The 59,305-nt window shown below is 43.1% G+C and overlaps 2 protein-coding genes across 3 annotated transcripts; both read left to right on the forward strand.

Annotated features, from left to right (window-relative positions):
- The first annotated feature begins 4,646 nt into the window (after positions 1 to 4,646).
- LOC130111404 (very-long-chain (3R)-3-hydroxyacyl-CoA dehydratase-like) lies at positions 4,647 to 18,668 on the forward strand. 2 transcript variants are annotated; one of them, XM_056278584.1, is made up of 11 exons: positions 4,647 to 4,812; positions 5,386 to 5,428; positions 5,659 to 5,732; positions 7,431 to 7,595; positions 8,336 to 8,387; positions 9,886 to 9,996; positions 10,780 to 10,907; positions 11,878 to 11,990; positions 12,582 to 12,688; positions 14,510 to 14,641; positions 15,782 to 18,668. In XM_056278584.1, exons 1-11 carry the CDS (start codon positions 4,723 to 4,725, stop codon positions 15,856 to 15,858), a joined length of 1,092 nt encoding a protein of 363 aa, XP_056134559.1. In that variant the 5' UTR covers positions 4,647 to 4,722; the 3' UTR covers positions 15,859 to 18,668. The 2 variants fall into 2 exon arrangements, with proteins under 2 accessions (XP_056134559.1, XP_056134558.1); XM_056278583.1 differs by having other exon boundaries at positions 15,814 to 18,668.
- A 1,344-nt stretch (positions 18,669 to 20,012) lies between these two features.
- LOC130111596 (sodium/potassium/calcium exchanger 1-like) lies at positions 20,013 to 53,847 on the forward strand. The gene is made up of 9 exons (XM_056278825.1): positions 20,013 to 20,978; positions 27,429 to 27,537; positions 29,424 to 29,438; positions 44,247 to 44,264; positions 50,323 to 50,345; positions 51,414 to 51,671; positions 52,646 to 52,735; positions 53,181 to 53,347; positions 53,598 to 53,847. Exons 1-9 carry the CDS (start codon positions 20,013 to 20,015, stop codon positions 53,845 to 53,847), a joined length of 1,896 nt encoding a protein of 631 aa, XP_056134800.1.
- Positions 53,848 to 59,305: the final 5,458 nt, after the last annotated feature.

Consider the following 59,305-nt stretch of genomic DNA (forward strand, 5'->3'; position numbering starts at 1 on the left):
CATATAGACAAAGCCAGACTACTTAAATCAAGACCTTTATTCAAATTATTTTTGATAGTTATGAATATTACCATACCAGCAGTCACTGGGCGGCAGGCGGGGAGACACCCTGGGCAGGCCGCCAGGCCATCACAGGGCCGACTGCTGGGATAGGCTCCAGCATCCCCGCCACCCTGAGAGCAGGATGAGCGGCACAGATAATGGATGGAAGGATGGATTGAATATTACTTTGAGTCTCAGAATTTCGTAACAAACAAACAAACAATGTATGTCAGTGAACAAAATTTATGTCGCAATGTGTAATTGAAGAAGTCTGTCACTACTACTACTACAAACCCCAATTCCAGTGAAGTTGGGATGTTGTGTGAAACGTAAATAAAAAGAGAAGACAATGATTTGCAAATCCTTTTCGACCTATCTTCAATTGAATACTCTACAAAGACAAGATATTTAATGTTCAAACTGATAAACTTTGTTTTTTTGCAAATATTCACTCATTTTGAATTTGATACCTGCAACACGTTCCAAAAAAGCTGGGACAGGGGCATGTTTACCACTGTGTTACATCACCTTTCATTTTAACAACACTCAATAAGCGTTTGGGAACTGAGGACACTAATTGTTGAAGCTTTGTAGGTGGAATTCTTTCCCATTCTTGCTTGATGTACGACTTCAGTTGCTCAACAGTCCGGGGTCTCCGTTGTCGTATTTTGCGCTTCATAACGCACCACACATTTTCAATGGGAGACAGGTCTGGACTGCAGGCAGGCCAGTCTAGTACCCGCACTGTTTTACTACAAAGCCACGCTGTTGTAACACGTGCAGAATGTGGCTTGGCATTGTCTTGCTGAAATAAGCAGGGACGTCCCTGAAAAAGACGTCGCTTGGATGGCAGCATATGTTGCTCCAAAACCTGTATGTACCTTTCAGCATTAATGGAGCCTTCACAGATGTGCAGGTTACCCATGATGCCATGGGCACTAACACACCCCCATACCATCACAGATGCTGGCTTTTGGGCTTTGCGCTGATAACAATCTGGATGGTCCTTTTCCTCTTTAGCCCGGAGGACACGACGTCCATGATTTCCAAAACTATTTGAAATGTGGACTCATCAGACCACAGCACACTTTTCCACTTTGCATCAGTCCATCTCAGATGAGCTCGGGCCCAGAGAAGCCGGCGGCGTTTCTGGGTGTTGTTGATATATGGCTTTCGCTTTGCATGGGAGAGTTTTAACTTGCACTTGTAGATGTAGCGACGAACTGTGTTAACTGATGATGGTTTTCCCAAGTGTTCCTGAGCCCATGTGATAATATCCTTTACAGAATGATGTCGGTTTTTAATGCAGTGCTGCCTGAGGGGTCGAAGGTCACGGGCATTCAATGTTGGTTTTCGGCCTTGCCACTTACGTGCAGAGATTTCTCCGGATTCTCTGAATCTTTTGATGATGTTATGGACTGTAGGTGATGAAATCCCTAAATTCCTTGTAATTGTATGTTGAGAAACGTTCTTAAACTGTTGGACTATTTGCTCATGCAGTTGTTCACAAAGTGGTTAACCTCACCCCATCCTTTTTTGTGAACGACTTGAGCCTTTTGGGGATGCTCCTTTTATACCCAGTCATGACACTCACCTGTTTCCAATTAACCTGTTCACCTGTGGAGTGTTCCAAACAGGTGTTTTTTGAGCATTCCTCAACTTTCCCAGTCTTTTGTTGCCCCTGTCCCAGCTTCTTGGGAACGTGTTGCCGGCATCAAATTCAAAATGAGTGAATATTTGCAAAAAACAATAAAGTTTATCAGTTTGAATATTAAATATCTTGTCTTTGTAGTGTATTCAATTGAATATAGGTCGAAAAGGATTTGCAAATCATTGTATTCTGTTTTTATTCACGTTTTACACAACGTCCCAACTTCATTGGAATTGGGGTTTGTACTTTCGGCTGTTCCTGTTCGGGGTCGAAGAAGTCTGTCACTAAGTTACTTTATTTTTTTCCCTTATTTATTTGTTATTTAGTTATATACTTTTTATATCATTCCTCTTTGTTGGAATTATTATTTGTGTTTTATGTATATACTTTCATTTAATGGATATATATATATAAACATATAAACATACACAAAATATAACATATAAATATACACAAAAAAACATATACAAAATATAAACATACAACAGTCAGAATGACTGACTGTTGCATGTTTATATTTTCAATAAAAAAAAGAGTTTACCATCTGCTTCTTCTTTCAGTTTGTTCCATTTCTCAGGGGTTGCCCCACCGGAATTGTTGCCCTCCATAGCTTTCTGTCTGATGCATCCCTCTCCCGCAGTCCAACCCTCCTCATGTCCTCCTCTGTCTTGGTCTCACCATCTTTTCCTTGGTCTTCCCGCTTTTCTTTTGTCTGGTATTTCCAGGTCCAATACCGTCTTTCCTTTATAGTCCATGCCTCCTCTCTGTACATGTCAAAATCATCTCAATCTTGACTTGTCTCTCTCAACTTCCCATCCGTTTCTCTGATATTGAACGTAGCTCTCGCTTCTTCATTTATTTGAAAGTAAACTCAACCTTATGCGGATTGATAGGGCTGAGTTTACTGTCAATTTGTTAATTTTACTGGGGAAATACCGCATCCATAAAACCAAGTTCTCAAGGTCTAGCCCATCATTTGAACTCTTCGGGATTGGATTTAGGAGGTATTTTAAGTCTATCCAAATTATAAAAAAATAAGACGTGCTCATACAGTCAGTATACTACAAGATTTTTTTTAAAGAAATTTGACTTTATTGTTTTCTTACCCTTTCTGTTATTTTTTATATAATTTTTTATAGTTTATTTTTTATTACATTTACCCTAAGTCCTGTTGCCATGCTGAATGTATTGTCCGATTAAGAGTAGAGCCATGCCTGTTATGTTATCCTAATTTCCTCGTGTAATTGTGATGCCTAAGCGTTTTCTGTTTTTGTCTTAATGTTATATTGTGAGCGTGGCCGGACTAAAGTAACATGGGCCCCGGGGCTATGAGTTTTCAAGCCCCCCCCCCCCCCGCCCAGTCAACAATCACTTAAGACTGCAGTTTTATTTTATGACACAATGAGATTTTTGATGATGGATATAATGTCTAAGTGAGTAAAGGCAAGTAATAGAACAGTCTGGTAAATTCAGAGGATTACTTCACTTTACTTTAATGCAACATTTAAAACCAGGAAAAGTTAACACTTATGCCATATCACAAAATCTAAGGCAATATATCTAGTCTCATATCACAATATCTGAAACACAGGTCAACACGTTGCCAACTGCTAGTATGAGAGAGAGAAGCAGCAGACTTCTCCCTCTACTAATTCCACTTATTCTTCCTCTCATAGCAGTTCACACAAACACACACACACACACACACACACACACACACACACACACACACACACACACACACACACACACACACACAGAAACAGATGAAAGCAAGCCCTTTGCTTTGCCTATTAAGTTCAAGTGCCATACAGTCTAAATGGCCACAATAACATGTCCAATGTCCAAAAACAAACTCATACAACACTGGCAAGCAAAGCCTGCATGCATCATGTCTGTGAACATTCTCATTCAACCAGGTCATGGTTATCCAAAGGAGTTGAATCAAGTGCAACTGGACTTGGTATATATCCGTGAAGACGTTTCGCCTCTCATCCAACAGGCTTCCTCAGTTCGCGCCTTTCTGACTAGACCAAGCTAGTCTGACTGGCTGCTGATGAGACTCAGAATTTATCCTCTAGGATAAATTCCACACATATCAATAGCTCTGACAACGGCTCCTAGAGGATAGATTCTGAGTCTCATCACCAGCCAGTCAGACTAGCTTGGTCTAGTCAGAAAGGCGCGAACTGCTGAAGCCTCTTGGATGAGAGGCGAAACGTCTTCACGGATATATACCAAGTCCAGTTGCACTTGATTCAAGTCCTTTGGATGACCTGCATGCATCCTTCTGACCAAACATGTTTTGTTTTTGGTTTTTTTTTCCAGACAGCAAGTTTCAAGCCGCAAGCAAGTTGAGTGGTAACGTTATTGTTGTATACAGTTGAAAAACAGCAAGTCATTCTTTGGACAATGACAGCCTTGCCAGGCACGTCATACTTGTGATTGGTAGCCTAATGTCACTGTCAGACCCGTCAATCAACGGGTCTGACATTGTGATTTGTCAGATATTAAACACCCCCCCCCCGGCCAGTGTCCGCCACACACAGTCGGGAGTACAGACACAGAAGACCCCGAGCCTCGTGGGCCCCCTCGTATCGTCAGGCGCCGGGGCTTGAGCCCCGGTAAGCCCTTATATTTATACGGGGCTTGGTTGTGAGAGGCGATTTCTACAATAAGAAAAAAAACGGAAGATAGGTTGAGAAATTCATACCTTAATTGGTTTTGGGAGCACGCAAAAAAAGAAAAAGAGTATTTTTGAGTGTTTTTTTTAACTGATTAAATTTAGCAGACTCTTATTTTGAAGTTGGTGAACGACAATCTTTCACAGCGTCGTCCTTTCAGAATCTAGCAGCTTTTATTTTGGAGTTTAATACTGGGACTTTCCCGGAAGTGTATTCCCATTGTGAATTTTTTTCTTGTTTCGTTTTCCTCCATGCTGCTTTGTCAACTGGCCATGTCAAGAATGAGGACCTCTGTCCCTCGTTTTGTGTAAATTTTAGTGACCTGGCATTCAAATTCATCCGCAGATGGTCACGATGCAAATCCTCACACCACACGTGTATTGGGCTCAGCGTCACAGGGAGATTTATCTGCGGGTTGAACTGTGCGATGCGAAGGTAAGAAGGAGGCAGAGGATGCAAGGCTCAGTTTACCTGCCGTCCACAGTCAAGCATACAAGACAGAGAGCTCGTTTTCCCACCTATTCCCAGTTGTAAAGCAGAAGTATTGGTCTACATTTCCTGGAGATGTAGTGGATAAACTGAAGTACTTCGTGACTTCATGTAAACATCATGGATGCAATGATGAGTGCGTTGCTGTTGCGGGTTAGACATTATCTCCGATTAAGTCTCCTAAACCCAGTAATGTCGTTTTTACGGGCTTAATCTGTGTCAGATGAAAGAGTTCATGCCTCTGTGGTTAAACTTCCCCCAGCCTCGATCCTAGACAAATGCTCCATAAAAGATGCATGAATAGTCATGGTAGTTTTGGCTCTTGTTTGGTCTCATTATGCATTATACATAATACAGCATGATGACATTTGATCAATGGAGAATTGTAGTTGTGTTTTAGATTTTCATGGGTGTTGCATTTAAAAAAAACAAACAAAACAAAACTATAGATTGACATCACTTCCCTATCATTGTTTGTTCCTGTGTGGTTGATTGTAATGGATGCTCTATGCTTTTCAGAATATTGACATCAGCCTGCAAGAGAACACCCTTCAATTCAAAGGTTGGTGTCACATTACATGAGTGCAGTTAGGGGGAAAATAACATAATAATTAGCTAGAAATCCTGGGAAAGCTACTACACAATCACAAGATAACAATTATAATTATACAGCCATTACATTAACGGTTGTACTATTATTCATTGTGGTCTTTTAATGAGTACTTTGCACTTAAATATGTAAGATATTTCAGCACCCAATATGGATATACTATGTTAGCTGTTGTTTCTCAGCCCAGGGCCATGGAGCTAAAGGAGACAATGAATATGAGTTCAATTTGGAGTTCCTGGAGCCGGTAAAGCCTGAGGTATTTTTGTTTATGATGGCATTATAATCAACTTTTTATTTGTGATGAAATGAATTGGTTGATTGAAGTAGCTTGTAATGTAGCTTTGGTCATATATAGATGCAGTTTTTGCTAATTAGTTAACTAATAAATTAATAGTAGTTATTCTAATTATGACAGTTGCTAATCTATTTATCTCCATGCATGTTGAATGAATGAATTTATTTGATGATTAAAAAGCACGCATAACACTGCACTGCAGTCATTACACACATAAAAAAATCACCGAGGGTGAAACCATAATAAAGCCCGAAGGCTTAGTTCCTTTGTGGTCCTCTAACACTTAACACACCACAAGATAAAAGCAAAACAACAACTAGACAGCAAGCAAAGACAATACAGTTAACATATATGTAAAAATTTGTTTGAGCTGTAGAAGTTATTTTAAGTTTTCTTGACCTGACTTAAACATGACGACTGGGACAAATTAAGCAAAGCAAACAAATGTGATTTAAGATTAAAAGAGTTTATAGGTTTGTGACTATTTGTTAGGGAGTTGTTCCTTATCTGATGTGAGGGTCTAAGGATAGGATGTTGAGTTGCTGTAAAGCCCCTTGAGGCAAATTTGTGATATTGGACTATACAAATAAAATTGACTTGACTTGACTTGACTGCCTAACTTCTTTATAGATATTCTGCCTTCATTCCCCTTTGTGACTGTGTGGTACTGTTTTGGCTGTATTTATTCAGATGCACAATGTCTCAGAGGTATTAATAAGCATTGTTGTTATGTTGAATAAATGGCTGACAATACAACCTTGAGTGAGTGAGCACATCATCTCGAAAAAAAACTTGTCCTCAGCTTAACTTTTAATGCTGATGTGATGGAACCTCATTTTCCTGTGTAGATTTGAAGAAAATCATTTTAAGCTGGTTCACTGCTGTAGGCCTGGATAGGCATTCATGGGATTGCGTGCCAGTACAAAGTGCTGTGTGTTTGAGTGTTAGCCAAGCCATGCTGCTTATGATGCAACAGGAACTAATGACAGAAACTGCCGTATGTCTAGTTTTGCATGAAAAGCCATAGATTTTTAAAACAGTTAACAAAAAAGTATTCCTACTCATATCAGAATCAGAATCAACTTTATTGGCCAAGTGTGCTTTTGTACACGATGAATTCGACTCTGGTTTACAGCATCTTCTAGTACTTACATATAGCACACACACAAAAAAAACAAAAACAAAAGAAATAACGGCAATAATAAATAGAATATTAGAGGCAAATATGTATGCACAACAGCTCTGTCACAACTATACAGAGTTTTTTATGGCTGGATGGATGAATAATTTATAACTTATACTTACCCTACATAGTAATGGATGTAAATAATGTAATGTATGTAGTGTAAAGTAGTAGTAGTAGATACTTACATTACATATTATATTACATGTTATATACTAAAAATATTTATTATATAGTTATCTATATATATTATATAATTATATACTATATGACAAACTTATGTTATAATTATAACAATCATATATTGTGATTATATTGGTCTTTTAAGCCAAAATGCGAAGTATGTTGGAATAATTGTCATAACACAAAGACTACTATGAGTACTTCATTATGCAGGATGTCTCCCAAGGCTAACACTGGACTTTATTTCCTTGCTGTGATTGTAATGTAACTGTGTGTCCATTGGCCTGTCTCAGTTCAGCCACAAGTCCACCCAGCGTCAGGTGGACGTTAAAATCCAGAAGCAGACCAAGTGCTGGTGGGAGCGGCTGACGCTACAGGAGAAAAAGCCCCTCTTCCTGGCTCCAGACTTCGACCGCTGGCTGGACGAGTCCGACGCAGAAATGGAACTTCAGCGTAAGGTAGGAAGGAGGAAGTGAGGAACCGAAGGAGGAAGCAGCTGCCATTCAGGAAGCGTAATGTCTTACCTGTTACCGGGTTTTTAGCAGCATTGTCAAACATTAAAGTAATGGTTATAAATGGTGCAGAAAAATGGGATTGTATTATAATGATGGTGGTGATGATGATGATGATGATGATGGTAATAAGACACAAAGTCTTAATTTGACTTTTGCTTTCTCACTTCCAGACGTCAGAAAGAGGTCAGTCTCGGGGCTGGTAAAGATTTAGTGTCCTGCTTAAAGACCCTGAATGAACCAATAAAACGTTATTTTCCAAGCACATTCTGCATCTTTGTAATGACCCTGCAGTGTACAGAGGCAACCCACTTTACATGAAAACATTTTAAAATTGAGAAAAAAATAGACCAATCGCTAACATGTGCACAGGATCAGAGGCTTGTGTGTGTGTGTGTGTGTGTGTGTGTGTGTGTGTGTGTGTGTGTGTGTGTGCGCGTGTGTTGAATACAAACCCTGGTCAGGGTAAAGGCCAAGTTTATGCATGTTTAAATGACAAGCAAAGGCAAAAGCATAAGTAGATGACAATAAACCAAAAGGGATTAAAAAATTTTTAAATGAATATTTTGGAAGCAAAGCATATTTTGGAAGTAAAAATGAGGGTGAAATATGGGGATTGAACCAGGATTCTCCAGTTGAGGGGTCAGTCTCTGTAGTCGGTATGCTGATATGTTTTGTTTTTCCAGGAAGAGGAGAAAATAAACAGGATAAGCGTGGAGTCACGAGTTCGTAAAGACCGTGAGTAGATTTGAATTAACAGTGATAGAATCTGTTTCTGTGTTGATCAGTTGTATAGAGATGATGTTATTTCTAATGTCCTTCCCCACATTACAGTGTCTATATTTCATAACGTAGTTTTCTGATTACTTTTTTTTTTTTGTCTTAGAAGTGCATTTTCCTCAGCACAACTTATATTAGGTAAAAGAATCAGAATAACTTTATTGGCCAGGTGTACTTATGCATACAAGGAATTTGACTCCAGTGTACAGAAGCTGACCCTGTGATAGTCTGGCGGCCTGTCCAGGGTGTCCCCCGCCTGCCGTCCAATGACTGCTGGGATAGGCTGCAGCATCCCCACAACCCTGAGAACAGGATAAGCGGTTTGGATATGAATGAATGAATGTACAGAAGCTTCTATTACTTGGATTTATCACTCATGAAAAAAAAAACCAAAACAAATGTCGAAAAGAAATAAATGAAATAATAAATGGAATATTGTAAGTATGTATGCACAACAGGTATGTCACAGAGTTATATATTGCTGGCAAAGCACAGGAACAAGAAGCGTCAGTGAAGAAATATGTTGACACACACTAAGACATTAGACCATCATTCAATTGTTGAAATTTGCTCGTGAGTGAACCTAATGAAGATGATCCAAAACACATCACTCACTCCAAGGTTTTACCTGCCATGAGGAAAGATTAAAAGTAGTTTCAGACCCCGACAGACACAACTGGCCGTGTCTGTGGGTGGGAAGCGGATGTGGGTATGTGTCCTGGTCGCTGCACAAGCGCCTCTTCTGGTCGGTTTGGGCGCCTGTTCGGGGGGAAATAGCGTGATCCTCCCATGTGCTACGTCCCCCTGGTGAAACTCCTCACTTTCAGGTGAAAAGAAGCGGCTGGCGACGCCACATGTATCGGAGGAGGCATGTGGTAGTCTGCAGCCCTCCCCGGATCGGCAGAGGGGGTGGAGCGATGACCAGGATGGCTCGGAAGAGTGGGGTAATTGGCCAAATACAACTGGGGGGTTGAAACGGGGGGAAAAAATATTTAAAAAATTTAAAAAAAGCAGTTTCAAGCAAGTTTGGTCTATTGTCTCAGTGTAGTGCAAACCTACTTCTACATAGAAACAGCGTATAATTCCCCCACAGGGACAAATTAATTTTAATTTTGTCTCATGCTATCTTAACACAAAGCTCTATTTCAGCATCTCTGATATGTTCTCTGCACCATTGCACCTTATCGCCTCTTATTTCACCTGTATAAATCAATCCTTGTGTATATATCTGAAGATTGTGTGTTGTCGTGTTGTTATTCTATGTTAAGTACACTGAGAGAGCCATGAAACCGGAGTCAAATTCCATGTATGCGCAAACCTACTTGGCCAATAAACATGATTCTGATTGAGACATATATAAAGAATTGCTTTATATGTCTTATGTGAAGATTGAACTATTTTTAATGGAGAATTACTACGGTCTTGGTTATTTTCTACTTGTCTTCTGTGTCCTCAGCTCTCTTTGGTTTGAAGAAAGGTTATTTATTCATGTACAACCTTGTGCAGTTCTTGGGTTTCTCTTGGATCTTTGTCAATATGACTGTTCGACTCTTCATTCTGGGTCAAGGTATGTGAACTGTCTGACAGCGTAACTTGGACTATGATAATTACACAATGAGTTAATTATACTGTTCATATTTATCACTTTTCAAAAGGAAATGAGTGTAACCTATTAAAACTAGTAGAAAAGCAAACACAATGGGAATTAAGAAATGAAAGAAAAAGGAACTAGAGAACAAATGTTATTTTCATTTGCATTTAACTGCATCCTCTCCACTTCACCGCTGGTTTTCTGGCATCAGGGTGCACATGAAGTGGATTCAACTCTATTTAAAATCCTGTCAAAATATACTTATATGCTAAAACGCCTCCGCCTAATTAACATAAAACACATACCAAAGAAACGCCACATGAAGCAGCTGGGTAGAAATAGAATTGCTAAACCAGATAGCAGTTAAAGGAGGGTTGAAAAAAAAGGTATTAACGTAATAACAACAGGCGGTAACCTGAAATAAATGTCATTGTTTAGTTTTGCTTTTGATGCATAATGCACATAAATAACTACTGGAAATGAAAAAGTGAAACTGGTAGCATATTCTCAGGACTATGTGGCTGTATGAACCATGTGCCACACTTTAATGCCATCTCCAGAAAACAGAGGGTCCACCAAGCACTAAAGGAAAGGCTTATTCCCAAGGAGCTATTCATAGCTATGCACATTTGAATAAGAGAAAAACGAACACAAGTATGGCACAATTTGTTTTGCAAATGATTTTGGACCCTGGGTCATGCAGTGTGCCATTCAGTTATGTGTCCTTGTTTGTCTCTTTCTCTGCCCGTCTCTTCTCAGATTCATTCTACGACACGTTCAACACCACAGCTGATATGATGTACTTCTGTCAAATGCTGGCCCTGGTTGAGGTTATCAACCCCTTGTTGGGCTTAGTTAAGACAGGATTTTTTCCACCTATGATACAGGTAATAATGAAATCTAAATTGTATTTTGTACTTTGACAGAGATAATTCAATCATAATTTCATACACATTTTTAATATGCCATCCATCCATTATCCGAACCGCTTATCCTGCTCTCAGGGTCGTGGGGATTCTGGATCCTATTCCAGCAGTCATTGGGCGGCAGGCGGGGAGACACCCTGGAAAGGGCCGCCAGGCCATCACAGCACTTGCACATTTTTAATATGCAATTTACTTAATTTTCATATCAAGCCTAAAACTGCCTTCTCTGACAGTTTAAAATGTGCCGAATAAACGTTGGTGGCATTTGATTTCCTTAGCGACTGAATCTCCTCTAACCAATCGGATTCAAAAACCAAAGTTGCCGGGTAGTTGTGTATTAAGCGATTTCCACAAGTGGAGTCAACGAGCATAAAAAGGTGTGCTTTGACTAATAACATGAGTCATTACACAGCTTTATTACACATTCTTACTATTGCTCTTTTTGGAAACAATACTTAGCAAGTACCAATTTACAGTAAATAAAGCCTGATGCAAGCTCATTTTCAATCTATTTCCAGGTATGTAGAATCAGAATAACAACAATAACAAAGACAAAACATTCATCATTGGCATTCTAAGGAAAATACGTGACCAAACAGGCCCTCTCAGTGTTGCATGAGTCAAGCTCAATAAGTCAAATCAAACTTACTGAAAACTCCCCCCGTTCAAACAGCCACCATATCCCTGTAGCTTCACATCTCAAATTTGTCTTAATGGGTGCATTTTGATTTTTTCAGTGCACAATCGATTTTATTGTTCTTCTTTTTTTTTGGCCCCAATCCACAACAAAGTAATGTTCAGACATAACTTCCATTTGTTAAGTAGAAAGATTAGCAAGGTTAAAACTGAAAGTGGGCCAGATCTCTCGCCTTTGTTATTGTCTGATTTAAGGATGTGGTCGATTGCTGATCTCTTTATTTCTTTCTGTCAGGTGGCTGGAAGAAATGTCCTTCTGTTTGTCATCTTCGGCAGTCTGGAACAGATGCAGAACAAACCTGTTGTCTTCTTTGTGTTTTACTTGTGGAGCACCATTGAGATCTTTAGGTTAGTTGTACTCATCCTTCTCTACTCTTAGTTAACTGAGCAGATTAAAAAAAACATGTTCAATCAAATGTGTGTATGTGAAAAGGTTCTTCACAAATTTCCAGCATTTGCATATTCAAAATGCTGTTTGAAACATAAAATTTAACATTCAGCCAATGAAAATGCATATCTGCTTTGTGTAAGTGAAAATCAAGATAATGGATTTGCATTCTCACAACTGGCTTGTGAGAATGCAAAGCTGGAATTCCACCATATTCTGCCAGACTACTGTGTGGAGCCGATGTAATAACAGCAAAAACATTACTCCATGTGGTGCAAATACTGGCAATATATTAAAAATGGCAACACAAGAATATCCTAGCAAAACTGCCATTTTATCCAGCTCAACATGAACAGGGAGGTGATCAGAGGACAGGACGAGATCGAATATAACTGCAAATCCCTGGATTTGTTGGATGTTTCTGAGAGGGTGCTTTTCAGGAATACGCTTGAAACGACTTGGCAGTCTGAAAGTGTGTCTTTTCAACCAGGATTTTGGTCTAAAAGTGGTTTAAGAGTACAGTTTACTCTCCTATCCTTCCTTTTCCCCAGGTACCCATTCTACATGCTGGCCTGCATCGATACAGATTGGCGACTGTTGACTTGGATGAGATACACCATCTGGATTCCTCTGTACCCACTGGGGGTCCTAGCAGAAGGTTAGCAAGTACTCTGTCCTCTTGTCAGGGTTAGGTACAGATTATACTGTGTATGCTGAAGAAAAATTCATTCATACTATGGGTGACTACAGCCAACGACTACGAATAAACTTCATATGCTTTTAGTTTAAAGGATAATAAATGAAAGGATTTGAAAAAAATCTCAGAATTCTACTTGCATCCCAGATTCTTTAATTCATGAAAAATAAATCATGCAAGGCTTATGGATGGATTTAACAAGTAGGCAGTCATCTGTACGTTGTTCTCACTCCAAAGTAAAGATCCTAATCATTGGTGGGCAAAAAAGCAATGGAAACATTTCCACCTGACATATATGACTGATATGAAAAAGATAAGGAATAGCATTGTTCATTTTGTATACAGGGGTTAAAAATCCACTTTATTCATTTTCTATCACATTTATACAGGATTAAAAACTTTACACTTGTTTATATAGAGTATATATAGAGTAATTGAGTCTTTTCTTGAAATGGCTTCTCACATCGTGTCACCAAGTGTTTAGTTTTGCAGTGGATCCACTTTCCTGAAATAACTGGGACATAGGATTGCCAGTTGAATCCTATATTTAAATTTGCAAGTCAAAACTTCTAATGTGCACCAGGAAGCTCAGGGAAACGTTTCCGAGCACATATCCCAGAAAATTGAATGTGTTCATCTGGATACAAAGGTTTAATGGGAGAATCGTTTCATCAATCAATCAAGTTGCACTCATCTAAGTGACTTCTTCAGTCTCAGCTGACTGCAGGTATCCCCACCCTTATAAACAGCACAGTTGCATAACGACCGAAACCAGCGATCTGTTTCAAATGTCACGCCTCAGCAATTTGCATTTGAAACCAATCTAAGTGATGTCGTCAGCTGAGACTGATGATGTCACTTCGATGAGTGATGGCATATTTCTGCCACTAAACCTTGTGTCCAGATGAACTGATTGAATTTTCTGGGATTTCCTTACCTAGATTATTGAGCATGCATCAAGACAGTTTTACATATCAGAATCTGTTGGGAGGCTGCAGTTCTTTCCTATAGACCGCTGTTGACTGAGATTGAAGAAGGCCGTTAACCATTTTGATGCAACCCAGTGATCTGCAAATGTCATCTTTGGCATTTGTGTTAGTTACTGGAACAAAAGTTACCTCCAAGGTAGAGTCAGAACCAGAATCTGTTTTATTTTCAAAAGATGGTGTCACACACCAGAGATTGAATTTAAACCAGGAATGCACTGAATGATTTAAAGGCAGATTATAACCCTAATTTGGCCATGATGACCAATTTTCAAGATTGTGGAGAGTCTGCACAAAATTGGGCAGGACACCATGGACAGTGGGCACATGCTATGTGTGACACCTAGTCGTTTCCTAGTTTTTTAGGACTCGAAATGTCTTTTAGTGTGTTCCCAGCTTTAGTGGGTTGCTCACACTACATAAAAAAATAATTTTGATACATCTGCAATTCTAAGTATATTCAAAATTTGTATTTATTTGAATATAAAATTAGAACTGGTAGATGAAAGCTTGTCTTTTTAAGAGGAACACAAGTCCACAATAGCAAAGGAAATAAAAGCTTGTGACAGTAAATATAATTAGTCTTGACCACGCGGTATCCACAGAATAGAATATGTTAGTGACAGAGATGATGAGATGATATGGCTGGTGAGAGGTCCAATTTGACTAGGCTAAATCATGGTTTCCCGCTCCACTAATTGCTTATTCAGTCAACACCACAACAGAGAGCACACACTCCTTTTCTATACTGTACCACAATATTAATATCAATGTCCTTTTGTGTGTTTGTCCCCAGCGGTGGCTGTCATCCAGTCCCTGCCTATCTTTGATGAGACACGTCTGTTCAGCCTCCCCCTGCCCAAAGCTCTGGGCGGGTCTTTAAGCTTCTCCTACACGCTGCAGCTCTACCTGGTCCTCATGTTCCTGGGTGAGGACTTACTCACACACTCTCCAGCCATGTTTCCATTCAAATGTTAGTTTCTCATCTGATCTTTTAGCAGACCCCTAAAAGGTGTCCAAAAAAACAAGAAAAATCTTGCGCACCTTTTCCTATGCACAGGATCTAATCAGGAATGTCCAGGAGAAAAATGGAGAAGGGTGTATACAAATTACTTGACTATTAATTGACATTACTATGCAAAATAACTGCATAATCGCTCTCTGGGCATGTTATCTTCTGATTTGGATATTTCCATCCAGCTTGTCTCATTTACAACATCAACATTTGCCTAGAAATAGGCTGGTGGACATTTGATTAATGCAACAGAGAAGATGGGAGGGCACTTGTCAAGGGTTTCCAAGCACTTGTTAGAAAAAAATTGAAACGACCATACTGAAGAAGTCATTGGAAAAAACGCGGAGATTTCTCAGTTGGTCAGGTTGACACAATACCCCTGCAATAACCCAATGAGATAAGTAGTTTTGCTTTAGTTTTGCTATTTTTTGAAGTTAATCAGCTTGAGGACTTGGAAAGGAAGTCAGTCACATACTCATGTTTAGGTAGTCTAGGGTTTCCCAACCCTGTCCTCATGTACCCCCTGTCCTACAGATTGACATTGTAACCCTGCATAGGTAGGCCTGCTTCAATTTATTCAACCAATCAGCACTTAATTGATGTCAAATTTGGCACACCTGACATAATTATGTGTCACAGCTACAAGCAGGTCTTGCTATTGAGGTGTTACAAAGAAAATCTCCAGGAAAGGGGGCCCTTGATGACTGGGTTGGAAAGAACTGAGGTAGTCCACCTCTATACGGAGGGGAGGGTGCAAAGAAACCAAAAACTGATTGTAGGGCACAAAAGTTAAAATGTGTTCTGCAGGGCTTGAAGATGAAAACAAAGAAATTGAGAAAAACTTGAAGAAAAACAAACAGTTTTTACTAAGCAATTTCAATGGGTGCCCTTTCCATAGAATCCAGTACAAATATACTGGCGGCACTTTTTTACAGACGTCCAATGGACACACGGCTGAGTCTACTGAACACAAAATTCTCTGGTCCTGACTTGCGTTTCGCATTCATGACAGTATGTTGTTGTTTTTTTGTCTTTTTTTTTTTTACTTGCTAGGACTCTTCATTAATTTCCGCCATCTCTACAAGCAAAGGACGAGACGATTCCGCCGGAGAAAGAGGAAAGTCAATTGAAGGACTGGACCCCTGTTCAGCCCACAGTGGGAAACTCTCCTCTGTCAAAAGATAAAATGGCTTTTTTTAGATTCCTATTTTACTGATGACTGCCTTCTCATCTTCCTTCGACCCACATATTCTTTCATACTAAACACACAGTATATATCACTATTCTTCCTTGGGTTTGGGCGCCTGTTGGCCAATTTTTGACTCAGTCGTGTGAATCCCACCAACTTGTCCAACACTGATGTGTGGACATTGTCTGGAAAGTCGGTGCTGGTTGAGCCAGTGCTTCACTAAGGCAAATTGAAGTTATTACCATTTTGAATGTCTTTATGTATGCATAAGATTAAGATGTACATTATTAATCCCTGTGGGGAAATTCTGCTCTGCATTTAACCCAGCCTAGCTGTGTAGTGAGGAACAGTGGGCAGCCGCCATGCAGCGCCCGGGGACCAACTCCAGTTCTTCTTGCCATGCCTCTGTCAAGGGCACAGACAGGAGTGTTAACCCTAACATGCATGTCTTTTTGACGGCATGCAGATCCCCAACTTAAAGCATCTCTCTTTAATTTGGGGATCTGTGACCACCGTCCTGCACTTCATATACACTCTCATTTTTTAAATTTCCATTTTGATGAAATTTTACTTTTCTGGTCACAACTTTCCAGAAGTCTGTGTTTATCCGTTTTTAAAGAGTAACTGCACACTTAAGTTTTTTTTATTTTTCTTTATTGAAAAATTAAAATATATGGCTTTGCATCTGCAGATATGAACGTTTGCTTTTACAACAAGAAAAGCAAATGTTTATATTTGCATATGCAAATATGAAATTTGCTTTTCGTGTTGTGACCCTGTTGGTTGAACACTACTGTAGGCCTGATCTGAATGCTTGTGTGTCCAAGTAGTTTTCATACACAGTCACGTCACACCTGTTAAAAAAAAAAAGGAAAAAAGCGTGACTGTTACCATGTCCACTGATCAGAGAGACAGTCTGATCCCAATCAACCATATCCGCTCTTGTCTGTAGCACAAATTCCCTCCACTTAAATGTCCTTTTCTGAGCATGTTCCAAAGATGACAAAGGGCCACAACGCAGCTTATATTGGGGTGGTAATGTTGCTCTTTAATTTTCAAATTTAAGTTCCTTGTTCCTTTATACACTTGCTCATTTTTATTTGACTTTGGAAACATTTTACTTTTCTGTGTTGCTGACAACTTTCTGGGGACTGTACACATTCACAAGGTGCAAAAAAACAAAAAACACCTCAGATCCCTCCGTATCAGAATGTGTAATTATAAATGCATAGTCAACAAGACACGCATACACTGGGAGTTGCTGTCTTTATGGATATATCCTAACAGCTTACCTGAAAGCTTCAAACACATCCCCTAAAATCAAGGAGCACTGTGAAATAAATCAGTGTCGCATAATATTATTCTTGCAGTTGCATATTTTAGAATTGTTATCCCATAGTCTCTCTGCGTACAGGTGTGTAGGCCCAAATTACATCAAAGAGGAGACATTTCAATGACTGTTCCTTATACACGGGACCAGTGGCTTAGGAGTTTGCCAAACTAGATCGTCATTGATACAGAATGGTACATACATAGCATGTCTCATTGTTGAACTCTCCAACATTTCAGAATATCCAACGCTGACTGATGTCCCGAGCCTTGAGCCATGCATGGCACATTCACTCATTTACTACTATTGGCAAAATCATATAAATAAATGTACTAGCACATATTTCAATAAATAAAATAAATAATGATAACCTACAGTACATGCGTATACCTGATATTCTTATAATATTGTTTATAGGGGGATGCTTGAGCTCAGTCCTTGATCGGTTTAGGGTTGTTGGTGGTTCTGGAAGCTGCTGATTGGGAATGGAGGCCCGGCTGTGGACACTGACAGGCAGTACTCAGAGTAACTTTCTTGGAGTATCAGTAGATAAAGTGGGACGATATGTCCACATGATCAGGGTTGTTTCTTGAGGCCATCACAGAATTGAGTCTTGCATCTCAAGGTTTTATAGCTCAGAGAATATTTAGTTTACGACGCAATGCAAACTTTTTGTTTGGTTTTTGGAGGATATGTGTGCTCATTTTTAATTTGTCTTGATTTTATTTTATTTTTTCATGGAAAGTGCACCCGTGGCAGATGCAGCATTGGGTGGTCACTGATGTACCAACTTATGATGGCCTCTGCTCAGAGTCAAAGTGTTTGTGAGACAACTGTTCAGGATGGACACAATTCATACAGCAAGCATGCTGCCAGCAAATGGTTGTCTCGATCGGTGAATCTGCCAAGTCATATTGTAACACCCTAGTGTTTATACTCCATTTCCTGACAGAATTTCACCTTCTATGCCTTTTTTTTTTTTGCATTAGTTGTGAAGAAATTAACACAACGATGTCTGCAGATTAAAAGAAAACTTGGAAAGACATGTTTTTGTTTTTTTTGGCTACATGCAAAAAGTTGCATTCATTTTTTTTTTGTACTTTATTTTTTTCTTTGTGCTTGCCCCCCCCCCCCCATGTGTTTGAAATTGTATGTCTGTCTTATGAAACACGTTTGAATCAAAGAAAAACAACAACGGCTGATGGACCAACAGCCCATCAGTAGAGGTCTCTGGACGTCACCGCGGAATGTTGAGGAGCTCTCAGTTGACTGAGAGACGACCAGCGGGGGTCCTGCAGGGTCCTCCGAGCAAGTGGAACATTCACACAACGACTTTTAACCAACTGGTTTTCTAAAATCCGAAATGTCCCCGTTAGTGTGTTGAATGAATAAAGTCAATAAAGCTGTTTGAGTTCAAACAATGAAAATATGATACAGGTGTAATGTGAATTATTATCTAGAAAGATTTTTGCAGAGAAAACTTGGGGATATAGCTTCTATATAGTCAATTTGGGATGAACAATTTATGTGGATTGATTTTGATGCGCTTTCCTTCAGGCCTGGGTGTTTTCCTCACCTCTCCTGTATACAGTGTGCAGCCCGGCTCTCACGTCAATGCCTCCTGCGTCGACAGTCCGGGTTGTTTGTTTGTTTGTTTGTTTTAAATTTGCATTGGGATAACTGGCGTGGCTGTGAAACACATATTTGAATGTTGGTGTATTGATACAGCGGGTTATAGGTCTAGAGGAGAAGGTGAGAGACGTGTTCATTAATCCTCTTAGGAGACTCCGGGTATTATGCTGAGCCTCGCGGACCTGGCATGCCGCGCGCCCTTGCAGCTTCCCAAAACCCGGAGTCAGCATCTCTCGGTCCCGTTACGCACAGCTGGAGAGGCTCTCCGCAGCGACGGCGCACCGACACCAAGGTAAGACACGACGCGTTACTCACCTACGGCTCCCCACGAACCACCCGCTATACGACTTATCACGGCGGCATATAGGGTGCAATAACGGCTTGTTACATTCACCTTGCACGATAATCCGTGCTATGCCTTGCCCGACCCCAACTATTCCAGAATAAATTATTTCTTCCGAGTTAAAAAAACCAACCCCTTTTTTTTATTCGTTGGTTTTATCAAATCCGCAGATTTTGTCACAACCCCCCCCCCCCCCCCATTAAATCGCGGTTATTTAAAGTTGCCTATGTCAATCACGTTCGTTCCTGGTGCCCTGTAGTGTCAAGCGGACAAAATTGATTATTATGATCATAATTATCAGTATTAAGTGTTGTGATTTGTTTCATTTGGCTAGAGGTCGATCAGTGTTTTGTATTGGTGCAGTATATCGCGTTTTCTCCACAATGTGTTTTCAAAACCCCAAAGCCTCTATGATTATGTAGCCATAGTAACAGGTGGCTGTCTGTATCCCCAGCATCCCCTCCTCCCCTTTCCCCTTCTATATCAGTCTCTGACATCCAAGATAAAGTCATGTTATGAGGGGCAGTCATTCTTGTGGCATTATTTGCCATTAATCAATTTTGTTGAAACTTTTCAGCCCTACATCCTGTTTTTATTCTCTTGACAGGTTAAAGCTGGAACAATAGCCTTCGATGCCAACTGTTGAGGATGAACCACACTGTGGATATCTATCTAGCATCTCTACCAGCTGTGTTTTCCTGACTAATATAGGTGCTAGAACTATTGGTACATTACAATGCATCTGACATAGTTTATGTTTGGAGCCCACCAGACCACCAGGACCATGAACATGCATCTGCCTCAGAGGAAGAGACTACGGCCGAGTCGCATCCTCTTCTTTATCTCAGGGTTAGTTTTATGTTCCATCTACATGGTGACTCTCAAATCCAGGCTCTCAGAACCACACAGCTCCATCCAGACGAGGGAATTTCCTGGATCAGGTGAGGGTGATGCCGTTCTAAAGGTCCATGTAAGAGAGGCGATAGCACCAAATAAAACAGAAGAGGAAATTTTTCCACCTGAGAGCACCCAAGATCCTCTAGTGATAATCGTCAATAGAACAGATATCGAACAGTGTATTTATGTGGAGCCAGAGCCTCCCAAGCCTCACCCTACTGAGCGCCCACCAACAACCGCTCCTCAACCCCCCACCATCTTCACCCCACATCGGAAGAATGAGTACCCCGAGGACCTGTTCTCCGTGGAACAGCGCAGACAAGGCTGGGTGTTCCTTCATGTTATTGGCATGGCCTACATGTTTGTCTCGCTGGCTATTGTTTGTGACGAGTTCTTCGTTCCTGCCCTTGGTGTCATCACCAACAAGTTGGAGATCTCCGATGACGTTGCAGGGGCAACCTTCATGGCAGCAGGAGGCTCTGCCCCTGAGCTCTTTACCTCCTTGATTGGGGTGTTCATATCTCATAGCAATGTGGGCATCGGCACCATTGTGGGCTCAGCAGTCTTCAACATCCTGTTTGTCATCGGCATGTGTGCCATATTCTCCAGGGAGATCCTCCACCTGACATGGTGGCCGCTCTTCCGGGATGTTTCCTTCTACATCGTGGATCTGATTATGCTCATTGTCTTCTTCCTGGACAATACCATCCTGTGGTGGGAGAGCATCATGCTGTTGATGGGATACATTTTCTATGTGGGCTTCATGAAGTTCAACATCCAGATCGAGCATTTTGTCAAGACCCAGATCAACAAGCACATGAGTATCGTCAAGGTTTGGACCACGGACGAGCCAGAAAGGGTCAGTGGTGTGGCCTTCAGAAACTCAACTATGTGAAAAATCAAGCATGTCATTTGAAAATGTCTTATCTACTTTTCACAGCACTAAGCAACAACCACCAATAGCTAATGCACCTAAAACCAGACATAACAGTGTTAGGATACAGACAAAATAATTGGGTTCACAATGCAGACGGAAACTAGATTCGTTTTTTCATTATTGCTGTGTAAAAACCATAATCTATCCTTCACTAATTGTAGCATGGGCTGTCAACAGCTCAAACACACAGACACAGACACAGGGACAATGACATGTCTATGCAAACCCTTGAGCAGGTGAGAGGCTGTGTTAGAATGGAGTCCTTTGATGCTGGAGAACACAAGGATCCAGGTGTCAGATACAGCGTAATGATGATGAGCCATTATGTAACGTAAACACCACCCCATCTCCATAACAACCTTAGGACACGGCACAAAACATAAGTTTTATGTTTCTGATACTGAACCATGAGCTTGATTGCCTTGACAACCTGCATGCCATTCACCCTCTCCAATTGATAAACATCAATGGTTTCATGTATAATGACATGATAAATCCAGCATTCAGAGTATTGCCACCAACTCCCTGGTGCAATTAGGATGAAGTACTCATGCACATAGCTCATGTTCACAGACGTGGCTGCACATTAAACAGGCGGCCTTAGATCAAGTGGCCGTGCATTGTACCAGCAGCACAAGGGCCCTTCAAATCCATTTAATGCATCTTGGCTTCCTCACTTGTAACATGGACTTCCTAGTCTTGAAACCAACATCAATGCTAATGGCAACACAAATGATAAGTGAGCACATGACTCCCTGAGTGGCCTCATTATGGCCTCAGGCGTAAAAGGAAACAATAATAGCAAAAATACTGAGTTTGTGACTTGACATATTCTCATTCACTTTTTAACAAGGCCTTGCTAAGATTTACACTGAAAAATTGTCTTTTAAAGCCATCATTTGTAAATAAGTTTGGCTTAAAGGAAAATTCTGTTGTTTTTTTGTGTTTTTTTTTTACAACCTATTTTCCCAAAAAAAAAATTTCCATCTTGCATATCAGTTATAATATCATTTTACTCGCCGCCATGCATTTTTGGAGATTATGAATTGTGCAACCGCTAGACACAGCTTTATAACAACATAGGGCAATGGTACACGAATGTTTCAACAAGTACAATTAAACACAATTATTCAAACCACATGTTTGGAGGTGAAAGGATAGTGCAAGTTAAAAGTTACAACCTGAAATGTCCGATATCATCAAGAATGGTATTGCTAAGCTACTTCCTGGTTCAACTTGCAGGAATGACCAGCCTATATGTTTACTGTTTACTGTAAGTAGTAGTAACCATGGATGAACCAGCCATTGCCAACCCAGTCAAAAAATCATACATGATGACAAATCACGTCCACAGTCTAACTGAGGCACTAGGTTTGTTTGTGTGTGTGTGTGTGTGTGTGTGTGTGTGTGTGTGTGTGTGTGTGTGTGTGTGTGTGTGTGTGTGTGTTCAGATGCCCCATAAGACATTGTTATAAAGTTGTGTCTTTTTTTTGTCTTCCTTTTAAACTTTATTTACAAACTTGGTAACATACACTCATTCAACCAGGGATGTAGAATGTGGAAAAATATATATACATACACATATATAATTTCAAGAGTAAAATCATGATACATGTCAAGAGAATAATGAAATATGTGTCTTTATTGGCTTCATTATTTTCCATAACACTTTTTTTTCAAGAGCCTAATTTCAACATAGCTGACTGAAGGGATTCAGTCCGTTTCTTCACAACTGGTACTACAAACTAAATTCTTCACCTTTTTTTAGCAGACATTGTAACACTTTCTTAAATCTACTACTACTACTTTCGGCTGCTCCCGTTAGGGGTCGCCACAGCGGATCATCCGTTTCCATTTCTTCCTGTCTTCTGCGTCTTCCTCTGTCACACCAGCCACCTGCATGTCTTCCCTCACCACATCCATAAACCTCCTCTTTGGCCTTCCTCTTCTCCTCTTCCCTGGCAGCTCCATATTCAGCATCCTTCTCCCAATATACTCAGCATCTCTCCTCCACACATGTCCAAGCCATCTCAATCTTGCCTCTCTTGCTTTGTCTCCAAACCGTCCAACCTGAGCGGTCCCTCTAATATAATCGTTCCTAATCCTGTCCTTCTTCGTTACTCCCAGTGAAAATCTTAGCATCTTCAACTCTGCCACCTCCAGCTCCACCTCCTGTCTTTTCGTCAGTGCCACTGTCTCCAAACCATATAACATAGCTGGTCTCACAACCATCTTGTAAACTTTCCCTTTAACTCTTGCTGATACCCTTCTGTCGCAAATCACTCCTGACACACTTCTCCACCCACTCCAACCTGCCTGCACTCTCTTTTTCACCTCTCTACTGCACTCCCCATTACTTTGGACAGTTGACCCCAAGTATTTAAACTCAAATGCCTTTGTCAACTCCACTCCTTGCATCCTGACCATTCCACTGTCCTCTCTCTCATTCACGCATAGGTATTCTGTCTTGCTCCTACTGACTTTCATTCCTCTTCTCTCCAGTGCATACCTCCACCTCTCCAGGCTCTCCTCAACCTGCACCCTACTCTCGCTACAGATCACAATGTCATCCGCAAACATCATCGTCCATGGAGACTCCTGCCTGATCTTGTCCGTCAACCTGTCCATCACCATTGCAAACAAGAAAGGGCTAAGAGCCGATCCTTGATGTAATCCCACCTCCACCTTGCACCCATCTGTCATTCCAACCGCACACCTCACCATTGTCACACTTCCCTCATGCGTATCCTGCACCACTCCTACATACTTCTCTGCAACTCCTGACTTCCTCATACAATACCACACCTCCTCTCTCGGCATTCTGTCATAAGCTTTCTCTAAATCTACAAAGACACAATGCAACTCTTTCTGGCCTTCTCTATACTTCTCAATCAACATTCTCAAAGCAAACATCGCATCTGTGGTGCTCTTTCGTGGCATGAAACCATACTGCTGCTCGCTGATCGTCACCTCTCCTCTTAACCTAGCTTCTATTACTCTTTCCCAAATCTTCATGCTGTGGCTGATCAACTTTATACCTCTGTAGTTGTTACAGTTCTGCACATCGCCCTTGTTCTTGAAAATCGGTACCAGTATGCTTCTTCTCCACTCCTCAGGCATCCTCTCACTTTCCAGGATTGTGTTAAACAATCTAGTTAGAAACTCCACTGCCATCTCTCCTAAACATCTCCATGCCTCCACAGGTATGTCATCAGGACCAACTGCCTTTCCACTCTTCATCCTCTTCATAGCTGCCCTCACTTCCTCCTTGCTAATCCGCTGAACTTCCTGATTCACTAGCCCTACATCATCCAACCTTCTCTCTCTCTCATTTTCTTCATTCATCAGCCCCTCAAAGTATTCCTTCCACCTTCTTAGCACACTCTCCTCGCTTGTCAGCACATTTCCATCTCTATCCTTGATCGCCCTAACTTGCTGCACATCCTTTGCAGTTTGGTCCCTCTGTCTAGCCAATCGGCACAAGTCCTTTTCTCCTTCCTTAGTGTCTAATCTGTCATACAACTCACCATACGCCTTTTCCTTTGCCTTTGCCACCTCTCTCTTTGCTTTACGCTGCATCTCCTTGTACTCCTGTCTACTTTCTTCATCTCTCGTACTATCCCACTTCTTCTTTGCCAACCTTTTCCTCTGTAAATTTGCTGTACTTCCTCATTCCACCACCAAGTCTCCTCGTCTTCCTTCCTCTGTCCTGATGACACACCAAGTACCTTCCTAGCTGTCTCCCTCACTATTTCTGCAGTGGTTGTCCAGCCATCTGGCAACTCTTCACTACCACCCAGTGCCTGTCTTAACTCCTGCCTGAACTCCACACAACAGTCTTCCTTCTTCAACTTCCACCATTTGATCTTCGGCTGTGTCTTCACTCACTTCCTCTTCTTGGTCTCCAAAGTCATCCTACAGACCACCATCCGATGCTGCCTAGCTACGCTCTCCCCTGTCACCACCTTGCAGTCTCCAATCCCTTTTAGATGGTGCCTTCTACATAAGATATAGTCCACCTGTGTGCACTTTCCTCCACTCTTGTATGTCACCCTGTGTTCCTCCCTCTTCTTGAAATATGTATTCACCACAGTCATTTCCATCCTTTTCGCAAAATCGACCACCATCTGTCCTTCCACATTTCTCTTCTTGACTCCATACCTTCCCATCACCTCCTCATCACCTCTGTTCCCTTCACCAACATGTCCATTGAAGTCCGCTCCAATCACCACTCTCTCCTCCTTGGGTACCCTCCCCACCATGTCGTCCAACTCACTCCAGAATTCTTCTTTTTCATCCATCTCACACCCAACTTGCGGGGCATATGCGCTGATAACATTCAGCAATAAACCTTCAATTTCCAGCTTCATACTCATCACTCTGTCTGACGCTCTCTTCACCTCCAGCACGCTCTTGACATACTCTTCCTTCAGAATTACCCCTACCCCATTACTCCTCCCATTCACACCATGGTAGAAGAGTTTGAACCCACCTCCGATACTCCTGGCCTTACTCCCCTTCCACCTGGTCTCTTGCACACACAGTATGCCTACCTTTCTTCTTTCCATCATGTCAGCCAGCTCTCTCCCTTTACCAGTCATAGTGCCAACATTCAAAGTTCCAACTCTCACCTCCACATGCCTACCCTTCCTCCTCTCTAGCTGCCTCTGGACATGCTTTCCCCCTCTCCTTCTCCTTCGCCCAACAGTAGCATAGTTTCCACCGACACCCTGCTGGTTAACAGTACCGGTGGCGGTCGTTGGTAACCCAGGCCTCGACCGGTCCGGTATGTAAGTCTTATTTATGATCCGCATATTTGATTTGGCAAAGATTTTACGCCGGATGCCCTTCCTGATGCAACCCTCCCCATTTGTCCGGGCTTGGGACCGGCACTAAGGATGCACTGGCTTGTGCATCCTCAGTGGCTGGGTTACTCCACACACTACACTATTTAACCAAAATCCAACATCACCCCAATCACAACAAATGTGCTCCCCTCCACAATTAAAAAATATATAAATATATAAAAATATATAAAGTTGTGTCAAGCACTGGTCCCATTTCCAAAATCTTAAAAATGAAGCTGGTGAGTAAAATGACATCATAGCCAACATGTACTATGGCAAAAACTATGAAAATGAGAAAGCATTTGGTGTCACTTCATGATATTGGCATTTATGTAAACTATTAGAAGCCCAGGCCATGCTTATTTCAATATGTCAGACATGCAGGCAAACAAAATATTGTTTTCTGGCTCAAAATGATTTGATTTGCTGTTGAAATGTTTTCACTTTCAATATACAAGTAATGTTCTCTATAAAGACATGTCATTATTTTGCTTGGTTGTATACTGAAGCTACAACAGGTATCTGTAGGACCTGTAAGAAATGTGGGTATCAGCAAACACATTATGGATTTTCTTCGGTTACATTTTATTTTAGGGGGTCGGAAATTACCTAGTAATTTCCTAGTAATAAGGCGGCAATTATCATGTAATTTCTTAGAAATAAGTTTGTAATGTGGGTTAGGGTTAGGGTTACAGTTAGGGTTAGGGCTACGGTTAGGGTTAGCTGTAGAATTACCTGTAAAAACTACCACCTTATTACTAGGAAATTACAAGGTAATTTCAACCTTATTTCTAAGAAATTACGTGATAATTACCACCCTCCGACCCCCTAAAATAAAGTGTAACCGAATTATTACCTGATAAAAGTAAGAGATGCATTATTTAAACTGTTTTCACTGTGTAGACAAATGCTGCAAGGTAGCTAATCATCTTGCCAAAACTCCACAATGACTTCTAGTTTCATATGTGAAAACTTTTTTGAAGCAACGCAATCGATTTTGGAAAATTCTGGCCATCTCATTTGAACATGTATAAATACAAACACACACACACACACACACACACACACACACACACACACACACACACACACACACACTGAACTGGAAGTATTGCTGTGTTTCTGAAATACTGTTTAACTTGTAGGAAAGTGAACAACCTCCACCTCTTCCTCCTCCTGCACCTAAAACTGAAGCTAAAGCTGCAACAGAACCAGAACCAGCACAGAGCAGCCCTCCAAAAACCAAACAACCATCAGAGCCCCAAGAAGACAGAGCAAGACTGAGGGTATGAAAAAAAGCCGTATGACAAACAATGCTACTCTTTGACTGGTGGTAGTTTGGTATACATTGTTATGGTCTGACAAATATGTTTCTGAGAGAAAGCGTTTAATAGAATGGGCAGTCAGAACTCAAAGAATCTCACAAGTTGAGTTAAAATCCCCAACCAGATCTGATCTCTAGTCTCTAGTGTCCTTGGTGAGGGTTGTGCTTGATCTTATTATCAGTGTGTACGTCCATCTGTAGGTCCGTCCCACCTTGCAGCGAGGGGGCAGCTCCGCCTCGCTCCACAACACCTCCCTGAGGAGCACCATCTTCCAGCTGATGATCCACACCCTGGACCCACTGGGAGAAGGTAAAGGCCAAACAACGGCCCTGACGTCCTGCTCGGCCACATGTTCAACACATCTGCCCTGGTTTTGCTGCAAACAGCCTGATGGCTTGTGAGATTATGGTTATCAGCACTGCTCCATGGTTTAGATCACTGCTAGGCTCACAAGATATCACTTACTGATGTGAGTGCAAGTCATTTTTACCCTATACAAGAAAGGAAAGTTATATTATTGGTGTCTTTATCCCGCTGTGGACAAAGATGACATGTATTGGGCGATTTTTTCACTATTACGAATTCTTAATTTGTTTTATGAAAATCCTACATTGCAGAAGGAGAAAAATTATTGGCTTTTTATTTTAAATGAGCCCATATATGGTCAAATAAGACATTATAAATTGGAGTTGGTGAATGATGCATATTGATATTAGTGTAAAAGCAAGTATACCATTGAAGTGTACCCTGTACATTTGTTATTGGAGGGGGTGACTTTAGTATTATTCTCCCTGCTGTCAGTGAGTCAGCATGTTGTCCTATCTCTCTGTACTGTACGTACTCATAACTCCCCATACTGTACTGTACCGTAGTGACCTTCAATGTGTTCTTTTGCTAGCCAGGAAAAGAAGATATAATTTTTTAATCCTTGCGTGCAAATTCATCCTCTGCATGCAACCCATCCCAAAACACACAGACTGGGAGCAGTGGGCTGCCATGTAGCTAGGAGCAGCGCCCGGGGACCCACTCCAGCTCTTCTTGCCATGCCCCGGTCAGGGGGCACAGACATTATTAACCTAACATGCATGTCTCGTTTGGTCTTCCAAGAAGCAGTACTCGGCCACAGTTGATCCTTAAGCAGCTTTTCAATACAGGCTAATAAAAGCTGGATAAGAGCCAACCCACTGTTAGACCAATCCCTTTATCTCTGTAGTGCTAGTGTGGGTGCTAGACCAGCAAGTCGTCTTCACATTGACCGAACAATGTGACCTCTGGTCTTCTGTGCTTTAACACCCGCAGGCGCTGTGGCTCTCAGAACGTTAACATAAAGTTGAAACAGTTTCATATTATGAAGCCGTTTTTTTTTTTGATAGAAGCACATGGGTGAAGGCCGGGATTAAGTGTAAAGGCTCTATGGGTCATAATTTTTCCTAAGGCATAATACGGCTAGCAGAGATGTAGTGGAGGGTAAATGCACCTACGTCAATGCCGTTTACACAGCATTCTATTTGCAGACTATAGTTTACCTACCATTTTTAGGGCTGACATTGATCTTCATTAAACAATATATTGCCCATATTGGTCGTTGGTTGGTCAATGATGATCACTGAAGAAAGATCCTAGTCTACCCAGTACCCACCTTGTCATTTACCACTACATCACTGACGACCAGTAAAAATCAGCAGAGGTTGCCGATTGAAACAGTCCCCCGCCCCTTATCTTGATATCTGCATTCAAAAACACAGGAGTCGGAACGCCTAAGCACTTCTGTTGTTGCTTGACACCCCACACACAATCCTCAGCAAACGGTGTAGCGATCACAACTGATATCTACTCAGTTTGTTCCAAAATGGCAGATGTCGCTAAACGTGGTTGTCTCTGCTAGCTTGCTCATTGAATTTCATTGTCTTCTCTTCTTTGATTTGTTGCTGTTGTGGCTGAATCTCAAAGATAATTCCTTTCCCCTGTTAAACGATCTCTGTTGTACTAATCAGTATGGCTCAAAATTCAGAATTGGAACTATGACAAGTTTATCAATTATTTTGTAACAGGCAGAGAGGTCCTTCTCTATTGATTAGAGAGTGTCTGCACATTAATTCCCTGTTTTTCTTGATGGATAGGTGCAACTGGTTTGAAACCAGACCTCGAAATGTTGTCAGGTATCATTTAGAATCGCACAGGGCGTAATGGTTCAGGAGGTAGAATGGGTCGTCTAGTAATGGGAAGGTCGCTGGTTTGACTCCCGGCTCTCCCGGCATGTCAAAGTGTCCTTGAGCAAGACACTGAACCCCTAACTGCTCCTGATGAACAGGTCGGCTCCTTGCATGGCAGCCTCCACCATCAGTGTATGAATGTGTGTGTGAACAGGTGAATGTGAGGCATACACTGTAAAGTTCTTTGAGTGGCCGGTAGACTAGAAAAGCACTACATAGTAAATGCAGTTCATTCAACATTTACCATTTACAGACAAAACTTAACTGATCACTTCAGTCATGGGAATGTCACCACTTTGCTGAATCTTCTTTTTGAGTTTCAACACAGTCCATGATACATCTTTTAGAAAATGGGACACTCACAGTGTAATCAAACATGTCTAAAAACATGTCTAAAAAAACTGTTAAAAAGCGATGTTTTTCATAAACTGAAACAACTATTTTGTCATTCTACAAATACACTTTCTTGTACTGCATCAAATGCAAAAAGCAGTTCCAAATAAGCTTGGATTTTGCTCCTATTTCAAACACAATTGAATGAACATAAAATGAATAAAGATATATGTGTGACTGTACTGTGAGCCTGCTTTCTTTGAAAAGGAGATGTTTTGAGGTTTTTAAAGGCTTGAACAGTTGGGCCATGTTTCAGCCCAGATTGAAGATTCAGTGAATTCTTTGTCTGTATGATCCTAAATGACACCAGGCAACGTTTTAATCAGATCTAGGTTAAAAAAAAAGTTAGCCTACCCTTTAATCTTGGCCATTAACAAGTAAAACTGGGACACACAACATCTGTTTCATAGCAAAATCTACTGCATGGGGTGTCCGGGTAGCATAGCGGTCTATTCCATTGCCTACCAACATGGGGATTGCCAGTTTGAATCCCCATGTTACCTTCAGCTTGACTGGGCGTCCGTACAGACACAACTGGCTGTGTCTGCGGGTGGGGAAGCCAGATGTGGGTATGTGTCCTGGTCGCTGCACTAGCGCCTCCTCTGGTCGGTCGGGGCACCTGTTCGGGGGGGAGGGAGAACTGGGGGGAATAGCGAGATCCTCCCAGACACCACAACCCCCTGGTGAAACTCCTCACTGTCAGGTGAAAAGAAGCGGCTGGTGACTTCACATGTATTGGAGGAGACATGTGGCAGTCCGCAGCCCTCCCCGGATCGGCAGGGAGGGTGGAGCAGCAACCGGGATGGCTCAGAAAAGTGAGGCAAGTACAATTAGAGAGAAAAGTCAAGTCAAACTTTATTTATATAGCACATTTCATACACAGGGCAACACAATGGGTTCTACATAAAATAACAATACAATTGCAACTCAATCATAAAAGAGCAAATACAGAAAATAAATATGCATATCAACAGGTGTTAGTGCAGAATATGCAAATATCAAAATAAACAAAACACACACACACATGCATGCACTCATGCACGCACGTACACGCTTGCTTGCTTGCTTGCTTGCTGGTTGTCCATCGTGCCCGATGATGACCATCTTCTTCTATTTGTGGGTCCTTTGGTGGCTGAATAGTCCGATCCTGGATGCACAGTTGCGGTTGCAGACCGGGCATGTGAAAGTGGTGCTGGAGGGGGTAGTGGTAGCTTTGCGAGCATGCCTCTTTGCACGCTTTGCTACACGGTGTTGTGTGCGCTGGTTTTCCATGTACTTCACTCCCTCTGAGATGTGAGAGCGCCAGGTTGTGCGGCAGAAAGCAAGTTCCTCCAAAGAAGAGGGGTTGATCTGACTTCTTTTTAGTGTGGTCTTCATTTGGTCTTTGAACCGCTTCTTCTGCCCACCAGCAGTGCGTTGACCAAGGCGTAGTTGGCCGTAAAGGACTTTTCGTGGGAGTTGTTCGCTGGGCATGCGAATAACATGCCCAAGCCACCTGAGTTGATGGTGTTTTAGGGTAGACTCCACGCTGCAGCTGCCTGCCCGCTCCAACACCTCTGTGTGTGGCACTCTGTCCTCCCAAGTAATGCCAAGGATCCTCTGGAGACATTTTACATGGAAGGCCTCCAGGCTTCTGAGATGGTGGCTGTAGATGGTCCATGCCTCACATCCATAGAGTAGTGTGGGGATGCACACTGCTTTGTAAACAAGCACTTTAGTGTGGAGATTGAGGTTGCTGTTTTGGAAAACCCTTCTCCTTAGACGGCCAAAAGATGTTGAGGCTTGTTTGAGGCGGTGCTGAATCTCATCGTCTATTTTGCAGGTGTCGGATAGCATACTTCCCAGATATTTGAAGGCAGGAACAGTGGCCAGTTGTTGCCCTTCTGCTTTGAAGGTTGTTGGGTGGTTTGGGAGGCCGGCAGTCAACTGACAGATTACCTCTGTCTTTTGGGTGTTAATAACCAGTCCCATTCTCCTATATGCAGTTACAACTGCCGACAGAGTGTTTTGTAGAGCTTCTGGTGTGTGAGCTAACAGGGCACAATCGTCGGCATACTGTAGCTCAATAATGGTCTCAGAGGTCAACTTGGTGGTTGCCTGAAACCTCCTGATGTTAAATAGGTTACCATCAAGCCTGAAGTCAATGGTGACTCCAGCCTGCTTCTACAGCCTCCTTCGTAGCAGTGTTGTAACAGAGACTAAGAAGATATTGAACAGGACTGGGGCTAGCACACAGCCTTGTCTGACTCCAGTCTACACACCAAAGGTCTCAGAACTGCGGTTCCCCACTACCATTCGGGCCATCATTCCTGAGTGAAACTGTCCAAGAATGGTAAGAAACTTGGGTGGACATCCAAATTTCTTCAGGACTTGCCACAGCAGGGCCCGGTTAACTGTATCAAATGCCTTTGAGAGGTCTATGAATGCTATGTATAAATCCTTGTGCTGTTCTCTGCATTTCTCCTGGAGCTGGCGTGTCACAAAGATCATGTCAATGGTCCCTCTATCCTTTCGGAAGCCGCATTGTGACTCTGGTATGACCTGTTCGGCTATTGCGAGTGTTAGTCTGCGGAGCATGATCTTGGCTAGAACCTTTCCTGCAATGGCCAGCAGTGAAATACCCCTACTGTTGGAGCAGATGGATTTGTCGCCTTTGTTTTTATAAATGGCCACAATGTTGGCATCTTTCCACTGTTGGGGAACACACTCGCGACGCCACACCTCAAGGATATAGAGATACAGTGTCCTCGTACAGAGGTAGCCTCCTTCCTTGAGGATTTCAGCTGGAATATTATCAGGTCCAGGGGTTTTGTTGTTTTTTAGGGTCTTGACTGCATGTAGGATTTCTTTAAAAGATGGTGGGAGGTCTAGGTCTTGCAAGGTAGGCTGTTGAGGGAGTTCTGCCAGTACAGTTGAGTCCACTGGGGTGGGCTGGTTGAGCAGGGTGTTAAAATGCTCGGCCCACCGCTCCACTAACAGGGCCTGATCCTTGATGAGAGTTGTTCCATCAGCAGACCTAACGGGTGTCAGGGAGCAGTTTCTGGGGCCATAGATGGCCTTAACTGCATCATAGAAACCATGCATGTCGTTCCTGTCTGCATGAGCCTGGATTTCGTTGGCTTTCAAAATCCACCACTCATTTTGCAGTTTCCGCAGAGTTGCTTGGGCCTCAGAGCGGAGGTCTTGCCATTTTTTCTTGAGAGGTTGGGATAGTGGGTTGCTGAGGGCAGCTCTGTGTGCCTTATGCATGTTGTCCAGGAGGGTGGAGATCGTTCCGGCATTGTCATCAAACCAGTCCTGGTGTTTCTTGGTTTTGAAGCCAATGGATTGGGCTGCATTGTCAAAGAGGGTGGTGCTCAGAGAGGTCCACTTTTCATCCATCCCAGACTCTGAGTTGATCAGCTGTTCAATGTCAACTAAGTTGTCGGCTAGAGAACGACGGAAGGTGTTTCGGGTGTCGCTGTCGGATAGTCTGGCGCAGTGGAGTGGTTTCTTTTTTGGCCCAGATTGGCGTCTCAAGGGTCGGACATGTACTCTGACTTTTGTCAGGATCATACGGTGGTCTGTCCAGCAGTCTGCTCCTCGCATAGCTCTTGTAAGGAGCACGTCTTTAAGATCAACCCGCCTCACGATAGCATAATCAAGCAGGTGCCAGTGTTTGGATCTGGGATGCATCCAGGATGCCTTGTATTTATTCTTTTGTTGGAAAATGGTGTTTGTGATGGTGAGGTCATGTTCCGAGCACAGACTAAGAAGTCTTATGCCATTGGGGTTGACTTTTCCAATGCCGTGGGCGCCAATCACTCCATTCCAATTTTGCATATTCTTCCCAACTCGGGCATTAAAATCACCAAGCAAAATGACTTTGTCGCTCCTTGGGATGTTGATGAGTACATCATCGAGTGCCTGGTAGAAGCGATCTTTCTCTTCATCATGAAATGGTAAAGTTGGAGCATAGGCACTTATCAAGGTGATGTATCGACATTTTGCAAGGGGTATACGGAGAGTCATAAGCCGCTCATTAATGCCCACTGGTGTTTCTTCGAGTTTGGGTAAGAGACTGTTCTTAATTGCAAAACCAACTCCATGGATGTGTTGACCTCCTAGGGGGTATCCTTTCCAAAAGAAGGTATAGCCCTCTCCTACTTCATTGAGCGAGCCCTCTTCAAGGAGCCTGGTCTCACTGAGTGCCGCCACATCCACACAATAGCGCCTCAGCTCGCTAGCAATAAGTGCTGTTCTGCGTTGAGGTCTGTCCGTACCATGGCTGACGTCCAGGAGTGTTCTTATGTTCCATGCTGCAAATCTTAGTGGTATGATGTTTGTTTTTCGACCGCATAGTGGAATGGCCCGGCAGGTGCGGTTTCCTGCCCAGGCGCAGTGTTGAGTGGGCAATTTTTGGGCCACCTTTTCTAGGCCGTTCCCTGAAAGGGGTGAGCAGTGCAGTCCCTAAATAGGGCTGCTCAGACGCACAGGGGTCTGCCGGAAACAGCTGCCACTCAATCCCAGCTGCTAACGACCGTTGCCCTGTGCCGCTGGCGTGCAGAGTTCCAACTAAGAGCTCCCAGCTCATTCAGACCTGCTCCCGTCATTGGATACTCAATCGCCGCCAGACTTTGTGAGGTCGGGGACTCAGATAGCAGAAGATACCTGCGCAGAGATGGTTTTTAAAGTGGCATGGGGGGTGCGCTTCTCCCAATGCCACATGACTTGATTGTAGAGGAGATGGTTCCGATGGCAAGGGGGATCCCTAGACGACCAGCACCTCCACACAACTGCAGGGGGCTGCCGGAAATCCAGTTTTTCGGGAACCGCCTCGAAGCGTGCCGCCACAGCTTGCTTTTCTGTTGGGGTAAGCTCCCTTAGCCTTATGTCTTCCAGACTCACCCACAAGGCAGCGGGGCAGTGGTTGATAGGTGCCAGGGCGTGTCCACCAGGGTGGGCCTGCACACCATATCTCTGGGGCCCACTGCTGCTCCGAGATCCCCTGCCAAGTTAGCCTGGGGCTGCAAGACCCCAGTTACCATGTGTGGCCACGGGGAGGCCTGGCAGGAGTCTTGGTGAAGGAGAGGCTATGTACTGGCAAGGGAAGGCTTACACGCTAGGATGCTTCCCTATTCGCCACAAAGGCTAGCCAGCGGCAGCAAGCTAAGGGCAGGAAGGACACAAGCGGGTTGGAAGAGCACATGCACCTTCCCTCCAACTACACGCTGCTGCACTAGACGCATCACGACACCCTGTGTGTACCTACATGCACGCACACACACACACACACGCGCACACACCAAAAACTTAGCCGTAGGCTGTTTTAAAAAGTAAGGTTTTTAACCTGCTTTTAAATGTGTCCAGTGTGGGGCCCTCTCTCAGGTCTATAAATGCATGGATTAATTTCTCACAGTCTGATTTTGATAGAAAGTCCCTTAGTTTTGAAATGTTTCTAAGATGGTAGAAGGTTGACCTTGTGAGATGATTGAAATGGCTGTTAAAATATAGATTGCTATCTATGATTACACCAAGATTTCTTGCTTCACTTTTGCACTCCAGAGACAGAGAGCTGAGATGAGCTGCAATTCTCTGTCTCTGAGTCTTTGTACCAAAAATAAGTATTTCTGTCTTGTCTTTGTTCAATTGTAAAAATTTCCCGGACATCTATAGATTAATATCGTCAATACACTGGGTTAGGGAATATATGGGATCTAGGTCATCAGGAGATATGGATATGTAAAGTTGTGAATCATCTGCATAATTATGATAATTTATTTTGTGTTTCTGTATAATATGTGCGAGTGGGAGCATATAGAGATTAAAGAGTAATGGTCCAAGAATCGAACCTTGGGGTACCCCACACATTATACCCACTTTATCCGAGGAAAAATCTCCAATAGGCATAAAGAACTGCCTGTCCTGTAGGTATGTTCTAAAACAGAAAAAGGGGGGCGGGGGGGACTACTGCATGTGTAGTCAATTTTTTTTTTTAGTCCATGGATTCTTTTTTAAACAAACCCAATGTTGCTGTGATCTCCATTCTAGAGACATCGTTTAGAGGGGCACTTAAAAACCCTAGCCCCAGGAGAGCAAGACAAGGTAAGAAGGGCCTGCAATATGTAATGTCCCTGTTGTGTCACTGTGCTGTCTCTCGTTTTTATTGTCTACAATGGCCCAAAAGCTGCTCTGTTAATGGTTGTGTAACTTGTATACCGCAAAGAAACAACTGACATTTACGTTGTTGTTTTTATGTGCCTATGCTAAGCAGAGACCTCCTTTAACGGTGACCTCAGAGGTGAGGGGTCAGTGCAGAGGAAAGGTGAGGTGAATACCATACTTGCGTCACGTCCGTCACACAGTGGCTCATGCTCGTGTTGTTTGCTGATTTCCATGGACGGTTGTACATTTGTTTGTTTGTTGACATTTGGAGAGATGTGTGAAATGGCTGTTGTAGAGTCATTGTGATCCATGTCTTGGCATCTTGGCTGCATGAAACTCTTCATTTACAAACTGTGCCTTGGGCCTATACAAGGGGCTTGTATGAAAATTGTATGAGAGATCCTTCTGTTGATTGCAGCGAGGAATAAAGTAAAGCCGCTGACCCCTCCAGGCAGAGCAAAGTCAAAGAGATTCTCGCAGCAGGGCCAACCAGAAGGTGAGTTCTGTGTGGTCATGTGATCCTGTCAATCAAAAGGTTCACACGCTTTAACCAAGCACACAAGGTGAGGGGAGGGTTCTTATGGACTGTGTGAGAGTTAAACAACCAAAATCAAACAAAACATTACTAAGCTTGAAAGGGCGTCTGAGTAGCATAGCGGTCTATTCCGTTGCCTACCAACACAGGGATTGCTGGTTCGAATCCCCGTATTACCTCTGGCTTGGTTGGGCGTCCCTACAGACACAGTTGGCCGTGTCTGCGGGTGGGGAAGCCAGATGCGGGTATGTGTCCTGGTCACTGCACTAGCGCCTCCTTTGGTCAGTTGGGGTGCCTGTTCGGGGGGTGGGGGGAATGGCGTGATCCTCCCACATGCTATGTCCCCCTGGTGAAACTCCTCCCTGTCAGGTTAAAAGAAGCGGCTGGTGACTCCACATGTATCAGAGGAGACACGTGGTAGTCTGCAGCCCTCCCCGGATCAGCAGAGGGGGTGGAGCAACGACCGGGACGGCTCAGAAGAGTGGGCCAAGTACAATTGGGGAGGAAAAGGAGGGAACCCCCCCCCCAAAAAAAACATTAATAAGCCTGAAACTCAACGTTTCCTTTGTCAGCACAGTCCAAAGTCTGCAAATCAGTCCCCCTTTTCAGAGGACTCCCATAACTGTTGAATACAGCTCAAGTTTAACATATGCATCCTCCAAAGAGTTAGAAGTCGCTAGGCTTCTCTCATGGCTTGTCGAAATACATGCATAGTTATCGAAATATATGCATATATGAATACAGAGAGGTTAATCACACACAGGTGTGATCCTCGTTTCTCAGCTGAGACACTCCTGTGTCTCCCTGCCTTCAGACTGATTCCTTGGCCTGGCTGGCTGGTGCAGATGGAGAACCAAAGGATAAAATAAACAAAGGATTGGAATTTGATTGGGCTTGATGTAGCTGATACTGATCAATTAAAATAAGCCTTGATCAGCTCCAATGTTGATGTCAGATCGGATCGGGACGTAGATATCAACAGGGGGTTGCTGAATGGTAGTGTTTAAAAAAAAAAGTAAACGACTCACGGCTCCCACCACCCCCCAGATTTTTTCCATTTCATTTTAAAAGCCAGGCCAGCCGAGGTGCTCTTGGGGAGGCGCCAAACCTTGTGTCTATTTTGGTTCGTAGTTGTTATTCATATCACTGAATGACAGAGGTCAGTACTCGAGTGAAATGATATATTTTCCCCTTTAAGTCGAGGGAGTGCGACTGTAAGCCTGTCTGTCCCACAGTCAGGACTGCTTCTGCTACATCCTTAATGCAGTGGGGTTTGCTTGTACCTCCCTAACATCTCTGGAAACATCCCATGTTTGCCTAAAAACTGAGAGAGACAGAGTTTGGATTTGTTTCCCCTGCTGTATCTCTTCGTGCTCTGTCCAGTTTCAGTCCAAGACCCTGGGTGTGCATGTGGCTCATGCTTTTCATCCGTTGTATGTGTGTGGCAGGTGACAGTTGAAGGAGGATGTACTCCACAATCAGTGGGCCTCTCAGTCGCTGTGTGTGTGTGTGTGTGCTTCACTGTGGTGTAATGAGGTGCTTCATAGTCTGGGGCTGATTATGACCCTTTGTTCCAGAGACGAAAGTGAGGACATTGGTAGCCTGGAGTGGCCTCTATGAGCCACAATCAATCAGACCAAGCAGATGGGTCTGTGTGTGTGTGTGTGTGTGTGTGTGTGTGTGTGTGTGTGTGTGTGTGTGTGTGTGTGTGTGTGTGTGCGTGCGTGCGTGCGTGCGTGCGTGCGTGTGTGCACAAGCACTTGCCATCTCTTTTCCTAGAAATCCATGTTCATTCATTACCAACACTGCCACATATTTCTGACCAAGATAACATTTTAAAATCTGTCAGGCATTTTGTAAACTTAAACTGAGTTTGGATTTAATTTCCGTTTATAGCTTGACATGAATCGCTATTCCGCTTCCAGTGTGGGAAGATGGCTGCATGAACTTACGTTTGCGGCGGCCCCACCCAGTACCGTCTATGCAGTGTCTTTGTCCACATCTGCATCTAAGTTTGTGTCTTCGTTTGATGGCTGGGAGAGCTGGCGCTGGATCAGCTGGGAGAGCTTGGTCTGCTGCATCCTGTGGGCCCAGGGACCACGACCCTGTCTGGAGCTGCGCCCGAAGAGGAAACACCGAGGGCGGTCTGACAGGGCACGGAAGCGGGGCAGGCTAAGCTAACTGCTAGCCTATGCAGACCGGCAGTTCCAATAACACCGAAGGCGGTCTGGCAGCGGCCTTGCCTAGCAATGACTGTGTTTTTGATGTCGTTGTTTGGAGTACAGGGAGGTGTGTTGAAGGTGTCTAGCTGGGAGAGCTGGCGTTAGATCAGCAGGGGGGGCTGAGAAAAAAAGAGGGGGGGGTCGAGTTTTGCCAGGATTGACGTTATGACTGTGCATGCCTAGACGCTTAAGTAAAACATTGATAAATGACTAGAATGCGAGATTAGTTGCTGCTGAGGGACAAATAGACTCTCTTTCACACACACACACGGTGGTGCCAGGCCTAACGTTATGGGCACTGCTTTTCTATGCGGAGTGCTTGTACGCTGACCGTGATGCTGAACAACACTCATTTATGCATGACACATAAAAGCACATCACCAAACAAATGCAGACAGCTCGGCGGCAGCATAAAAAACACACACGCATAAACACGTAATATGTATGCCTATAGCCAAAGCGCAATCTCCAAAACACAACTGCAGGCTGCACGGCAACAGCATATAAAAATCAACCCATACACATAGACCTATCAGCCACAATCTCCAATCAAGAGATATATAATTGTCTTGCCTTACTGCTGGCCTGCATGCAAAACTCCAAACGTGGCCATTCTCTCCGGGGTTGGCGCTGATAAAGTCCCTCATCATGAGGGCATCAGTGTCCAAACTGTCCAATATATCTCCATGAACATGATCAGAGCAAGGTGGGTCGGTCTTTTTTTGCGCCATAGTTGTGCGTAACCATGTCTTCAGATGGCGGAGAGCAGAATATGTCCTCTCCGATGAAGCAGCTGAGATGGGGAGACTTCGGCAGTTTGATGAGGTTTTCAACTTCGTTGAAAAAAGCCCTTGTTTGCGGATGAAGTTTAGACATGGTTGTTGCGATGTCTTTTACTGTCTTGGAGAATCACTGCAGAGGTCTCTCATCATTTTCAGCTGGCTCTCCAGCTGGGCTTTGTCAAAGTGCAAGGGAAGGTGAAGGGAATCTATTTCCACTATTTGTTCCTTGTTGGCTTCCTTAATAAGCACATTTTCTGTGAGAGCTGCTGTTTTCATACCATCTTGATCAAATCTCCGCTTTACTTCTGCTGTGACCAAGTCCACAGCTTCCTAGAACTCTCGTCTCCATGAGTGTTGTGCAACTTGTGCGTCTGCCTCTGGCTCTGCTGTGTGTCGATAAAGGGCTGGGGTTTTTGTCACCCTGTGCTCACCTGGCATTTTAAGTCCTGCTGCGGGTACAGTTTGTTGTAGCATGTTATCCACCACTGTATCATCCCGAAGGGCCTCCATGCGCCTTCCAAGCAGTTCGGCACACTCAGGGCACCCAGTGCGCTGGCTTTGGCATGCTGCAAACTCCTGGCAGAGGAGGCCATAGTAGGTTTTAGCCTTCATTGCTTGCTTGAGCAGGCCTCCGATCTTAGCTCTGGTCTCTCCCCTCACACTTTTGTCATCCTTAAGCTGCTCCAGTGTTTTGATGAGTTCTCTGTAGGCACTACACACACGTTTGATAGCTATTGTTCGTATGCACCATCTTGTTGGACATATGGCCAGTATGGTAACTATCTAATTGCAGCCAAACATGGACTCATAGAGCTCCTTGTGTTTTGCTGATTCACGGATTACCACAGCTATGCCCTGAACAAAGTTCAGTGAATCAGCGATGAGACCCACCTCACGCGCAGCCTCCTGAAGAACTAAGTCAAGTGAATGGTTGGCATAGTGGACGAAGAGGGACTCAGGGCATGTTTCTTTCAGCCGCGCCTGAATGCCTGAAAACCGTCCTAACATGTTAGAAGCTCCATCAAAACAATATCAATGGAGACACTCAATTGGGATGTTCAGCCTGAGAAATAAATCTTTGATGCACTTGAGCAGGGTCTCTCCGCTACTGCCGGGAGCATTGTAAAATCCAATGAATTCAGAGTGACTCTCCAGTTTCTCATCCAGATACTGCAGCGTCAATGAGAACTGCTCTGTTGTACTGGAGTCGGTTGTACCATCAGCTGTGAGTCCATAGTACGGACTATTTCTGGCATGGGATACAATCTCACGTTGAATAGCGCAGGCATACTGTTGAATGACTTCATTCTGGATTGTGTCCGAGAGCCAGTTATCTCTCCTCTCAATCCACTGTCTCTCTCCTGGGAGGTTGAAGGTACGTTCAAGCATCAGTTCATACAAAATGCCATCACGGGTGCTGTCACCCCGAAAAGTCATCCCCTTCTTTCCCAGGAAGAGCACTGACCTGAACATCAGCTCCAAAACATGCCTTGCTGTGTCTCGAGTTCGGCGGGCAGCGTCACATAAAAGGACAGTAATGGGGTTGTTTTGTAGAGCAGCAATTTTTTGAATGGCATCACTATGAATTTTAGATTTTCATGCTCGTTTAATTTTTCTATGGTTTTCTGCCAGTTTGTGAAGCCTCTTTGACAAAACTGCTGTCAAACCTTACACTGTCTTCACTGATGAAGGGTTTCTCCACTGCTTTCACAGCTAAAACAGACAACGCGATCACCTCCCTCAATATAATGCAGCCACCTCCATTTGTTGAACCAGTTTGCATTGAATGAATGAGAAAACGTCTCTATTCCAAACTGCCTTCCCTGAAAACTGAAGTTGGTTGGTTGCCCCGACTGAAACCATGTTAACCCTAGCATTTTGTCCTGGCACTGCTGCGACGTTAGCTTGAGTTAGGGCGGCTCCTGGGCCCGGGGCAGGTGTGGCGGTCGCTTCGGAGGCGCGGCAGCTGCTGCTTGTAGGCCTACTCGGTTTAGGCTCCAAGTCTGCTTCCTCCTTCTCCGCTTGATCCACCAACTCGAGGCTCAATCTCTTTTTGTCTTTTTTGGGCTTCCCTAAATAACTCAGAAATGCGTTTTTGCGCCATTTGGACTGGTGTTCAGACACGACCTGATTGAGTCACTGACGGGTGCCGTCATGATACAATTGTTGCTTGTTGTCATTGTGGCTTATGCCACTTACTTTTTACAGTCAAGTCATTAATGTTTCCAACAAATTTTAATGACTAGACGAATGAATAAAATGAATTTTATTTTATTTTTTGTTAAATCATTTTTATTTATTTTTTAACCCCCCCCACCACCAAAAATATTTCTCGGGCTCCACGCCAGGGGGTGCTGCAGCACCCTCAGCGCCCCTACTTCCCGCGGCTATGGCTGGGGGAGCCTGGTCTGCTGCATCTGGTGGACCCGGGGACCACGGCTCTGCCTGGAGCTGAGCCCGAGGAGGAAACACCGAGGGCGGTCTGACGGGACACGGAGGCAGGGCGGGCCAAGCCAGCGCGCTGGGCCAAGCTAACCGCTAACCAATGCCACGTCATGTTCGGGTTTAGAAGGATGAGGCTTGTTTTATTCCACTCTCAACTCATTTATTAAACAACTCGTTCAGTTACATCTGTGTGCGTTCGTAGTGTGTCTTCTTCGTCTAAACCTATGTAGTTCTCTCAGGTAAGTACTAACAGCTAGTGCCACCTAGTGGACAGTAAGTCGTGTAAGTGCCGACAGTCATCCTGGCGTTCGCTCTCTTGGACAGTGATTTTTTTTTGATACGTTGGCTATACGTGTTCTTGTAGTTTGGATATGTGTTTTTGTCTTTGTGTTGCACTGCTGTGGGCTGAGGGAAACGATATTTCGTTTCATTTCATGTGCGCAGGTGCATGGAATGAAATCACAAATAAATGTTCCTGATTCCTAGTCAGTTAACGCGCCGAATAATAAAAAAGTATGAAAATAATTCATAAATGTTCATACACACGAGATTTTATATTAACCAGCGCCGGTCCTGCTGGCTCTGCTACTTGTGCCTAATGGAAGAAATCGTTATGGTTTGATCTATCATGGCTGTGAAAAGCTTAGTAATGATTGAGCGACCATTTTGGTATCCATGATTCCCGAGAGAGAGAGAGAGAGAGAGAGAGAGAGAGAGAGAGAGAGAGAGAGAGAGAGAGAGAGAATTTTTATTTTATTTATTTTTTGGAATTTTAAACCAAGTCTTTATTTAACAGAAAAATTTAGACAAAAAGCAGACTTGAAATCCCTCCGAACATAAACAATACTTGTCGAGGTATAAACAATCAATAAGCATTTTTTACAAGCCCAAAAAAAAAATCATTCACCGACAACTCAAAAAATAAAAAACAGGTAAGACCTCTTCTATCCAAGTTCTTTAGAAAAGACCAGCTCATCTTTTATGGTGGAACACAGCAGCCCTTTATAACACCACAAGGTTGTGAATGTGACCAGGTCTTTCATTGCCTTGTAGTAATTGAAGTCTACTTTTATCCTGGCCTTGACCATCCTGCAGAACAACAGTTCAACATGACATTCTATACATTCTTTAATTCTCTTTTTACGGCTCACATAGCCATCTTTGCCTGCCCTGAAATAAAATTTAAGAGTTGACATTTAAATTTTACACGTTGACTATATTTGAAACCAAAAATGAAATTCTGTTTGCAGAAACTTTCCCCAGATGATCTAAATAAGCGGTCTAGTAGCAGGAACAGGGGTGTAAGCCTCACACATTCTGAAAAGCAATGAAACACTGTTTCTCTCTGGGCACAATAGGGACAGTTGTCATTCACATTAGGGTCTAGCACAGAAACAAAAGCATTGACCGCCACTATGCCATGCAAGACCCTCCACTGCAGATCACCAGCTTTTTTAATTAACGGTGGTTTGTATAAGCCCCTCCAGACTGGCTTCACATTCTCCCCCAAGCCCAGCTGGGCCCTCCAGGGTGTATCAGTCCGACCACTCAGTTTATCTTTATTCAAGACTTTTACAAGCATATTATACATGGTCTTACCTTTAAGTACATTCAGCCTTTCATTAAGAGCATTTCCCAAATCCAAAAGTGGCCCCATACAATTTTTCAGATCAGGAACAACCTTTAAAACAGGAAATGGATCCTCACAATTGGGATGAGTAGAACCACTGCAGTACGATGTCAAAAGCCCCCGTTCTACTGCTGTGAGCTGACCGTTCCACTTAAGTAGTACCCGACTAAGGAGGCGCGTAGATTTCACTCCCAGGTGAGATGCTAGAGTGGCAGCGTTGTCAAGATTGGGCCCAGCCAGCTCCACCACCTGACCCAATGTGACGACCTTTGCCTGGCAGAACAGCTTTGATACCGTGGGTCCAAAGTCGCAGAACGTGTCCATACGCCCACCATACACCACCGGCTCTTTTAGAAGCCAGCTCAGAGAGTCAGAACAGCCCATTCTCTCCTTCTCAAACATATTCCACACTCTCATGAGCCCACGATAAAATCCAGGCAATCCGTTGAGGTCTGAGTTCTTAATAGCCATTAGGAACAAGGGCAGGTCTATTCCGAGTCCACAACACCGTCGAAGTATTGCACAGGCTGCTGGTCGCCACACTAGATCTCTAGGCCCAGTGAGCAATCTTTGAATGAACTGGAGGCGGAAGGCTGCACCCCTGCTGGCCAGATGGACTAGCCCTTGACCCCCCTCATCTTTAGGAAGGTACAGCACACTCTGAGGAATCCAGTGCAAGTTGTCCCAGAAAAAGTTCACCAGCACAGCCTGAATCTTGGCCAGGAGGTTGGTTGGAGGATCAACGCATGTTAATCGATGCCATAGCATTGATGACACCAGGTTGTTGATTACTAACATGCACCCCCTATACGACAGTTGTGGTTGAATCCATTTCCACTTCCTAAGACGCCCTTCAACTTTTTCCAAGACATTCTCCCAATTCTTATTTGAGAAGGTGTCATTCCCCACAAACACTCCCAGATATTTCATCCCTCCCCTTTTCCATGTCAATCCCCCAGGTAACATGAGTTTACTGTTCAGTCCCTCTCCTACCATCAGTGCCTCACTTTTTCCCCAGTTTACCCTAGCCGATGATATCTGACCAAACTTGATAACATTTTTTACTAAGACATCAATATCTCTTTGGTCCTTTACAAAAACAGCTACATCATCGGCATAGGCAGAGAGCTTAAAAGTTGTGCCGCAACCAGCAAAAGCAACTCCAGACAACTCACACCTCAATTTATGCAACAGGGGCTCAATGGCCAGGGAGTACAACATTCCAGACAAAGAACATCCCTGCCTGATTCCCCTTTGAACCTTAAAAGGAGCACTCAAACCACCGTTAATTTTAAGTACACTCTCAATGTCACTGTACAAAACCTTGATCGTAGCTATAAAACCTGGGCTGAGACCGAAAGCTTTCATGGTTTGCCACAAGTGCTGGTGTTCAACCCGGTCAAAAGCCTTTTCCTGATCTATGGAAATAAGACCAGTTTCAACTCCCAATGAACTAGAGATGTCCAAAACGTCCCTAATTAATGCAATGTTGTCAGTGATCAGCCTACCGGGCACACAGTAAGTCTGGTCAACATGGATGACCTCCTTCATCACCTTTCTCAGTCTGTTTGCTAGCACCTTAGAAAAGATCTTGTAATCGGTGCAGAGCAAGGACACTGGCCGCCAGTTCTTAATGTCCTGCAGATCCCCTTTCTTCGGCAAGAGAGTAATGACGGCCCTTCTGCAACTCTGAGGCAATCGCCCCTCAGTTGCACTATTCCTCAGTACAGTCAACAAATCCCCTCCGAGCACCGGCCAAAAAGACTTATAGAAGTCAACAGGTAACCCGTCTATACCAAGTGCCTTGCCACTTTCCAGACTTTGTAGGGCGTCATGGAGTTCTTCAGGGGACAGTTGAGCCTCGAGGTCTGTATTGAGCGCTACCTCAACCCTTTTTAGCCCATGATAGAATGACTCAGCCCCCAGCACATCCTGCCTGAGTTCGCTCTTATAGAGGTCACTGTAGAACCCTGCTGCGTATTTCAGAATTCCAGAAAAATCTGACAGCTGCACACCAGTGTTAGTACGCAGAGAGTGAATGGTTTTTCTCTGCCCATTCTTGCGCTCTAGACTAAAGAAAAAGTGAGAAGGAGCATCCATATGTGTGGCGTTCAGAAAGCGCGAGCGGACCAGTGCCCCCTGTGCTGTAATACCCAGCAGGCTAGCCAAAGCAGACTTTCTGGATTTGAGAGCTTCTACATGGCCTCTGTCTCCTGTGGAATCTGCCAAATTCTGTAGTTCCACCATTTCATCCTCCAGATCTCTCATAGATCTGGCTATGTCTCTGGTGACATTGCGAGTGTACTGCTGGCAAAACTGCTTTATCTGACACTTGCCAATGTCCCACCATTGCTGCAGAGAAATAAATTCAGACCTTCGGCTCCTATATTGGCCCCAGAAAAACTTAAAAGCATCTCTAAAGTTGTTATCATTTAGGAGGCCTGTGTTAAAATGCCAGAAAGCACTATTTGTTTTAACACTTCGTATGAAAACCGAGCACTGTACAAGAGAGTGGTCAGAGAAACAAACTGGAAGCATGTTACATTGTTTAAACACATTAAAATGATGTTTAAAACAATAAAACCGATCAAGCCGTGCCATGGATAGTGCGTTATCTTTTAGATGTGTCCATGTATACTGCCTCTGGGTCCCATAAAAAGCTCTCCAAACATCTGTCAGTTCACACGAATTAACCAAGCGTGTGAGCCGACTAAGAGATGCAGGATGTGGTTCCTGATGGTTCCTGTCCAACTTGCAATTCTCTGTACAGTTAAAGTCCCCTCCCAGAAATAAATACTCCTCACTGTCACATTTACTAATAACATCAGACAACACATCCAGAAAAACTACTCTTTCAGGGCCAAGGGTTGGACCATAAGCATTTATAAAGACCAGTGGTGCGTTGTCATACTGCGCCCTTACTTTCAGTAGCCGGCCTTCGACTACTTCCTCTACCTCAAGGGAGCATGGCAAAAAATCTCTTGAGAAAAGAATCCCGACCCCACCACTAATATTGGATTTATGACTGAGAATCAATTTTCCAGTCCAATTCCTCTTCCATTCAGTTTCATTATCTGCTGTGCTATGTGTTTCTTGCACAAGCAAGACATCTATTTTCTTCAGCTCAACCAGTTTAAACACAGCAGCTCTTTTCATGTCATCCCTTGCTCCATTCAGATTTAAAGTGCCTAATTGTATATTACACATGAGGAGAGTGGGGCTGAACTGTGCCAGAAACAAGCGTACACTGACCAAAAAGATAACAATACCCAAACGTGTCTTAATCATCATCATGAAGTTGCAGTTTTACCTTCTGTACAAGTTTTTTCAGTCTGAAGACTTCCTGCTCAGTGAATGTGTTCACCTCCAAGTCCCCTGTGTTTTTCATAAAGCATTTAACTGATTCAATAAAAAGCTGCAAGTCTGGAAAATAATTTTCCACCTTGACCGCCCTCAAACCCTTGGTAACCTGCAAAAACTTCCTGATCTTCAGAAAGGCATAGCTGCCTTCTGTGTCCACCTGTGTACGAGGAGAGGAACCTAACTCACACTCACTTTCGTCTGTGTTCTCATCAGATAAAGAGGAGGATGGCTTTTTATCTTTTGAAGCCCTCTTCGCTTTTAAATTTTCCTGTCTACCTTCAGTCGGCTTCTTTTTAATTGACTTTTTTGATTTTATTTCATCGTCCAACATAATCTCTGCCTCTTTTCGAGTACAGACTCTGCCACTCTAACAGCAGTCTGTTGTATTTGCGTCCTCCGACCCCCACTCGTATCTGGCCCAGCCAATTTGCTATGATCCCTGGTCTCGCTGTTTTCCTCTTCCGTTTCATTCCGTTCAACCTCCCCTACCTGCTCATCCTGGCCATCAGCTGTGACCTGCCCAAGTTCTGTCACCTTCTCAGTGTGCTCAACGGCTTTAATATGCTCAGCCTGTACACCTCCTTCTCCTGCCTGCTCAGTCCGTCCATTTTCCTCATGTTCCCCAGCCTCGGTCTTTTTCTGTGTCACCACCTGGTCTGTTTCTCCCACCCCTCGCTCCCCAGCCTTCTGTCTGCCCTGTGCCGACTCGGCCGCGCCGTCTCCAGCCGGAGATGCGCCGCTCGCGGCGGCATCGGTGGACGAAGGCGGCCCTTGAGGCTCAGATCTACCCTCACTCCTTTCGGGACAAGACCGTACTAAATGCCCCTCTGACCCACAGCCAAAACATTTCATCATACCAGAAGTAACAAATACAATATAATCAAAGTCATCAATCCTGAATTTCAGCTTCAGATCCAAATCCTCTGCATTATTTTTCAAAATCATGAAACCTTGCCTCCTATGGGACACAACGTGTTTCAAGTGAGGAGACTGGCAACCGGAGGAGACCATTTTTATGGGGGACACTAGTTGTCCGTATCTTGCAAGCTCCTTCTCAAAAGCTGCATTTCTCATGAACGGGGGAGCATTGGAAATGGTGATTCTCTTGGCTGGGTTAACCAGCGGCAGAACGGGAGTCAACATGTCCTTAATCACCTCACCACTTTCCACCACCTGGTTGACCTTATCAATACTGAGAGAGAGAGAGAGAGAGAGAGAGAGAGAGAGAGAGAGAGAGAGAGAGAGAGAGAGAGAGAGAGAGAGAGAGAGAGAGAGAGAGAGAGAGAGAGAGAATCAGAATCATGTTTATTGGCTATGTAGGGAATTTGACTCTGGTTTCGTGGCTTTCTCAGTGTACGTACAACACAACAATCTTCAGCTATATACACAAGGACAGGCGAAATAAGAGGCGATAAAGTGCAATGGTGCAGATAATATATATTATAGATGAATTCCTGTTTCTCAATGTAACCTTTCTTCACGTAGATGCTGACAATAAGACAGAACCAAAAGCTGATCAGGTGAACCCTGTCAACAGACAGGAGAGCGCTGCTGTGGTGGAGCCGTCCACTTCACAGTCTACCAACATGGAGAAGACTGAGAAAACCATGGACCCACCGGACACAACCAAGGTACTTAGAGATGGGTTAATTAAAGTTTCCCCTTGACTTGCAGAAATTACCTGTGCTGATAATGCCTTTTTGGCATAATTTGGGACGAAATCATTCCATCGGTATGAATTTAAGTGTGAGCAGTACTGCCAGCTTTTCGGGAAGGAAACTCATTTGGCCGCACCAAAAGTCGCTAGAACTTGCTAGATGACGTCACCGGGTAATTTGGGTACCATCTGCATATAATGTGCATGCGCAATAATCCAGGTGTAGAATCCCAAACCTATGTTGCCATGTTGCCATTTTACAATGGAAAGAGCTGCAACACACAGCATTATAAAATGGCGACATAGGTTTGAACGGGAAGTCAGAGGCCATCTATGTGAAGAGGGAATGACCGTACCTGAACCGGGGGGGGGGGCTAAGTATGCATGGAATCACCAGAGGTCCCACGATACGATATTCTCATGATACTTAAGACACGATATGCTAGTATTGTGATTTTAAACATGTTGCCAGTTCGTACTTAAGTCAAAATAAAGAAAAAGTAATAATGAAAATAAAGGACCAAATAAAAGACTCAGCATCACCCTGTAGTGGACTGAAAAACCAATTGATTGTATTATCAATCAATCAAGTTCAATCAATCAAGTTGCATTTTATAGCGCTTTTCTAATTGCAGCAGCCCCTCAAAGCACTTTACAATTAATTCACACACACATACACACACACACACACACACACACACACACACACACACACACACACACAACATTGTTGCCGTCTTGCCACAAGATGACGATAATGACAATGCACGTGACATGATATTTTAGAATCAGATCAAACTACACAACTTTGCCTGACCACTGTGGTGGTCAGTTATCACAGAAACCAGTCAAAATGAAGTGGTCTTTGAGACAAGGAGAGTTTCTGGTTTAAAGACTATTGTAAGCATAAAAAGGCCTGAGTTGTCCTGCAGTGCAACTGCATTATTATCCTACTATTGTATTATCCTACTACTGCACTAAAAAGTTCAATTCGCATTTGCAATTTATATGATAAAAAACAATATTTGGCATCCATGCATCCATACAATATTGCCACACAAAATATCGTGATGCTATGCTGTATCGATTTTCGCCCCCACCCCTTCAGCTAAGAGTACATCTGTCACCATCTTACAATGCTGTGATTGCAACTATTTCCAAATCCTCTGTGTACATTATAATCAATGCTTACAGCAATTTGCAAATTAACCTGATTACTGGTTTTGATCGTTATGCCACTGTATTGTTTGTAAGGGTGGAGATATCTGCAGTCAGCTGAGACTGATGAAGTCACTTAGATGAGTGATGAAATGTTTCTCCCGCTAAACTTTGTGTCTAGATGAACTGATTCAACTCTTCTGGACATCTGCATATAATTTAAAAGAACCAGGCAATGAGACATTTATGGGAGAGTTATGAAGACAAAACAATAAGCATACAAAGAGTCTCCAAAGAGGCCAGGGCCCGTGTCAGTGGGAACAGCTGATTCAGGGCAGACCGAAACACACACACACACACACACACACACACACACACACACACACACACACACACACACACACACACACACACACACACACACACACACACACACACACACACACACACACACACACACACACACACACACACACAGATACTTGGTTAGGAGTCTTGCCAAGACCCAGAGTTTGGTTCTAACTGGAAGCACCAACCTAACCATGCTTTGAGTCTCAAAGCCTCCTAGCGAGGAGGTGTTAAGATGACGCATCAAACAAAGCCATCCAACTCAGAGGTAGCAAATGTTTTTTTTTTTTTTTGTGTGTGTATATATAGTTATATTATTCATAATGTGGTGTTTTATCTCTTCTGCTGATAGTTCATTTGTTTGCTATGTCATGTTTTTATGATGCACTCTGTTAGAAAGTACCATACATAATGTGCTATTATAAATAAAAATCTGCCTAAATTACCCTCATATTGGAGATCTAAAACACATTCAAAATATCACATATACACTATAAAATAATTTCTTACTTGAGAGACACTTTTAAACCTGTAAATTTGCACATTGTTCACATCTCCTGACAGCAAGAGATCATCAAAATAAGTTCAGCAAACAAGTTTGATCAAATTAGACTGTAAAACAGCATGCTGCTATTGCTGTAGTATATTTCACCCAGGCTGTCAACTGATTATTTTCCTTGCAGTTAGTTAAAACTGCAGTCCCTAAGATTTTGCATTATTTTATCCATTTGAAATGTGATGATGATGTGGCAATTCTGTTGGACAGTCAGTCAATATTACACCAGAGCAATGGACCTGTTGCAACTGATTTTCTCAGACTACAAACAAGGTGTGCGCCATCAACTCACCAGAAGTCTAAATAGTCTCCAGCATTGTGAAAAAGCAAACCTTGGACCAAAGCTAATGGAGGCAGTTTAAACCTCCTCAAACTACATCACCACATTCTTCTGCAGATAAACTGACCGTCTGTCTGACAGTAAGCATCGCCACATCGGCATCATGTTTCAATATTTTTCCCTGCTGGAGTTGTTTCCAACACGTATGTGTACCAGCAGGTGCAACCCAAAACACAGACCGGAGTGTGTCTACAGCCATGGTAGAGATGCCAGTTAGTCTTATGTAACCTAACCTCGCGGTCTAGATGGATAAAATAACGACATATTTATGGAGAAATGCTATGGATTGCAGCTTTCAAACAAAGCATTTAAAGCATTTTTGCTTTCCTTCCTTCCTACATCTCCATCTTCCTCTGTCTCTTCCCCTCTCCCCTCTCCCCTCTGCTGTGTCCATTTCAGGAGCAGAAGGAGGCAGCTGCAGGAGGAGGGGGGGCAGGGGGCTCGGGAGGCAGCGATAAGGAGAGCAGTGACTCCAGTGAGGATGATGATGATGATGAAGACGCAGAGGGGGAGGAAAAGGAAGAGAAAGAGGAAGAGGAGAATGAAGAACCATTGTCTCTAGAATGGCCGGACACCAGACGCAAGCAGGCCACCTACCTCCTCCTGCTACCCATTGTATTCCCCCTGTGGCTCACTGTGCCTGATGTTCGTAACCCGGTGCGTACAGCATCTGTCAGTATCTGTCACACTGACCCTGATGCAACCTTGACATGACAAATTCACCTTTGAAGGGGTTTAGGTGTATTTTTCACCTGAGTGCTGACCTACATTGCTCATAGTTATAGGTCAGTGCTCAGGTAAGATATGATATGATAGATACGAACAACAGCTATGAATCAAAATAGACAAGTCATGCAAATTTGCTAACCTCTGCCATTTTGGTAGACTTGCAGTACATGTTATTCACTATGACCGCTGCATAACTCACTGAGGACTGCGGGTGGAGCCAAGTCCTTTTTTATATGTAGAAATCTGCAGAGATGGGGGTGAGAGTGGGGTCATTTAATTTGCCTTAATGATTACCATTCAGGGGGCAGCATGGTGGCGCAGTGGTTAGCGCAGGCACCTCACAGCAAGAAGGTCCTAGGTTCAAGCCACGGGGTAGTCCAACCTTGGGGGTCATCCTCTGTTTGGAGTTTGCATGTTCTCCCTGTGTCTGCTTGGGTTTCCTCCCATAGTCCAAAGACATGTAGGTCATGTATTGTCCCTAGGTGAGAATGTGTGTGTGTGTGTGTGTGTGTGTGTGTGTGTGTGTGTGTGTGTGTGTGTGTGTGTGTGTGTGTGTGTGTGTGTGTGTGTGTGTGTGTGTGTGTGTGTGTGTGTGTGTGTGTGTGTGTGTGATGGCCTGTCCAGGGTGTCTCCCCACCTGCCGCCCAGTGACTGCTGGGATAGGCTCCTGCATGCCCGTTACCCTGAGTAAGGATAAGTGGTTTGGATAATAGATGGATGGATGGATGGAGTACCATTCAGCAATCCCTGTTAATATTTACTACTCATAGTATGCCTCAGAATAGCCCAAATGTTACACATACCCACCTTCAAAAGACCTGTGGAATGTGTTAGTATGAAAGTAACCTCTTTAATAATTAATCACAGATGTTTGAAGTTGCATCTCCTTTGAATTTTTCCAGGCATCCAAGAAGTACTTTGTTATGACTTTTATTGGCTCCATACTGTGGATCGCTGTATTCTCTTATCTGATGGTGTGGTGGGCGCATCAGGTTGGTTGGTGCTTCATACTTTTTAAAAGAAGACTTTACCACATCTGGTGTGAAACCGGTTTTAGTGCCCTGAATTTTAATTTTGAGGTATGTCCAAATACTATGTGAAGTTGTATCCAAAGAAACACACCTGCAGTGTTTCACGAGAAAGGTATATTACACAAATATGCCTTTACTGTGTGAAATATTCTGAAAATATCTTCCTTTTTCCCGGCAATTGCATTTTACAACTACACTGAAAGTATAAACAGTCAGATTATAAATTCATATTGCAACATTTTCATGGAGCAGCTTTTAACAGCTGAAAATACATTCATCAACACATCCATTAGATCGACTGATAGATGCAGTTTAATGATCCTCTTGAAAAAAAATTGTTGCAAAAAAAGTGGATAGAAAATGTTCAAACACAAAATGAGCATGAAATCACTGTTCCCCGGCCCAGGTGGGTGAGACAGTGGGCATCTCTGAGGAGATCATGGGCCTGACGATCCTGGCTGCAGGAACATCCATCCCAGATCTGATCACGAGTGTCATCGTGGCCCGAAAGGGCTTGGGCGACATGGCCGTGTCCAGCTCTGTGGGCAGCAACATCTTTGACATCACTGTCGGGTACGTGTTGGCATCTTGCCTTTGAATATAACCAAAATAATTCCCTATGTGGCATACATTTTTAGTCTCCTTGAAAACAAAGTGTCAGAGTGATAGGACTATTTCATTCTGAGACGAAACCAAGGTTCACATATCCTCAGCATAACTGTGATGTAATGCCGATATTGTATTTATGTACTCTGACCTTGATGAAAATAATGTCTAAAAGGAAGAAAAAAACGTGCACTGAATCCTTCCTGTTTGACTTAAGCCTGCCGGTACCATGGCTGATATTCTCCCTGCTGCACTCCGGCGAGCCGATAATGGTCAGCTCCAACGGGCTATTCTGTGCCATCGTGTTGCTCTTCCTCATGCTCATCTTCGTCATCATCGCCATCGCTGCCTGTCGCTGGAAGATGAGTCGCATGCTGGGCTCCACCATGTTTTTGCTCTATTTTGTGTTCCTTGTCCTCAGCGTCCTCCTGGAAGACCGGGTCCTCATCTGTCCTGTGTCCATCTGAGCGTAGCAGTACTGTACTAGCTCTGTGGTCACAAGGGACGGATAGGCTTGTCCTGGTGGATGGTTTTCATGGTGACATCGAGCATTAGAGCAACTTTGGCAGTATTAACTCAGAGCTGTAATATTTTGTTATTACAAGATAAAAGTGCATATTGCTACTCAAGTGCTGACACTTGACTGGTTTAAATGAATACGCGGACCAACACATAATGTGCTGTTCACTAATCGATAGCAGTGTAAAAAGTTGTCACTTTCCAGCAACATGAGGTTTTGTCTAACACGATCAGTGGTTGTTCCCAAATTTTGACAGTCATTATGCAACATGATGGCGGAGGATCTGCAGGGTGCATAAAACAGGTAAATGGACCCCCACCCCAACATCTGTGAAACACTATTAAAAGTCAGGAACACGAGTGTAAAAGATGGTATGACCCTGACCAAAATACTTTAGACAGTAGACCTGGGTCAAAGGTCAATGCTACCCTAGCTCATCACAGATAGAAATAGGGGTGTCCAAGTGGTGTAGTGGTCTATTCCGTTACCTACCAACATGGGGATCGGTGGTTCAAATCCCCGTGTTACATACGGCTTTGTCGGGCGTCCCTACAGACACAATTGGCCGTGTCTGTGAGTGGGAAGCTGGGTGTGGGTATGTGTCCTGGTCGCTGCACTAGCGCCTCCTCTGGTCGGTTGGGGCGCCTGTTCGGGGGGGCGAGGGTGTACTGGGGGTATAGTGCGATCCTCCCACGTGCTGTGTCCCCCCTGGCGAAATTACTCACTGTCAAGTCAGTTTTATTTGTATAGCCCAATATCACAAATTACAAATTTGCCTCAAGGGGCTTTACAGCAACACAACATTCTGTTCTTAGACCCTCACAATGGATAAGGAACAACTGTCAGGTGAAAAGAAGCAGCTGGCGACTCCACGTCTATCGGAGGAGATATGTGGTAGTCTGCAGCCCTCCCCAGATCGGCAGAGGGGGTGGAGCAGAGATCGGAACGGCTCGGAAGAGTGGGGTAATTGGACGGGTATAATTGGGGAGAAAAAGGGGGCAAAATCCCCCCCAAAAAAGAAAGAAGAAACACATACTTAGAGAAGCAGCAAACTCAATATTGTTAGCAGAAAGTTGCTGGAAGCCTTTAAGGGGACTTGAATGAATGAATGATTTCCACATCAGCGCTGAAAGTAAAACAATGTGCGACGCCAAGAGTCCATTGGATGCAAGCCCAGTTTTCTGTATTTATCCTTGCTGTATCTCTACAACTCCTGTCTGTATGTGACAAGTGTTTGTCCATGTTGTGTGAAAAAAAGAAAGAAAAAAAAGAGTCTTTTTTTTTAGTGTGGGGATAAAACGGTTTTTCAAGCGTCACTGACTTGTTTGCATGTCAGTTAACAAGTAATCCATAGTGTGTCTAGTTGTGAAGAAAAATTGTTTTACAACCTGATGTGTGTCAAGTTGTCAGATGTTACTTGTGAAATGCATTTGTTGAAGTTAAGTGGATGCAAAAACACATTATCCATAGGGAAGCCATTAATATTTCAAACTAAAAATCCATGCTGCAATTAAACTATTTTTTAACAGTGAATAAAACGAGTGTGCATTATTATTATTATTTCAAAAATATGTAATTCTTGTCCTCACCTGCACTGTACAAGAGGGCCCTTGTGAAGGAGCAGGCTGTTTTTGTGAATTTATTTAGCTATGGTCGCTGAAATGTAACCAGTATACAGAAGCCTCCCAATATTCAAAAGACCTTTGTACATGTGTGAATTCACCATTACAAAATGAGATCTCTAGAAAGGGAGGATGACTTGAAATATATATTTTGTGCAACAAATATGCACAGATGAATGGCAGCTACTCCAAGTTGTTGACACCATGGAGGACAAATCATGTTTGGGGCTTTTTTTCATCAATAGTTGGATCTTAAAGTTAAAATCCAGGAGTTTTCTCTATTAATGAATAGTTATTTTATCCATCTGGACCATGGAGCCAGGTTACATAATACCGGCTGTCATCTTTACCATGGTTGGAGACACGCTCCTTAAACCGCTTATGACCTTTTTGACAAGTAGTGCAGTGGCAAACGTGTTCCTACTCAAGCAATACGACGATGACGTGATAGTTCTGTTGGACAAGTTACCTACCAATTCTACAATCAATATTACAGTAGAACAGTGGTCCCCCAGTGGTAGTTTGATGTAGTTTTTAATGTATTAGATTGTCTGTGTTAGCCTTGTACCGAGAATGCCGTTTTTGCAAAGGTGGGAACTGTTTATTGCTGAGCTGATGGTACACAAGTGACAATGGCTGCTACACCATGTTTGCAGTTCTTGCTGCTACAGGAGAGACAAATTTCAAGATGCAAGATTCAAGATTTAATTTATTGTCATTTCATTATGTACCTGCATACAAAAAAAACCAAAATGCCGTTTCTCCCAGCCCACAGCAACGCAACAGAAAAGATAAAATATATATATCTAAAAATTCCCTAAAAACGATACCACTAAAACATTTAAAAACAGAGAGAACAAATCATGAAAATCCGCAGATTTCATCTTAAAACATTTAAATGTTTTTGTGCCATACTCCAGAGTGAAGACCAATTCACATTGCTGTTATGTTGGTCCATATGTTAGCCTGTTAGCAGCTGCAACAGAGGAAACCATGCCACTAATGTAAAAACAGTCATTTCAGTTGTTGGTCCAAAATTGTAACTTATTGTCTATCCAGTGTTTGGTTACCCTCTACCACTGGGGAAGCTCTCTCAAAAAGTATCTAACCATCTCCTGTATTTCCCTCTCTAAATTTCACTAAAATGTCAGTGGTCAGAACTGTGCTGCAGGTCTATAAACGTAGTTTGTCCACACCAAAGGAGAAGAAATCTGCAAACATCTGGTTCGTTTTGAAGTCAGCCAATTGCTGGTCAAATTCCTTCTGTGGCTTCTCAATGGCAGCAACATGCTCAACTCACCACGCAGCACAGTCTCCTCATCCATAAGAGCGCTGTATGCTGAGAAGTATCTTGATTAATGGAGAATGCTTTAACAAATCAAAACACAGTGACAAGTTGGTATGGGCTCCGCAGCTTCAGATTGACTTTTTAGCTGTTGTGCAATGCCAACTAAACATAACAAACTAAACACCTAAACAAAGATCACCAAGCTCGGGAATATGTCATCTGCTGTCCCTCTCAAATGCAGTTAAAGATGAACTGCAGAGTTTTCCATCTAAAAAAATGTGGGTTTATTTACATTTATAATTTCGCTCATGCAGACGTAGAGTTGGATGTTACACCCCATTGACTGATGTCAAAATATGTTACTTTTGAAGGTATTTGGACAACCTAAAATGTATGATATTTAGATCGCTATAATGTTTACATTGTGAGGCTCCAATGTTTATAGCCAGGATTCAATGCAGCGGCTTGGAGAGGAAGTTAGTATTTTTGTCATGGCAAAATACTTTGCTCGGTAGCGCTACTTGGGGCCAAAAACTATGTAGTTATTCTTTAAACCTGCAATCCATAAATTTACATACTGTTGATATCTCCTGACAGCAAGAGGTAATCTAAAGACTGAACATAAAAATTAGTATTCAATAAATTGCTGAAATTAGATGATGAAACAGCACGCAATGATATAATTATTACAGTAACTGACTCAGACTGCCCACATATTTACCTTGCAGTTAGTTAAAAACTTAAAGAAAAATCCAAAAGATGATTATTTTTCCATTTAAAATGTGAAATTTATGTAATTTTTTTAATCAATCAATGTTACAGTTGAACAATGTTCCAATATAGTTGGATTAAAGAGCCAGAGAGAAATTGACCTGTTGAAACTTATTTACTCAGACTACAAACAAGGTGTCGTAGTGCTTGTGGTTCATGTGCCACCAGTTCACCAGTAAATAGTCCCACATCCTCGGACCAAAGTTAATGCAGGCAGTCTAAATGTCATGGAACTACATCGTCACATTGTTCTAGTTATATTGATCATCTGTCTGACTGCACCAGCAACCATGACCTGACCAAAAAAAAATCAGCAGCAGTATATGGAAACTGGATAGTGTCTACAACCATGATAAAGATGCCAATTAGCATTATGTTACTTGACACCATGGTCTAGATACATAAAATAACAATTAATTGATGGGGAAATTTTACAGATTACGCCTTTAAAAGAAACTCTTCAAGGACCCAGCTAAGCCAACACATCCTTGTAAAAGTACAGGAAATCACCATAGGTTACATTTCCTCCAAAATTCACGGAAGACCCTTGATCTAAAGTAGTTAATGCATTTTACCACAACTTACATAAGTATAAAATTTCAAGCACTTACTGATTAATGCAGTAGATCAACATTCTCTGTTTCCTGTTTCTCTGAATCAGTGCCACTAGACTAGGGCATTGCATAGTGCAATACAGCTGCTGAAATATCTGTGGCTGTGGTCTGCATCAGGCTCAAACTAGAAGCAATTCCTGAGTCACTTATAACTGGTTATTAACATCCCTGACAAATAGACTAGAAAAGCACTATATAAAATGCAACTTGATTGATTTATTCATTTATTGATTGATTGATTGGTTGGTTGGTTGGTTGATTGATTGATTGATTGATAGACCAAGCTGAGTGACCAAGATTAGTGCATGGACCAGTTTTTTTGGTGTCATCTTTTGAAAGTGATTGGTTTCAGTCTGGCTATATTTTTAAGGTTGAAAAAAGGAACTCTTGCAGATGTATTTGTTTATGGGCTTGGAATGAGAGTCGAACTTAACACCAAGATTGGTGACAGCAGAGGAGTGGGGAATGAGTTGGTCATCAAGGGCAGGACCAATGCTGCCAGCGTTGGCGAGTTGTTTGGTGGCCTATCAGACAGGCAATGCCTCTGTTTTGCTGCTGTTGAGCTGGAAGAAGTTTTTATTCATCTAGGAGCCAATGTCCTCCAGGCAAGTGCCGAGGGTGGAGATTGTGCTGGCAGGACTGGGTTGTGTTTTATGTAGACCTGGGTGTCATCAGCATAGCAGTGGAAGTTGAGGTTGTGTTGCCTGATGATACATCCAAGTAGGAGTAGATTAAAGTAGATTAAAAACAGAATGGGCCCAAGCACTGACCCCTGTGGGACACCGTATGTCACTGCAGTGCCATCAGACCTAGAACACTCCCCAGTGACATGGGATATGTCTGGTTGGTGAGGTGGGGGGTGAACCACTTCAAGGCTCTGTCAGTGACCATGGTTTAGGTCTTGAGGGACGCTGACATATGGTTTCTCTAAATCCACAAAGACGCAATGTAACTCCTTCTGCCATTCTCTATACTTCTCCATCAACACTCTCAAAGCAAATATCACATCTGTGGTGCTCTATCCTAGCATGAAACCATACTAGTGCTTGCTAATCATCACCTCTCTCTCCTCTTAACCTAATGTCCACTACTCTTTCCCATATCTTCATG

The sequence above is a fragment of the Lampris incognitus genome, chromosome 4, assembly GCF_029633865.1.
Source record: "Lampris incognitus isolate fLamInc1 chromosome 4, fLamInc1.hap2, whole genome shotgun sequence".
Taxonomy (NCBI): Eukaryota; Metazoa; Chordata; class Actinopteri; order Lampriformes; family Lampridae; genus Lampris; species Lampris incognitus.

Coding starts and splice junctions, on each gene's coding strand:
- LOC130111404 (XM_056278583.1), top strand. CDS start 4,723: ATGGTCACGATGCAAATCCTCACACCACACGTGTATTGGGCTCAGCGT. Junction 4,813..5,385: donor TTGAACTGTGCGATGCGAAG/GTAAGAAGGAGG, acceptor TATGCTTTTCAG/AATATTGACATCAGCCTGCA. Junction 10,908..11,877: donor TTTTTCCACCTATGATACAG/GTAATAATGAAA, acceptor TCTTTCTGTCAG/GTGGCTGGAAGAAATGTCCT.
- LOC130111596 (XM_056278825.1), top strand. CDS start 20,013: ATGCATCTGCCTCAGAGGAAGAGACTACGGCCGAGTCGCATCCTCTTC. Junction 20,979..27,428: donor CCACGGACGAGCCAGAAAGG/GTCAGTGGTGTG, acceptor GTCCATCTGTAG/GTCCGTCCCACCTTGCAGCG. Junction 51,672..52,645: donor TGCCTGATGTTCGTAACCCG/GTGCGTACAGCA, acceptor GAATTTTTCCAG/GCATCCAAGAAGTACTTTGT.